Consider the following 72,089-nt stretch of genomic DNA (forward strand, 5'->3'; position numbering starts at 1 on the left):
TTAACACCAGCTGCACCCACCTTCAGTGTCCCTAATTCTGAAGATCTTCAGGATTCTGTGAAAGGAATGGGATTGTTTCTTCATTTACTTCCCCCACACTCATACCCTCTGCAGGCTTTCACTGTTCAGCTTTCTCTGGACTACTGAGTCAGTTACCAGTTGTGTATCAGCTTTCCAGCTTCCCATATTTGGCTAACATCTCTCTGCAATGTCTTTACCCTGTTTTATCCTGTAAGTGTCATTTTGGGGGACATTAGGGACATAGCATAACTAGAAGTCCCTCTGACTTTTGAATTAAGTACAGACTTCCCACTCTGGTCTCCCCAGTTCTCCAAAGTATCTCCAGCCAACTTGTCCAGGCCCATCACCACTGCTGCCCCATCATGCACCCCTAGCTTCTGTCTTGGTTCTTTATGCTCCCTAAACACACTTGCCCCACTTTTTAAGGCATATCTTCTCTGCTGCCTCCTCAGCAAACCTTCCCTGATTCCACAGACAGAAATGGGTTTTCCATTGCTACAAAACGGAGGGACACAGCTCTCGAGAACTAATGTCATGCTGGGCTCCCTGAGTAGCTTATCTCATTTGTTTAAAAAATAAAAAGGAGTAATTTCTCAAGATCAGTGATATTGTTCCTCTAAAAATAAATCTTAAGGGTTACACATTAAGATGGAAAACAAAGAGTTGAAAAATATATTCTTGAGGGCACATTTCCAATCACAAAGAGGTTACAATTCTAGTAAGTTAGCTAGAGGCTCACACAGACACACACACACACACACACACACACACGCACGCACAGGAGACAGAGGGGAAAAGAAGTTGTAGGAAAATAAATCTTTGTAGGATCAAAGTTTTAAATATGCTCCTCACTTATGCTATGAGTTTCAAAGATTTACAAAGGCCTTTTGAACAATAATTAACAGTTTAACCATTGTTTAGAGTTTTTCTACTGCTCTTTATACTTTTATATGGAAGGTCCTGCTCTAGAGGTTGGGTAAAATGGAGCTGAGTTTGGGTTTCCAACCTTGGCCTCTATATTCCATGTTTCCATGCTCACTCATCCTAGCAGATGACTCCTCGCCTCCCACACAGGAGCACTGAGATGCAGGGAGCTGATGGAGGCTGCTCTGGAGGGTCTGTACTTCAGCTGCAGTATTTTGCTATGCTAAGTCACTGCACTGAAATAGGATCTACTCTCCACTGTATCCTAGTGGAGCGCTAACCAGGCCAAAGCTATAGACAGACTTTATCTGCAAGCCTTAAATCAACTCTTGTGGCCAGTGATCAGAGCCCAAGCTGGTGACTGTGCACACCTACCTTGATGGTAGGGGGCAGGGCAGGGGGTAGAAAGCTCAGTTCCTAGGGCCATTCAGTGAAGTCATTTAGGAAACAAAGACTAATTGACCCTAATGAACCCCTGAACACTGAAACAAACTGGGTTTAGGTTTTTTTAGTGATGGCTATTTCTGTAAGCCTATTTGTTTAGACATGGCCAAACACAGGTACACTATAAAAAAATCAGAAAAGGAAAAATCAGAAAATATCTCTTAAAAGTAGACTGATGTGTCACTATAAATCATCTTGGCATATTATTGAAAAACACAGCCCATCAACGCCACAAAATATCTGCATCTAGAAAAGTAGAATTTCATTTTTCTAACTCAAGTGGGTGATGTGTGCTCTTCTCATTAATCTACACTTGGTGACCTTTCTGAATTTTCCACTTGCCTCTGGAGAATCTAGCCCTCAGTGTGTCTGCTGCTCAATACAACCAAGGATGGTTTTAACACACCAGATACTGTGAATTATAGCTCCTTCCAAGATCCTCTCCGTAGTTTGACCTTATTATTTTTCTTCAACAGAACACACAAGCAGAATTATCAGAAGAGGGAGGTAATAAGTATTAGAAAACAATCAAGAGTGAACCTGTCTTTCCTTGCTGTTGAGGCCGTGTGATGAGCAATATTTTCAAAGTGCCATCTATTGTATAACATAGATTTTAGGAAAAAATTAGATTATGCAGATAAAAAATTCTTCTGAGGTTTTCATAATGGTCTCACAAAATTTAAAGTGAGCACTGCAGGTCTTCTTATCAATCCTTAAATATTAGTAACATATAACCTGAGTTACTACATCATCATCATATATGCAGATTATTGAATCACTGACTTGGGTATAATTCTCACCAATTTCCTTAGCAGTACAGTGATGGAATCATGAATCTGAGAGGGATCCAAGATAGCCCAAATACTTTCTTTTACAATTGATGTATATGAGTAAGTTTGGTAGGTAGGTAGAACAGTAGGTAAATAGGTGATAGTTAACTCCTCTAGTTTCACAGTAGATTTGATGCTTTGAGGGAGGTCAGCTCCTTCCATACTGGCAAATATCCCCAGGTATTAATCCAGAAATTAAAATTGGAAACTATCCAAAACCAAAGTTTTTATAAATAAATAGAAAAGCCTTTTAAGTGGGGTGCACATCATTCCCTTCAGTCTCACATCCAATCACTTCTGACATTTACAATACCAACCTGACTCATGAAGTCAACTGCATTTTTCACCATCAATTTAAACTCTAAATCAGCTCTGTCTAATAGAAGTTTTTGTCATGAGGGAAATTTTCAACATCTATATTTTCAATTAGATAATCACTAGTTACATGTGGCTATTTAAATTAGTTAAAATTAAATAAAATAAAAAACTTCAGTTCCTCTCTCGCACCAGCCACATTTTCAGTGCTCAACAGCCACAGGTGGACAGGGGCTAATGTTTTGGACAGCACAGATGTAGAACACTTCCATCATTACAGAAAGTTCCATCTGACAGTGCTGTCCTAACCTATCAAAAACACTGTAAAAACATTCTGAAGCAGAGGTGCTACCATTGTTTTATTATAAATGTTTTTCCATATTAAAATTTCTTTCTTCATCAACTATATATGTATACACACGTACGCACACACACACATTCTAAACTCTAATAACATATTTGAAAATCACTTTTTATTTCACAAAGAGCTTTCCCAACCACAATATTACTTTATCTCCACAAGAACTTATGGTCAGACAAGATTAGTGTGTTCAGGGTACTACAAAATAGATAGTAGTATCTCATTTCACAATTGAGAAAACTAAGCTCCAAGGAGGTTAAATGACTTATCTATAGTTATAGAGCTAGAAGTTGGAGGGGTCAAGATTTAAGCAAAGGTTTTCTAATTCCAAATCCAAATCTCAGTTTAATAAGTCACAAATTCATGCTGTTCATTCATTTATTCAACAACATTTATTACCTACTCTGAACCAGCCACTATGCAGATTCTAGAATACCAAGGTTAGTAAGACATGTTCCTATTCCCAAGGAGCTCACGGTATAGTGGACAAGACAGACCAGTAAAACTGGCAGTTAAAATCCTCATGGACTTGAGCAACAGCAGTGGAAGAAGGAGATGCTATAGGAACACACAGAGAAGCACCTTCCCTGGTTGTAGTCAGGGGAGGGAGGAGGCATCAGAAGAAACTCTCTAGAGGAAACACCTAAGCTGAGAACAGAAGAAAGAGCAGATGTTGATTAGATGAAGAGTGAAGAGTGTTCTGGAAAAGATAGCAGTACATTCCAGAAACTAGGGGTAGGAGTGCACAGGACAAATGCACAGAATTTGCATGATAAAGTCAGATATTCTCATGTACTCTGATTTAATTTCTTCCCTTCATCTCATTCTTCTCTTCCAGTTCCTAGTGTGTTTAATCCACAGAGAAAGTTTTCTTTTTCCTGATTCTTCCCAAATACAACTCCTTTTCCCATTGTATCCAAGGTTGCCCAACTCATGATCCCTCTATTGCCCCTGCTGCCTTCACTCTTTTTAACCCTTTAGTTCTCAATGACAACGTAGACTTCTGGCACTCCCTTCCTCATAATCTTTGCCAGCTGATCTCAAAAGTCTTCCCTAACACATATACACACAAATATTTGTGCATGTGCATAACCCCACTCCCCAGAGAGAACACATAGTGTGCTGCATGTTCCTGTATGTATTATTAGATAAATCAGCAATTATTTATTGAGTGCCCACCACGTGCCAGGCACTCACTCTTCTAGGCACAAAACACAGTCCCTGCCTTCTTGGAGTACATATTCCAATAGGGGAGCACACAATAAAGGAAGGAATAAATATAGATGCCAGAAGGTGACACATTACACATATCCGTGCACGTTAGTACATAAACGAGATCATACCATACATGATTCTCTAAGTTGTTCTTTGTTCACTCTACTGTATATTAAGTGTGCCTTTACTCTTCAATACATATTGATCTTTGTGATCTTTTTTGATCACCAAGGCAACCTTGAGCAGCATGCAGAAGCAGCCTTTTCCTCCCTTTATTGTGACTCCTTCTGGCAGAAGGCTTAGGCCCCTGCTTCCAGACTACACATCATTGCCTGGCTCCACCTTGAACCCAGGTGACCTTGTGAGCCACTTCCAGAGCACATCTTGGTCTCTTCCATATCCCAGGCTTGTTTGTCCCTGGGGGATGCACTTGGCAAGGGGCAATGTACCCTCTGTCCTCTATGCCCAGCCCATAGCGATCAGGAGGACCATAACACCTTAGACTATCTTTTAGTCACATCTAAGCAAGTCCACACTCATCTTTCCAATCAGGGGTCACAGGGTGTCCAGTCTGTGCTTGTTCTTTTGACTCCCTCTCTCTGTATACATCATGAGGACATTGCAATTTCCCTTCTGAGTTAAACAGTGTTTCCTTGTTGTTTGTAAACTAATTCAAACACCCACAAATAATCTTCTTTTGTTTTCCCTAAAGGATTGATAATTAAAGTTTACAGCCCAGGGCCCTCCCCAGACTGCACTTCATGTGGCACATGCTCCCAGAGACAAACACTTATTTTGCTGTCAGACTGAGCCAAGTCACCATTAAAGGCTCTACCTTCTCCCAACTTGGTGACCTGGGGCAGGTTCCTCTATGGTTACTCTCCCATGTATGATCTACCTTCTAGCTACTCCAAACCACTGGCATCCTGAACATGCCTTGCTTCCTCTCACCCATAAGTCTGTACACGTTGTTGGTCCATCTATCTGAAATGATAACAATAATGCCCAGCACTTATTATACACCTGCTATGTGCCAGTCCCTATGTCAACCACTTCATAAACATTATCTCACTTGATCCTCAGAAAAATCCTTGAGATAGAATAATTTTCTATTTCTTGGAACCCAAGAATGAATCTATTTTCTTTCTTTCTTCCTCTTATACTTTTATTAAGGTACATTAACATACCACAAAATTCATGCACTTTTTAAAAGTGAGCCATCTAATCACTTTTAGTAAATTTACAGAGTTCAGCAATCACCACTACAATTTTAGAACATCTCCATCACCCCAATAAAAGATCCTTCAAGCCCATTGGCCATCACTCCCTATTCCCAAACTCCACCCCAGGCAACCACTAATCTATTTTCTATCTCTATAGACTTTTCTTTCTGGACATTTCAAATAAATGGAATCATCCAATATGTGGTCTTTTGTGTCTGGCTTCTTTCATGTAGCATAATGTTTTTGAGGTTCACCCCTATTGGAGAATGTATCAGAATTCTATTCCTTATTAGTACTGCATAGAATTCCATTCTATGAATATAACACATTTTGTTCATCTGTTCTCTGGTTGATAGACATTTTGGTTGTTTCCAGTCTTTGCTACTGTGAATAATGCTGCATATGTGTTTTTTGTGGACATATGATAGACTGAAATTATTGCTCCCAATACTTCATTCCCCACCAATAAGATAATACTTCCACATCCTTTGCCATGTAATCTTGTAGTGTCTCCCCCTGTAAGCAGAGTATAATTCTTCCCCATTAATGGTGGACTTGGCCATATGAGTTATTTTGACCAATGGATTGTTTGCAGAAATGATAGTATGGGGACTTCCCTGGTGGCACAGTGGTTAAGAATCCGCCTACCAATGCAGGGGACACAGGTTTGAGCCCTGGTCCGGGAAGATCCCACATGCTGCGGAGCAACCAAGCCCATGTGCCACAACTACTGAGCCTGCGCTCTAGAGCCCACGAGCCACAACTGCTGAGCATGTGTGCCACAACTACTGAAGCCCACGTGCCTAGAGCCCATGCTCTGCAACGAGAAGCCACCACAAGGAGAAGCCTGCACACCACAACAAACAGTAGCTCCCACTCGCTGCAACTAGAGAAAGCCCGTGTGCAGCAACAAAGACCCAACGCAGCAAGAAAGAAAGAAAGAAAGAAAGAAAGAAAGAAAGAAAGAAAGAAAGAAAGAAAGAAAGAAAGAAAGAATAGTATGACAGCTTCAAGATGAGGTCCTAGTGACATGACAAGTTTGCACTCATCCCTCTTGAGGTCTGTCATCTGCCATGAGGAGAATATGCCCCAGGTACCTTCTGGCTCCTAAATGAGAAGACATGTGGAACAGACCTGAACCCAATCTATAGCCTCTGACAATAAACCCAGCTAATCTCAACTGAGCCCAGCATTGGCCCCACCAATTGCAGACCTATGAATGAGAACACTGTATATTACCTGTTGTAAGCCACTGACTTTGGGGAATGGTTTGTTATGCAACATTATTTCAGCAATAGCTGTCTAATACATCTAACTCTCTTCCCAATCCCTAATCCAAATTACTTACCATCACATGTCCCTATACCACACACTATATATGTATAATATATGATAGATTTTGCAATATTCTGTTGCATTATTCTTTACTTCTATTCCTGTGGTAATTTCCATGATTAACATGAAATTCCAAGGGACTATCTTTTATAGTAGAATCATTAAAGTATAGTTCTTAGTATGTGGTAAGCACAGAGATGTTTCTTAAAATATTTTTGGTATATACAGCTTTTTCCTGGTACCAAGAAAATTATCTCCAACCAACATTGAGCATTATCTTATGAACAAAATTAATTCTCTTTTTTTCTCTTCTCTACCTTCTCTTACCTCTATTTTCCTTAATAATTTTAATCATCTCTTTTACATCCATTCTCTTTGGATCCTCATAATAACCCAGTTTTATTCCCAATTTATAGATCATGATGAGAGAGTAAGTGACCTTCTCAAGGTCACACAGCTAGGAAGGAGACCTAGGAGACCTCCTAGGTCTGACCATAGGCCCAGTACGCTGCCCACCACCAGGTGCCTCTGGTCATTTCTCTCCTGAGTCATTATTATACATGTGTTTTGCCTTTTCTTCTCTCCCAGGCAGTCCATCTGTCAGCAGGATCACAAACTTATGCTCTTCCTGTTTCCTTTCTGATAAACTCTGATTTTGTTTCTATATTACTGGGCAGCCAGCTTTCTGAATCTTCTACTATATGACAGCAAAGGCTGATGTTGGCACGTTTTCTGTTTTCCATACCCTTGCTTTAAACACATAGTTCTTTTCTTATATAGAACCTGGTGCTACTTCTGTTTTGTTTTGTTTTGTTCCCAGATGTTTTTAATGTGAAATCATCTATAAGGCTTATATACTTGACCAAGTTATTCTATTGATATTTCCTGCAGCCTCTACAAACAATTTTTAATAACTTCATCTACTCATCCATAAATTTCTCCTTTATGAGTATGGCTCACCTTTGACATTTCTTTGTGTATAATGTTCTTGGGTATTTTTTTAAGTTCTTCAGTCTTTGCCTTTGCCTTTTCCCTGACACTTCCCTTTCAAAGATTAACATTTTGTGTCCCTGTGTATGAGTTATTTCAAAACAAGAACAAAGAACGCTGTTCCATTCTGTATATGCTGTCATTTGGTTACTTGTTTGAGAATTTAAGGGGTTCACAACTGTTGAAATAAGTTTAAATTGATAAAATCTGGGTCAGTTGAGAGAGGATAATAAAGTCACTTTTCCCCTCCAATTATAGCTCTCTTCATAATGAAATAAAAATAATGTGTTGAATGTTAAGAGTAAAAGAAGCCAGGATGATGGCAAAAGATGGTAAGAAGCACTCTTTGGAACAATTCAAAAGCTGTCTTAGCAGAGGAGAAACAAACAGAGAAGGTAGATGGTTGATTTGATAATATTTAAGGCAACCATCAATATTAATTCCTACTGACCTATCTGCAGCTTTTATTCATCTATCCATTCAACATATAGTTATTGATATTCTACTATGTGTTAGCAATTATCAAGGTGCCTAGCCTGTAAATTGGCATTCAATAAATGTCCAATGAACTGGAGTGAATTGCTTAAGCAATGAGAATGGAGATAAATACTATAATGAAGATAGTATGGTCTGTTGAGCTTACACTCTGTAGGATTAAGAAGAGGCTTAATATTTATTGGAGAATGAATTATGTACTGGAAAAGTTTAACCTAATTGCCCATTTAATCCTAATAGCTCATACTTTAAGAATAAGAAAAGTAGAGACATACGTCACTTAGGAGTACACTGGGTGAAGTAGCAGTAAATCCAATTAACAATGACCTAAATAAATAGAAATTTATTTTTCTCACATAACAAGAAAGCAGATGAATTTCTGGAGATGATACAATAGGTAAAAATTTCAGGATCTACATTTCTATGGCTCTTTTGTTCTTTCCTTTCTTCTTATAGTCTCATGGTAACAAGACAGTTGCTGTATCTCCACATATCACATCCATATTCAAGACATGAATAAGTGGTAAGGAGAAGAATGGTGCTATATATTTCTGTCCCTTTTAATAGTAGAGAAAAAGCAGATTTAACATCATACTAAATGCTTCCTATGCATCATCTCATTAAACTGTCTTCTTGTTGGAATACATTTTTTTAAGGATAAGGATCTGTGGTAGTAAAATTTCCAAGTCCTTATTATCTGAAAATTTACTCATTTAACATGCATACTTGAATAAAGTTGAGCTGGGTATAAAAATAAGTTCAAAATTATTTTCCATCAGGGTTTCAAAGATATTGTCTTCTTGAATTAAATGCTTTGAATAGAAGTCTGGTGTCACTCAAGTGATTACTTCATTGTAGTTAATCTGCCTTTTGTAATTGCTATCTTTTTCATAATTTTTGATTTTTCATTGAAGTATAGTTGATTTACAATGTTTCAGATGTTCAGCAAAGTGATTCAGTTATACATATATTCTTCTTCAGATTATTTTCTGTTATAGGTTATTAGAAGATATTGAATATAGTTCCCTGTGCTATACAGTAGGTCCTTGTTGTTTATCTATTTTATACATAGTAGTTTGTATCTGCTAATCCTGAAGTCCAAATTTATCCCTCCCCTACCCACTTTCCCCTTTGGTAACCATAAGTTTGTTTTCTATGTGAGTCTGTCTCTGTATTGTAAATAAGTTCATTTGTATCATATTTTAGATTCTACATATAAGTGATATCATATGGTATTTGTCTTTCTCTGACATACTTCACTTAGTATGATAATCTCTGGGTCCATCCATGTTACTACAAATGACATTATTTCATTCTTTTTGTAGCTGAGTAATATTCCATTATATATATATATATATACATACATACATATATACATATACACACATATATATACACACATATATATGTATACATATATACCACATGGCTGAGTAATATTCCATTATATATATATATATACATATATATGTATATATATATATATATACACACACACACACATCTTCTTAATTTAATCATCTGTTGGACATTTAGGCTGCTTCCATGTCTTGGCTATTGTAAATAGTGCTGCTATGAACATTGGGGTGCATGTATCTTTTCAAATTTGAGTTTTCTCTGGATACATGCCCAGGAGTGGGATTGCTAGATGATATGGTAGTTCTATGTTTAGTTTTTAAAGGAACCTCCATATTGTTCTCCATTGTGTCTGCACCAATTTACATTCCCATAAATAGTATAAGAGGGTTCCCTTTTCTCCCATCTCCAGCATTTGTTATTTGTAGACTTTTTAATGGTGGCCATTCTGACCAGTGTGAGCAGATACCTGATTGTAGTTTTGACTTGTATTTCTCTAAGGTAATTATTATCTTTTAAATTTTCTGTTTTTTCTTAATGTTCTGAAGTTTCATAAAACATCTCTAAGTATGGGTTATTTATCCTGTTCTGCACTGGTGGTCTCTATAAATCTGAAAACTATGACCATCTCAGGTGTTGGAAATTTTTCAGTTATTATTTTTTCAGATATTGCCTTTCTTCCATTCTCTTCATTTTCTATTCCGGATACTCATCACAATGTTTGGGTTTCTTTATCTATTTCCATTTTTTCTTTACTTTTTTCCATACTTTTGTCAGAGTAAGACTAGACATTCAGTTTAGTCAAAAACAAAGCTGAAATTTACTTGACTAAGAGAAAGATCAAACATATATAGATTGATTACCAGAAAAAAAGGTGATACAGTGTTTATAAAATAAAAAGTAAACACATTTTGTGGAAAAGTGAGACTTATTTTTATGTCCTTGGTAGATGTTTGAATAAAATTGTGTGCTCTAGAGCACACTGACATTGTAGTCAGGGAGAGAGCTCAAGTTACTTATGGATTTTCCACAAAATATTGTGATCTCACCCACGGAATGCTTGTGGGATGCTCATCTGTGGGCAGCGGCTGCTGCTGTCCTTCTGAGGGCTTCTCCACCTCAGTAAAGCTGGGACTGCACAATTTCCCTCAATATTATACTTTACTTTTCATCTCTTGTTCTATTTGCATACCATTCTGGGAGAATTTCTCAGCTTAACTGTTTGGCTCACTGATTCACTCTTCAGCTGGTTCAATGTGCTACTCAAACCATAAACTGAGGATTCTTTTTTCAGTAGCTATAAGTAGATAGGTAGATTAGATAGACTCATGTGACTGGCCAGTTGGTGTTTGCTATCAGCTAGGAACTCAGCCTGTGCTGATAATCAGGGGTTTTTGTTTCGCTTCATGTAGGGTGCTGGGGTTTCCTCATGGAGTGGCTCAGTTCCAAGAGCAAATGTCCAGAGAGATCCAGGTGGAACCTGTATTACCTTTTATGATTTAACCTTGGAAGTACCATAACCACTTCTGCTGTAGCCATAAACCTCCCCAAATTTAAGGAATGAGAACATAGATTCCATCTCTCGATAAGAAGTGTGTCCAAGTCATACTATAAGAAGAGAATCTGGAATGGGAGTTGTAGGGATGGCAAATTAAGAAAGTACAATCTGTCACATTGTCTCTTTTTTGATGGTGACCTTCCTGAGTTACTGGTCAGTTTTGTTGTGGGTCACTCATATAGCCTGTCCTCTCTTGGTGGGGCAGACTCATGACAGTGGCAGCTTCAGACTCACAGAGAAGATGCTACAAAAGCCCAGAGACCACCTGAGTCCTTAGCAGCAGTATGGTGGCCTCTGCTTACTGATCTGGTTCCTGTTCTGTTTTTTCTATTAAGGACTCTCCATTTCCACTACACAGACAGTCCCCTTTGTTGTTTTATGGCTTGGCTATGTATTTCTTTTTATTATTTTGGTGATTCGGTGTATGTGTGGAGATTTTAGCATTTCCTCAACCCGTCATGCTGAACGTAATTTCCTCAGGTTGGAACTTTTATTGTCCACATTTTATAGTTAAAGAATGTGAAACTCAGAAAGGTTAAGTGACTTGCCTAAGCTTGAGAGATTGAAACGAGTTTGACTCCAAAGTTACTATGCTCTACTCTACACGACAGTTCTTGTTCATGTCTAAAGTATTACTATGGATAAATGAGACAGATTTCATAAACCATACATATAAATCCATACAACTCTCTTATAATCAAACCTCATATATGAAGTATCTTAGTATCATCAGTAGAAATGGCTTATGAAACTTTGATAGCTTGAATCCAGTGGCTTCTTATCCTATGATTTCAAAAGATGCATCTCACCATTTTAGATAACAGATTCTTTACTAGGAAAAAATATGTATGATTTTATAACTTGTAATGGGCACGTACTAGGTAGCAGAATCATAAGTAACTTTCAATATAATATTTTATCATAAACCTAAAATTTTCTGCTTAAACTAGAAGCAACTAATTTTTTAATTCTCCTTTTAATAAGATTTCTAGTGACTCATAGGCTTCCTTCCCTCAAGCCTGTGAGCATGGATTTGCTCAGGATAGTAAACCAGAACCAACCCTCAAGGAGTTGGACCATCACAGCTGCCCCAATAGGCATCATATCTGTATCATTATTATTTCAGGAAAACTAACTTACTTAAAACATGTTGTTTAAATATAAATTATACATCAATTTTCACTGAGACTTCTCGGTGGACTCTTCTTCACTTTCACACCCTCTGAGTCATTTCTATTTCACTTCTTTGCCCATTCTCACCATCTTTCAACCTAACATGAAAGTCTTGACTAAGCTCTCAATATGCTGCTGAGCAGTGGTTCCGACATGTGGAGCAGTATAACTGCCAACAAAGCACAAGAAAAATATCACACACAAAAATATCAGGTATATATATGAGAGTTGATAACTGTTTATTTTGCCGAGTATATCAAAATTGAAAAAAAGAAAAACAGCTACTACCTACCATCATTTCCTAACCAAGGACATGTATACTTTTAAAGATTAGGAAAAACATAATCTCACACTTTAAATTTTCTTTTTTTCTTTTTTTTCTTCTCCATTATTGTTTATCACAGGATATTGAATATAGTTCCCTGTGCTATAATACAGTAGGACCTTGCTCTTTATCCATTCTATATATAATAGTTTGTATCTGCTAATACCAAATTCCTAATCTATCCATCCCTCTTGGCAACCAGTCTGTTCTCTGTATCTGTGAGTCTGCTTCTGTTTCATAGGTAAGTTCATCTGTGTCATAGTTTAGATTCCACATATAAATGATATCATATGGTATTTGTCTTTCTCTTTCTGACTTACTTCCTTTAGTCATACTTTAAATTTTAAACATGAAAAATTCATTATATAACTTTTTTTCTTAGTTCCTTCATCTCCCCACAAGACAAAACTGGCTTGTGGTTTGGGAACTATTGCTCTAGGTAACATAAATAATTGTTTCTCCTCTTAATCTTGTTCCAGCGTGATGTCACCCACAGCTGTGACTGGACATCAGCTGGCATATCACTGTCCCTTTTCTTCATAGTCTGCCTCCTGGAGGTGGACTTCCTGGTGCGTGGGTCTGCTGAGTACACCCACAGTGACTGATGTCAAGACAGTTTATCCTCACTCCCCTGCAATGCACCACTTCCTCCACTCACCCATGAAATACGGGGAAGCCAGCCATGCTGGCCAAAAGTAACTGCACAAAATTCTGCCTGCTTAGAATTCAATAACTCTATGTACTTTTGTGACTTGGACAGGTATACTGTGCAACCAACAATCTCATCTATCCCAAAGGCTTGTTGGTGAGGTTTTGGGTATCCACTTGCTTCACATGTGCTTCTTAGTCACATGGGTAAAGATGTCACCACTATCCACAGAGCCCTCTCCCTCCTATTGACAAAGGTAGCCTGGCAGTGCCCTTGATAATTCCTTCTTGTTTCTTCATCCTGAATACTCTCTCAGCCCTTGGAGGAGCAGAAAGGGAGAAGAGGCTAACAAGAACCAAAAGAGGAAGGGTGCAAGAGGTTGAAAGATGCTCTAGACCAGCTGTTCCCAAGGCTTCAGAGGATACAGACCCCTTTCTAACATCCAAGTATTTCACAGACCACAGTATGATTGGGGATATGCTCTGAGTACTTGTTGCCTGAGAAAATGTAGAACAGAAAGTTACATTGAATTCAGTAATACTTTGAAACAGGATGCTTTCAGTGGCAAGACACGGAAATCCAGATTCAAACTGGCTTTTCCAGTCAGGATATATTGGTTTGGCCAAAAAGTTCATTTGGGTTTTTTTTCTGTAACATTTTAGAGAAAAACCCAAATGAATTTTTTGGTCAACCCCGTGTGTGTGTGTGTGTGTGTGTGTGTGTGTGTGTGTGTGTGTATGTATGTATACACACATATATATACATATATATATGTATATCTATATATGTATATATATATATAATCTAACACAACAGAAAGTCCAGGGGAAGGACTTCAGAGAGGGCTGATTCACCAGATTAGCATCATCATCAGACCCAGGGTCTTCCCATCACACAACTCTGAATCTTCCCTGTGGGCTTCACCTCCAGGCCGGCAGCACAAGGGCTGTCACTCCAGCTGTCACGTTCAGACTCACATCAGAAAGGCAAGGAAGCCCATATCTTCCCATATTTCGCTCACAGAAAGGAAAGTGTCCCCAGAAGCCTCCTAGAAAACTTTCCTTCAAGTTTCATTGGCTTCAATATATACACATGCCCACTTCTGGACCAGTAATGAACAGAGATTAGGATTAGACCAAAACAGGTCAGGTTCCTTCTTGGAGCTGGGAGTGGGGTCAGTGTACCCTGGGTATCTGGCTGCAAGCGAAAGGGGGGTGGATGCCTAGGGGAAAAATCAGGGTTCTGTTATGAAGAAGGGAGGAATATGTGTCAGGCAAGCAAACAATAGTGCCTCCCACATCCTTTTAAATGAATTTGTAGTTCACTAACATGCATTAGAAAAACAAGAGTAAATAAATATGTGTGAAAATATTATTTATTCATCTCCAAGCAAATGCATTTATGGATTCTGTGTTGTTAAAATATTGATACTTTCAGCTGCAAGTTCCATAATCAACTAAAAGCGATTTAAACAATTGTAGTTTACTTTTCTCACATAACAGAAATATCTGAGGTATTGATAGATCATTCCAGGCTTGGTCCAATGGTTAACCACTGTGAGCACCTCTGGATCAGCTTCTCACTGATTCTATTGACTCTCTCCTCATTGTCACAAGTTGGCTGCTGTTGCTTCACATACCTCATCCCCACAGGACACCAGGAAGGAAAGAGAAGAGAGGGGAGGGGAGGAAGAGGGAGGAGAAGAGGAAGATAGGGAGTGAGGGTATTTCTCTTCAAGGGATTCTCTTAGTCTGGGCTTTTCTGAATGCAGAGCCTGAGACAAAACTTGTGTGCAAGTAGTTGGTTAGGGAATGTGATTCTCTCACAAAGAATAGGAGTAAAGATACGGACAGTGAAATAGGAATGGAGGGAAAGCCAATGCAGGGTGCACTATTGATGTGGCCACCACTCTAGGAGATGTTTAAACTACTGGGGCTTTCTGAGGAGTCTTTACAAAATTCATCTCATAATTGTCCACACAAGAGACAAACGGAGAAAGGGTTTATCACCTCTGACCTCCCAGTGGTTGAGGTTTGCCTCACAGGCATTAAGTTCCCCAACACCCCCAGGTTCTGCTTGCAGAGAACAGGGTTCCTGTGGACTTTCAAGGCTGCAGCAACAGAGAAGCCCCAAAACAGGAAATGAGAAGCACAGTGCCTGGGACCAGTTGAGGCCCCATCAGACAGCACCTGCGCAGTCAGGTACTGGCTGGCACAGAGCTGATCGCCTCAGCAGAGAGGCTGAGGGGATTTTGAAGTGATGCACCAGAGGTGTCCAATGTAGTCTGTCTTTTCAATAGGGCGGAAAATCACTCATGAAGTTCTTAAGTGATGTCTCATGGCCTCATTGCCAACGACTGGGTGTCATGCCCACCCATAAATGCAGAGGCTATGAATGTATCTATTTGCCATTTTTAGCCTCTAGAAGAAAAAGTGGGCTTTGCCAGCAAGAAACAAGAGAGTGGGCTTTGTATTTCTTTCATTTTTTTTAACGTCTTTATTGGAGTATACTCGCTTTACATTGTTGTGTTACTTGATGCTATAAAACAAAGTGAATCAGCTATACCTATACATATATCCCCATATGCCCTCCCTCTTACCTCTCCCTCCCACCCTCCCTATCCCACCCCTCTAAGTGGTCACAAAGCACCAAGCTGATCTCACTGTGCTAAGCGGCTGCTTCCCACTAGTTATCTATTTTACATTTGGTAGTGTATATATGTAAATGCCACTCCCTCACTGTGGTTCAGCTTACCCTTCCCCCTCTCCGTGGCCTCAAGTCCATTCTCTACGTCTGCATCTTTAATCCTGTTTTGCCCATAGGCTCTTCAGACCTTTATTTTTTATTTTTGGTTCCATATATATGTGTTAGCATATTGTATTTGTTTTTCTCTTTCTGGCTTACTTCACTTTGTATGACACATTCTAGTTCATCCACTTCATTACAAATAACTCAATTTCGTTTCTTTTTATGGCTGAGTAAAATTCCATTATATATATGTGCCACATGTTCTTTATCCATTCATCTGTCAATGAACACTTAGGTTGCTTTCATGTCCTGGCTATTGTAAACAGTGCTGCAATGAATATTGTGCTACATGAATCTTTCTGAATTATGGTTTTCTCAGGGTAAATGCCCAGTAGTAGGATTGCTGGGTCATCTGGTGGCTCTATTTTCAGTTTTTGAAGGAACCTCCATACTGTTCTCCATAGTGGCTGTAGCAATTTACATTCCCACCAACAGTGCAAGAGGATTCCCTTTTCTCCACACCCTCTCCAGCATTTATTGTTTGTAGATTTTTTGATGATGGCCATTCTGAGAGGTGTGAGGTGATACCTCATTGTAGTTTTGATTTGCATTTCTCTAATGATTAGTGATGTTGAGCGTCCTTTCATGTGTTTGTTGGCAATCTGTATATCTTCTTTAGATAAATGTCTACTTAGGCCTTCTGCCCATTTTTGGATTGGGTTGTTTGTTTTATTTGATATTGAGCTGCATGAGCTGCTTGTAAATTCTGGAGATTAATCCTTTGTCAATTGATTCATTTGCAAATATTTTCTCCCATACTAATGGCTGTCTTTTTGTCTTATGGTTTCCTTTGCTGTGCAAAAGCTTTTACGTTTCATTAGAACCCATTTGTTTATTTTTGTTTTTATTTCCATTTCTCTAGGAGGTGGGTCAAAAAGGGTCTTGCTGTGATTTATGTCATAGAATGTTCTGCCTATGTTTTCCTCTAAGAGTTTTATAGTGTCTGGCCTTATATTTAGGTCTTTAATCCATTTTGAGTTTAATTTTGTGTATAGTGTTAGGGAGTGTTCTAATTTCATTCTTTTACATGTAGCTGTCCAGTTTTCCCAGCACCACTTATTGAAGAGCTGTCTTTTCTCCATTGTATATTCTTGCCTCCTTTATCAAAGATAAGATGACCATATGTGTGTGGGTTTATCTCTGGGCTTTCTACCTTTTCCATTGATCTATCTTTCTGTTTTTGTGCCAGTACCATACTGTCTTGATTATTGTAGCTTTGTAGTATATCAGAAGTCAGGGAGCCTGATTCCTCCAGCTCCTTTTTTCTTTCTCAAGATTGCTTTGGCTTTTCGGGGTCTTTTGTGTTTCCATAAAAATTGTAAAAATTTTTTATTCTAATTCTGTGAAAAATGCCATTACTAGTTTGAAAGGGATTGCACTGCATCTGTAGATTGCTTTGAGTAGTATAGTAATTTTCACAATGTTGATTCTTCCTATCCAAGAACATGGTATATCTCTCCATCTGTTTGTATCATCTTTAATTTCTTTCATCAGTGTCTTATAGTTTTCTGCATACAGGCGTTTTGTCTCCTTAGGTAGTTTTATTCCTAGGTATTTTATTCTTTTTTTTGCAATGGTAAATGAGAGTGTTTCCTTAATTTCTCTTTCAGATTTTTCATCATTAGTGTATAAGAATGCAAGAGATTTCTGTGCATTAATTTTATCTCCTGCTACTCTACCAAATTCATTGATTAGCTCTAGTAGTTTTCTGGTAGCATCTTTAGGATTCTCTATGTATAGTATCATGTCATCTGCAAACAGTGACAGATTTACTTCTTCTTTTCCGATTTGGATTCCTTTTATTTCTTTTTCTTCTCTGATTGCTGTGGTTAAAACTTCCAAAACTATGTTGAATAATAGTGCTGAGAGTGGGCATCCTTGTCTTGTTCCTGACTTTAGACGAAATGGTTTCAGTTTTTCACCACTGAGAAGGATGTTGGCTGTGGGTTTGTCATGTATGACCTTTATTATGTTGAGGTAAGTTCCCTCTATGCCTACTTTCTGGACAGTTTTTATCATAAATGGATGTTAAATACCGTCAAAGGCTTTTTCTGCATCTATGGAGATTATTATATGGATTTTACCCTTCAGTTTGTTAATATGGTGTATCACATTGATTTGCATATATTGAAGAATCCTTGCATTTCTGGGATAAACCCCACTTGACCATGGTGTATGATCCTTTTAATGTGCTGTTGGATTCTGTTTGCTTGTATTTGTTGAGGATTTCTGCATCTATGTTCATCAGTGATATTGGTCTGTAGTTTTCTTTGTCTGTGACATCTCTGTCTGGTTTTGGTATCAGGGTGATGGTGGCCTCGTTGAATGAGTTTGGCAGTGTTCCTCCCTCTGCTATATTTTGGAAGAATTTGAGATGGATAGGTGTTAGCTCCTCTCTAAATGTTTGATAGAATTTGCCTGTGAATCCATCTGGTCCTTGGCTTTTGTTTGTTGGAAGATTTTTAATCACAGTTTCAATTTCAGTGCTTGTGATTGGTCTGTTTATATTTTCTATTTCTTCCTGGTTCAGTCTCGGAAGGTTGTGCTTTTCTAAGAATTTGTCCACTTCTTCCAGGTTGTCCATTTTATTGGCATATAGTTGCTTGTAGTAATCTCTCATGATCCTTTGTATTTCTGCAGCGTCAGTTGTTACCTCTCCTGTTCATTTCTAAATCTGTTGATTTGAGTCTTCTCTCTTTTTCTCTTTTTTTTTTTTTTTTTGTGGTATGTGGGCCTCTCACTGTTGTGGCCTCTCCCATTGCCGAGCACAGGCTCCAGATGTGCAGGCTCAGTGGCCATGGCTCACGGGCCCAGCCGCCCCAAGACATGTGGGATCTTCCTAGACCGGGGCACGAACCCGCGTCGCCTGCATCGGCAGGCGGACTCTCAACCATTGTGCCACCAGGGAAGCCCTCTCCCTTTTTTTCTTGATGAGTCTGGCTAATGGTTTATCAATTTGGTTTATCTTCTCAAAGAACCAGCTTTTAGTTTTATTGATTTTTGTTACTGTTTCCTTCATTTCTTTTTCATTTAATTCTGACCTGATCTTTATGATTTCTTTCCTTCTGCTAACTTTGGGGCTTTTTTGTTCTTCTTTCTCTAATTGCTTTAGTTGTAAGGTTAGGTTGTTTGAGGTGTTTCTTGTTTCTTAAGGTAGGATTGTATTGCTATAAACTTCCCTCTTAGATCTGCTTTTGCTGCATCCCATAGGTTTTGGGTCGTCATGTTTACATTGTCATTTGTTTCTAGGTATTTTTTGATTTCCTCTGTGATTTCTTCAGTGATCTCTTGGTTATTAAGTAGTGTATTGTTTAGCCTCCATGCGTTTGTATTTTTTACAGATTTTTTCCTGTAATTGATATCTAGTCTCATAGCATTGTGGTTGGAAAGGATACTTGATACGATTTCAATTTTATTAAACTTACCAAGGCTTGATTTGTGACCCAAGATATGATCTATCCCGGATAATGTTCCATGAGCACTTGAGAAGAAAGTGTATTCTGTTGTTTTGGGATGGAATGTCCTATAAATATCAGTTAAGTGCATCTTGTTCATTGTATCATTTAAAGCTTGTGTTTCCTTATTTATTTACATTTTGGTTGATCTGTCCATTCGTGAAAGTGAGGTGTTAGAGTCCCCTACTATGACTGTGTTACTGTCGATTTCCCCTTTTATGGCTGTTAGCATTTGCCTTATGTATTGTAGTGTTCCTAGGTTGGGTGCATAAATATTTACAATTGTTTTATCTTCTTCTTGGATTGATCCCTTGATCGTTATGTAGTGTCCGTCTTTGTCTCCTGTAATAGACTTTATTTTAAAGTCTATTTTGTCTGATATGAGAATTACTACTCCAGCTTTCTTTTGATTTCCATTTGCATGGAATATATTTTTCCATCCCCTCACTTACAGCCTGTATGTGTCCCTAGGTCTGAAGTGGATCTCTTGTAGACAGCACATATATGGGTCTTGTTTTTGTATCCATTCAGCCAGTCTATGTCTTTTGGTTGGATCATTTAATCCATTTACATTTAAGGTAATTATATATATGTATGTTCCTATTACCATTTTCTTAATTGTTTTGGGTTTGTTATTGTAGGTCTTTTCCTTCTCTTGTGTTTCCTGCCTAGAGAAGCTCCTTTAGCATTTGTTGTAAAGCTGGTTTTGTGGTGCTGAATTATTTTAGCTTTTGCTTGTCTGTAACTGTTTTAATTTCTCTGTCAAATCTGAATGAGATCCTTGCTGGGTAGAGTAATCTTGGGGGTAGGTGCTTCCCTTTCATCACTTTAAATATGTCCTTCCACTCTCTTCCAGCTTACAGAGTTTCTGCTGAAAGATCAGCTGTTAACCTTATGGGGATTCCCTTGTATATTATTTGTTGCTTTCCCTTGCTGCTTTTAATATTTTTTCTTTGTATTTAATTTTTGATAATTTGATTAATATGTGTCTTGGCCTGTTTCTCCTTGGATTTACCCTGTATGGGATTCTCTGCGCTTCCTGGACTAGATTATTTCCTTTCCCATATTAGGGAAGTTTTCAACTATAATCTCTTCAAATATTTTCTCAGTCCCTTTCTTTTTCTCTTCTTCTTCTGGGACCCCTATAATTTGACTGTTGGTGTGTTTAATGTTGTCCCAGAGGTCTCTGAGACTGTCCTCAATTCTTTTCATTATTTTTTCTTTATTCTGCTCCGTGGTAGTTATTTCCACTATTTTCTCTTCCAGATCACTTATCCGTTCTTCTACCTCAGTTATTCTTCTATTGATTTCTTCTAGAGAATTTTCAGTTTCATTTATTGTGTTGTTCATCATTCTTTGTTTGCTCTTTAGTTCTTCTAGGTCCTTGTTAGACGTTTCTTGTATTTTCTCCATTCTCTTTCCAAGATTTTGGATCATCTTTACTATCATTACTCTGAATTCTTTTTCAGGTACACTGCCTATTTCCCCTTCATTTGCTTGGTCTGGTGGGTTTTTACCTTGCTCCTTCATCTGCTGCTTATTTCTCTGTCTTCTCATTTTGTTTATCTTCCTGTGTTTGGGGTCTCCTTTTTGCAGGCTGCATGTTCATAGTTCCTGTTGTTTTTGGTGTCTTCCCCCCGTGGTTGGTTGGTTCAGTGGATTGTGTAGGCTTCCTGGTGGAGGGGACTGGTGCCTGTGTTCTGGTGGATGAGGTTGGATCTTCTCTTTCTGGTGGGTAGGACCATGTCCAGTGGTGTGTTTTGGGGTGTCTGTGAACTTATGATTTTAGGCAGCCTCTCTGCTAATGGGTAGGTTTGTGTTCCTGTCTTGCTAATTGTTTGGAATGGGGTGTCCAACACTGGAGCTTGCTGGTCATTGAGTGGAGCTGGGTCTTAGCGTTGAGACGGAGATCTCTGGGAGAGCTTTGGCTGATTGATATTACATGGGGCCAGTAGGTCTCTGGTGGTCCAATGTCCTGAACTCAGCTCTCCCGCCTCAGAGGCTCAGGTCTGACACCTGGCTGGAGCACAAAGACCCTGTCAGCCAGAAGGCTGCAGCATCACTATGCCATTATTGTTGCTTTCTTTCTCTCTAAACAACTGAGCATGATAACATACACCCTCTTTCTCCAAGGATGATTGGTAGGATGTCAACAGTGTAGAAGACCAGCATGATGGCCTGTGGGTTAGTGAAATGATCAAGGTTCCTGCAGACACAATAGGACACAGTCGGAGAATTGACACTGATGTGAGGTAAATTAAGGAAGGCAGACTGCTGTTCCTAGATGGTCCACTGAAATGTGGTAAAGCCCAGTCGCAGCCTGGAGTTCATTTAGGTTCTGCCTGGAGAGAACTGAACTGGGAGAAGCTGAAGGAGCGTTGGTGGGAGCAGGAGGAGCCACAGTCACAGCTGAGGCTTGACTCCAATGAAGTCAAAACAGCGCAAACTACCTTCCTCCTGCACCCTGAACCAACTTTCCCAGCACGTGAGCTGCCGTGTCACTGGCTATGTATTTCTTGATCCGTATAACGTATTCTTATGAACTCTTTGTTAAAATTCTGTGCCCAAGGAAAATAGACAAGAGGAAGAAAAATTTTAAAGTCACCAAGATGATATAGCAGAGACCACTGGTTGCCTCACTAGCTCCTCTCTTCTTCCATAGTAACAGAATATTTGGGGCAGCATGTCTGTCCAAATCAAAGACTGCAATTCCCAGCCCCCTTGACAGCCAGTTTGGGCATGTGACTCAGGTCTGGACAATGAAACAGAACAGATTTAATGTGCATAACCTCAGCGTGAGAGTCAAGAGGTTATCTGGAGCCACAGTGAGGAAGAAAAATAATGGAGAAATAACACTTGGTTCTGCTTCTATTTTGTTTGTTGCTTATATAGTATTTTATTTTTGATCCCCATGTCACCCAGTGGGAAAGGCATTAGTATCTTTTATAGTTCAGGAAACTGAAGCTCAATTAGACATTTGAAATTTACTTTAAAGACAGAGAGTCATATAAGAGTGGCAAGGTTACTTCCCTCAGTAACTGTCCCTGTGTTTCAGCAGGTTTCCCTCTCTCCTCCTCTCTCACAGGCATCCTGAGGGTCTTTTCCCCTCTGCCATCCACTGCCATAGTGTGAGAGTCACCCACTTGGGGAACAACTACAAAGACAAAGTGCCTCCAAACAAAAGACAGAAGATTGGGTGCTCATTTGTCCAGGGAGGTTTTTCTACAATCTGAAACAAAGTTAGACCCAGTGGGAGGAAGGGAAGGAGGAGGAAGAGTGGGACAACTGAGGCACATGGGCAGGAAAGAGAAATTCAGTTCTACCTGAGGGAGGATTGGTGGAGTCTTTGCATCTCGAGAACCAGGGAGCTGGGAGTGAGCAGAATCCTGCTCAGTGTCACCAACCTGAGGACATTGCCAGGTCCTCCACAGCCCAACTGACCCACCGTCTACCTAAAACCCACCATCTAATAGTCCCAGCACCTTGGGATGGCAGATGGCCAGAAGGGAAAGGCTCTCCCCTAACCAAAGGGGACTGGGAAAAACCAGTTGGATATTTCCTTATGAGCCAGGAGAGCAGTGGACACCTCATCCATGTTATGAAAGGCATCTCAGCACACAGGTGTGACATGTGGAGTGTTAAGTTTGGTTTTAAAATAGAAATCTGGTAATTGTGTGGATTCGTTGGAAGCAAAGAGAAGCTCCTATCAGTTCAGGCATGGAGTGACAAAAGCTAAAGATGGGAAAGAGAAAGGAGGGCTCAATGGGCAGGCAGTAAGAAGAAAGAGTAGACAAGGCTCGGTGGGTGGCAGCATATGAAAGAAAGGAGAAAAGGAAGAGTTGGTGAGAACCCTAATATCCCCAGTGAATCATGCGATGACAGGCTGAAATAAAGAAGGAAGAAGCTGAGCAGTCAGCATGGAAGGAAAGATAACTTTCTGTTTTGGACAGAAGGAAAAAGAAGCAATATCCAGACACCCACGTGGAAATGGTCATTAAGCACAGAAACAAGGTTAGAAGCTGGGAAAGAGGTCTGAGCAGAAGACAGGTCTGAATCACCAGGCATCTGTTGTGCTATTTCGTATGAGCCCCTGAATTGTCCTGGGTACAAGGTTAATCAGACTCTTCTTGGCAGGAAGCTCATCTGATCTCAGCTGACAGGTTTTCAATACACAACTGGGCTGTCCCAGAGAGAAAGTGAAAAGGGAGGAATCAAAGGGCTGAGGTCAGGGAAAGTTTAAAGTTAAACTTTTCAGCAGAAAAGTTTAGAGGATGGAGAACAGCAGCAACAGCTGCAATGGTCTAGGAAAAGCAGGGCTGAGCAAAGGTCATGCATTTGCCAGGACAAGGGCCTGGCTGCCTTCGCTAGTTCCCTTGTGGTAAGTTACAGGAGCAGGGAACAGAAGGCAGGGTGTTAAGGACCAGAGGTGCAGGGAAGACGTGGAGCCAAAGGCATGGATTTTCCACTCTAGATGTCTAGTACACTGAAAGAACAGCACAGTCAGCTTGTCTTCTGCCTGAGAATGAGAGAAACCAGAGCCCATCCCTAGGTAGAAAGAATGGCATCCTTGCAGAAGACATGTTCATATAAAAGGCTCCAGCTTCACAGCAGGAGGAAGATACAAGAATGAGCCTCTGGTACAGGGAACTTTGGAGAAAAGAAGGCATCTCTCCCTCTGAGACTGGGAGAAAAAGAAAAGATGGGAAAGAAACAGCCTAGTTTGGACATAGAGAGATGCTAAGAGACACCTCACAGATGAAATGGCTAGAGTCTGATGGATCTTTAGTTGCAGCCTCATTGAGGGAGTGTAATCAGAATGACAGATGAATAGAGGGACTGCTGGGAAGCCACGGGCAGCTGCATCAGGACTGGAAAAATCAGCACAATCATAGGACTCGGGATAGGTGCTGAGGAGCTACAATGTGTGTTTGGGGGAGGGCGTTCTCTAGACCCCCAATCGTATCAGGGCCAACATGGCTCCCAGCAGCCATAAAGGACAGCAGTATCTACTGCTCCAAGATCTTTACAGGGAGAAACTCAGCCCAGCTCATTCCTATTCCTCCCCAATTGCAAAACTGAGGGGTTATTTATACAGCAAGCAGATGCCAACCCATATAAACTGGTCAGTAAAAATAATCACAATTTTACTACATTAAAGTATGTGAAAATAGAGAGTAGCTGAACAGAAAATCCATAAAAAGAAGACTCAGATGTGCATACCAAAAGAGCTTCAGCTCCCACACATAAGAGCTTAGTGGTGGCTGTATAAATTCAGCTAAGTCCAATTTTAAACAAAACCTGAGATGGTAAAGGTGGGGGCTTTGTTACCACATAGGCAGCTTTTGACTGCACCAACAGAAAACCTAACAAGAAAGGACTTAAACAATAAAAAAAAAAACGAATTCTCTCACTCATCAAAAGTTTCAAAGTTGGGTTCAGTTAATGCAGTAGCTCTATGAAATCATGAAGGAACTAAATTCTTGCCCTTTCACGACTCCTCATCCTCATCTTATTGATGTGCTTTCTTCCTCTCATTCCCCCTCATGGTCTCAGGGAAGCGGTCCTAGTTCCAACAGTGAAATAGTAACATGAATACAAGATCTCAAAACAGAAAAACTGGGATCACTTCCTCCTGTGCAACTCTTGTATAGAGCAAGGAAAACTTTCCCCAGAATCCCACATCAGAGCAGACTCCTGCTCATTGGCCAGACTGGGGCACATGCCCACCCTTCAACCAATCACTGACAAGCAGATGGTGAGTCTATTATTGGTTTAATCAAGTTACCCCTGAGCAGTGGATACTGAAAAGAATCAAGGTCCGATTATCAAGGAAGAATAGGGGAAATGACTATTGACTGGGCTGTCAGCATTATCTGTCGTAGACGTTGTGTTAGCAAGTCAGAGAATCACAATAGGATGTTCACAAAGGAGGAGGGGGTCCTGTGCCAGCGAACAGGACCACAAAAGTACTCCAAGGTATCTGCCCTACTTACTCAGCTAAAGTCCAAATTCACATATCCAATAAATATGCCCTATGTTTAGACATCTTTAAGCAAGTATTTCAACGAGGCAGTCTGGTAGAGTAGGATTAGACAGACCTACGTACCAATCCTGGCCCCATGACTTGAATGTACATAAGGGACTTTGCCACACACTCCAGGGTGGTTTCTTTTTCTCTTAATCTTGTGTCCATTGTGGAGATTAATAAACAGAGAATCTCAGTGTGTAGTACATACTATGAAATACAAGGATTGAGATTATCCTCTAAATTATAATCCAAGGATTATAAATGGACTGTCCTGATTTATAGTGAAGACTAATCATTGCTAAAATTATCCTACCGAATTTAGCTCTTGAACATAGGTTGATAAGGGAATCAATCCATGCTCGCGTAGTAAGTACAAACCTAAAAATATTTTTAGCAAAGAACTGCTGCAAGATATATTTGGTTAAAACCATAATAACAGACCAAAATAAGTCCTCATCAGCAGACTAGACATTCTGCTTTCTGATAAAAGTAAGAATTTAGGGGAATTTATTGAAATAAATGTTGCATTAGCAGAGACATTGCAAATGCTTATCCAGAATAAATAAGGATAGTAAATAAGTACAGGATAACTTCCAATTTCTTCCCATCTCCAACCATTTCTATAACACTCTCACACTGAACTTCAAAAAGTCTCACTTTTTAAAAAATTTATATTATTGAAGTATAGTTGATCTAAATGTTGTATTAATATCTACTGTACAGCAAAGTGATTCAGTTATACATAGTATATACATTATTTACCATATTCTTTTCCTTTATGGTTTATCACAGGATGTTGACTATAGTTCCCTGTGCTCTACAGTAGGACCTTGTTTGTTGTTTATCCTTTCTATACATAATAGTTTGCATCTGCTAATCCCAAACTCCCAATCCATCCTTCCCTCAACCCTCCTCCCCCTCGGCAACCACAAGTCTGTTCTCCATGTCTGCGAGTCTATTTCTGTTTCACAGACAAGTTCATTTGTGTCATATTTTAGATTCCACAGAGAATTGATAGCACATGGCATTTGTCTTACTATAAAGTCTCACTTTTAAGCCCTTACCCCTCATCTCTAACATGTACCGTCTTGGTTGCCCATCCAATAGACTGCCAGCCCCCGTTCTGGTATCCAATGCCGTCAAGATCTGGTCTACTTTCACCTTTTCCCAATTTGTACTGAGTCCTTCCTCTCATCTCTATACCTGCTGCAATGCACACATCTCTCCACCTGAACTGCCGCCTTCCCTCCCCTCAGCCTATAGGACCTTCCCATCCTTTCATTAAAGAAGAGGGTCAAGGTCTCTGCTCAAGGAGCCTTCTGTGAATTTCTAGCCCTCAAGGATCCACATGGCCCTCCTCTGCCTTGTACCATGCTTAGGTTCCATTCAAGTTCACAGCAGGTCATCCTGAGGGGAGCTGGGACAGCAGGATGAGGGGTCTTGAGTCAGACAACATCTGAGTTCAAACCCTGGATCCACTGCTTACTAGCTCTGTGACTTTGGGCAAGTCCTGTCTAACTTTATTAGGGCCTCAGTTTCCTTGCCTTCAAAATGGGGATAATGACAGATTTCTCCACCTAAGCTTATTGACTATTAAATAATGTATGTAAAGAGTTTTTGCATAAGTACCTGGAATACGATATGAGTAAAGAAGAATTCAATAATAGCTGGCTGCTTCCTGCTCCAATTGTCTGCTCTCAAAACACTTTCTGAGTCTATGTCTTGCCTCACTGGTTCAACAGAAATCCCTGGTATAATGACCAGGAAGGACAGATCCCCCCCACTTCCCATCTCCTCCATCAAGTCCTATTGGTCCCTCACCACCTAGGACGAGGTTTGCCACGTTTGTGTCAACTGAACTTTCCCTCCAGCATTAACCCACGCTAGAGATGCCAACTCTTCCAAAGCCCGGTCTGTCCTGGATAGAGCTGTTCCCTTGAATGTTTTCAGGGAAAGCTCTAATAAGAGTAGAGAAGCATGTTCGCAGAGGGCAGGACTGCCACAGGGCAGCATGACGGCACTGGCCTCTGGAAGGCAGGGGAGAAAGAATATCATGAGGTAAGACAGAGGGGAGCTCAAAAAGTTAGAGGTAGGGGCCAGAGTCAAGGGAGAGGAGCAAAAGTGAGGACAGGATGCTCCTGTACCCAAACCATGAAGGATGAAACCTGAGAGCTGAAGACAGGACACAAAACCTGGAGCCCCCAGAGGAGAGAGAAGTGAAGGCAATGTTCTGGGTGAAGATGAAAGGAGACCACAGGCACCAGGCTGAGAAGCAACCATTCCAGCCTGGAGCCCTGGGACTTAAGGAGACTCATGTTGAGGACAACCATTGTCCTGCCATCTCTTCAACCTGATGAAAATACTGGGAGGTGCACTCCCACAAAACATGGGAGAAAACAAGAAAGGGGAAGGTGTGAGAAATAGAAACTAAGTCCCAACCCAGAAGGAAAGGACCTCCAGAAAGGATGTCTCTGAGAAAGAGTCTTGAATGGGGAACTCCCTGACATGGCTGGCCTCATGGGAAGTTGTGTAAGGGGCTGTGGGAAGGCTGGGGAGAATCAGTAACAACTAGAAAGTAAACCAAGTAAGTGGGAAATAGGGCAATTAGTAGAAAGTAAGAAATGAACATCATCCTAACACACTACAATGCTCAATTGAATATCTGCATAGGTATAATCATGTGAACACTGCTAATTTAATCAAAAAATAAAAAATTTTAAAACTACACAGAATAGAACTACATTAGGAGAGGAGAGGAGAGGAAGCAGGGTGGGTGGGGAACCAGAGAACTAACTCCTCACTTATCAGCCAGGAGATAACAGTCTGCACATTTTGTTTAGAAATATGGAGAGGTGAAATGATTCTGGAGGAATGGAAAATGGCTATCTCTGGAGAAAGGCTCTTTGGGGGAACTGTGAAAAGCAGGAGTTTCCTGGGGCAGGAGACTTACCAAGCTTTAGTACTTTCTAACTTTTGAAACCATGTGAATGTACTATTTCAGTAAAGTAAAATTTAAATAACAAAAAAAGAAAAAAGGCCAAATTGATCAACATATTCTAAGTCAATGCACTGGTTCCTCATGAACTGATTGCTAATGGGCTTTTCACTTAGAGATATTTTCACTTTTTTTAACCTGTGGATATCAGGATCAGCACTAGCTAAAGAGCAGACGGAGTTAAGCGAGATCATTTCAGAGGTGCTGCAAAGGGCTCCGTCAACATCATCAACACTGCCTCTATTTTCCCCATAACAGTCACCCTGACCTGGGTCCTCTTCTAAAACCCAGCTCCAGATAAGCTGAGTGGTGTGTGTGGCCACCACTCAGTGTCTGTGGCTCCAGAGACAAAGTCCATGAACCTGTGAGGTCCCAGAACTCCCCTTGCTGTTCCCTACTGAGTCAACCCTTCCTTCAAATCCTGAGCACCCCCATAGTTTCATAATAAATTTCAATTGGGGCTTAAAAATAATCCAGCTCCTCAAGTCCTTTATTGGCACCTTAATAATTAGTGAGCGTCTCAGCTCACAGAAGCTGACAGAAGTTAATAGGACACAGTTTGGGAAGGAGAATGGTGAGGGGCAGGATGGTGTTAACAAAACTGCAAAAAGGGCATGAGCCAGCTCCAGCGGGGCCAATGTCCACCGACAGAGGCAAGTGGTAGAATTTAAAACAAAATGAGGTTCTCTGCACAGTTCTGACCAGAGCTAGCTATGATTCTGTCCAGAAGAAACAGAATCAGTGAAGGTAACTTAGAGTTATTGTATTTTGCTGCCTACAAAGCTCTTTCCACTCTTGTCCAGTTGGAGCGCGAGGTAGGAAGCCCCCAGGACAGTCCCCTGGGGTCCCTCCTCTTGACATCCACACCCTGGTGTAGTCCTCTCCCACAGTGGACCAAGCCTCTGTCTCAGTCCCTCTTAGATCATTTGCACAAGGGAATCAAGCTGCCATGATGTGAGCAGTCTTTAGGAAGAGGCTTGTGTGATGAGAGACTGAGACCTCCCGCCAACAGCCACATGAGTGAGCCTGGAAGCAAATCCAGCTCCATGGAGCCTTCAGATGACTGCAGCCCTAGTGACATCTTGATCACACTCTCATAAGCAACTCTGAGTCAGGACTACCCGGCTAGTTCTGGATTCTTGACCCTCAGAAACCAGATGAGATCATAACATTTGTTGTTTCAAGCCACTAAGTTTTGGAGTAATTTGTTACACTGAGGCCAAGAGAAGTCAAGTGATTTGCCCAAGGTCTCATAGTAATTAGAAGCCCTAGGTCTTAAACTCCATTTTTATAGCTCTTTCTACTTAACCATCAATTCACTCCATAAATATTTCAATGACTTTCTTGTTAAATAAAATGTTAAGGGTTGTTCGTGTTCAGAACATGTAAAAATGATGCTTTAAAGAAACAAAAGGTACACAGAAATAAGCATGCTGAATGTGGCCCCTTTTGCAACTGCTGAGTGCCCTAATATTTCCTGCTGTTTATGTTGGGAGCAGCAAAGGCAGGTACCACAAAAAGAGGAAGTGTTATTCTGATCCTCGATTGGGGCTTGTTGCCAGAGTTTGGTCTTATCCTCTGCAGTGTATAATTTGTGATAAAATTGGCAAGAGAAGGTATGCTCTAATAACTTGGCCGATTGCATTAGGCAAACACAGAGTCTTAAAGAGTATTATTTATGATGAAAGCTGACCAAGGATTCTTACATTAGAAGAATGGGGTTGTGGGAGCCCTAATGCATGCGAAACACCTGAACACAATAAAACCCAATGGATAGGCATACAATGTTGACATTCCTTTGGCTTTTATTCTTAGAAACAAAATGTGTCTTTCCTGTTCTTATAACCATGGGATATATTTTAATCCTAAGAAACCTTACTTGCTCACATACAACTCCTACATTTCTCAGGCTGAGACATTCGCCTAAATGTGGACTCTGTCTCCAGAAAGGGTCAAGTCAGAGGCCTCATTCTCTCCACAGGGAAGTAGGAGAACTTTACTTGGTGGGAAGTGGGAAGAGGAAGTCAGGGACCCATCAGGCCGCTAATATTTACAGAATATCAATGGACGTGTTTTCAGAATCGTGAACAGCTGTGACCATCCCTTGGTTTATTCCTTGGCTTCCAGTGGGGAAAGGAGAGAGAAGAGGATTCCAAAGCATTCAGCAGGGTGGCATTCTTCTTTAAGGGATGGTCAAGCAGCTGACTCCAGGGCCAAGAAAAATCTGTCCGTTTACGAAGTTTCTGGCCCATAACTGGAGGTGAGATTCCTCCATAAGTAGAGTGCCTGATAATGAATAATTTGCATATGTGGTTGCTGGGATTGTGGTTAAATCATTCTGATGGCTCTCATTCCAATGACTTCCCAGTACACTTAGAATAAAACCCGAACTCCTTATGGAGTCTACAAGGCCCTAGATAGTCTGGGCTCTGCCGACCTCACCCAGCATTTTCCTTATACTCTCCCCAAGGTCATGGCCAGGTTTCAGCCATAATGGCTCCTTAAATCTTTCAGGTACCTTCAGTTAGTCTCTCCCCCAGGTGGTGGTATTTTCTACTTCTGCTTTACGCCCCACCTTCCCTCAGAAGTCTGGCCCCTTCCAGTGTTCAGGCCCCTGGGCACCCAACGTAAATGAGACCACCCTTCCCTCAGCCCCTGTCTCATCACCCTGATTCACTGTTGGCCACTTATCACTATCAGAAATCAACTCCATATTTATTTAATGATAAAATAATATAATATAATATAATATAATTTATTGGGCAGGTTCACAGGCCAAGCACTGTTCTAAGGGTTTTCCTTATAGTAACTCAATTAATCCTTAAAACAATCCATGATACCCATTGCAGGTGAGGAAACCAGGACACAGACAGGTTAAGTACTTTGCCTGAAGTGATGGAACTACTTAGTGGTGGAGCCAGGAATCACCCCAGGATTTGTTTCTCAGTTCATGTCTGTCCTCCCGTTGGGCTGTAAGCACCAGGGGAGAAGGGCATTTGCAAGTTTTGTTCACTGCTGTGTCCCAGAATCCAGCACGGTGCCTGACACATAGTAGGTGCTCAAGAAATAGCCATTAGTGAATGAATAAGATTTCAAAGCCCTACTCCTGCTCCCAACACTTGCCCTTTCTGGGAGGCGTATGCAATCCTCTATTACCTTGCACCAAGTCGGTGAATCAAGTGAGGTCTGCTTCCAACAGACCCCAGCTACTCAAATTAAGGTGGTTTGAAGTATCAAAAAATCTCCTTACCTGGGCACACTCGGAGTTTGAGATAGAAGTGTCCTTCAGCCCAACCAAGCTCGCCCTGCCAGTTGGCGGCAAACACGCTGTTGCAGGCGCTCCAGGATTGAGACCCAGTTTTGTTCGGTTTCTCGTCGTTTCTTGGTGGAAGCCACGCCCTCCTGGGCCATCTTGGCTGCGAGGGACACTTGGAGTTTTACAAAATTTCAAGAAGCACCGGGGCTGGGCTGGGTTCTGGAAGGAAGACCCTAGAGCAATTACCAGGAAATGTTTTAATAGGAACACAGCCCTGGGTCTCTGAATTTGAACATAGAAAACAGGAAAAAGGGGAAAAGCAGGGGAGCCAAATATTAAAATATTTTTTGTAATAAGAAAAGGTAAAAGTTTATGATTTAACCAAAAGTGCACTATTTCCTAAGATTCTATTTACCATCTGCAACGTTGGCCCCTGGGCTGTCGCCTCTCGGGAGTGGGCCAGATCGGTGCTCCGGCAGCTGCACACCTTGAGTGTGTATCATGCTCACAAGTCCCGCAGCGAGCGGGAGCCGGGGCTGCGCGCAAACTCCCCGAAGCCGGCACCTGGAACTTCCCTCAGTTCCTCTTGGGAATCCCAGAGGGGCCGCAGTGAGCCGGCAGGGCTGGCGTCCCGCGCGTGCCCAGCACCTCGGCCCGTCCAGACGCCGCGACTCTCCTGGCCTCTTCGAAAACCCGACGGGCGCGAGCCGCGTGACAAGCTCTCCTCTCCTCCTCCACCCTTCGAACCACGTTCTCCAAGCCAGGGTCTGCGCATCTTCCTTTCCGCGCCGGGCTGTCGCTCAGTCCAGGAGGCCTAGGAGAGGAGACCTTCCTCCCACTAGAGACGTGGGGTGGAGGCTGGAAGGCCGGCAGGGCATTCAGGCCAAGCAGGTGGGTGCAGGCCTGGGGGCCCGTGACTTCCGCGTTTGGCTCTACCAGGCTGCATCTGGGGTCCTGTCCGCTCAGCTGCAAGTCACGGAAAGGCCTGTTGGAAAAGCTTAAGCCTGAGCAGAAGGAAACTATCCGGTGTCTTCTTTGCGTTCCGCGGTGTGTGGACCCTGGACACTCAAAGATGAATAACACGCAGCCACCACCTTCGAGGAGCTCGATGGCTGGTGGACTGCATGGGCTGCGACAGGGCGCCACACGAGGCTGGGGAAGAGGGCGTGAGATGGAGAGGGCATAAGAGGGAGAGCATGGAAGGGGGTCTTAGCCCAGTTCGGGAATCAACGAAGGCCCTTCAGAGGAGGTGAAGGCTTGAAAGAGACCTGAGGTACGCAAAGGAGTTGGGCGACAGGAGGGGGGAAGTGCTCCCTACAAAGGCCCAGAGCCAGAAGAGAGGAAGGCGCATCTTGGACCTTGCTGGGGCGCCAGGGGAGAGGGGGCGGGGCGAGAAGTGGGTTGGGTCTTGACCTCCGAGGCCTCTCTCCTTCGTTCGACCGGAACAGCGTCGGTTCGCTGACCGGGTCCATGTTGCTCAGTGATTCAGATATCAGGCTCAGGACCGCACGCGGCGGGCCTTGAGTAACTGCGCTGCGTAAAGACGCGCGCGCAGATTCTGTAGGCAAACGCGGAAGCGGAAAAGCCACATCCCAGGGAGGTCTTCGGCCCTGGAGAGTGGCCTTCGGCCCGAGCTTCAGGCTGCGGATAAAGCAGGAGGCGCGTTTGGGCGACCTCTGTCTTAAGACCTGTTCCGGTGATGACCAAAACTGCTGGTTCTCCCAGGAGCCACCTCTCCAGGACGTGTGCCCGGGGATCTAAGCCTGGCAGGGAGGCAGAGCCCAGAGGGACAAAGCAGCCCAGGAGAAGGTAGAGGCATGGGCTGGAGACGGCACCAAGCCAGGCCCAGCGTTAAGGAGTGTTGAATGAACCGGTGGCCAGCCAGCTCTGTGTAAGGGGCGTACGAGGCTGCGCCGTCCGCCTAGGAGACGCCGCGATGCCAGGCGGGGAGAGCGCGCCCCTCAACCCTGAGTTCCTTCCCAGCGCGGAGTTCAAGTCTCAAGGCCAAGGTGAGCCGCAAGATGCTGGCTCCCGCCAGAGTCAGTGCAGCGTGACCCAAACAGCCTGGGGCTTCGGAACCCTGGGTGGTCAGGGGCGCCCTGCCCACAAACTGCCACGCCACCATTGTGCGCCCTTTGTAATAATTCTCTCCGGACTCCTGGATTGCCAGCTGAGCTCTGAGCGCAAGATGTTTAAAGAGGAACGCGGACAAGAAGAGGAAGTGGAAATATGAGGACTGAAGGAGAGCCCGCGCCTGCCCCGGGTTGCCTCGGGACAAAAGGACTGAGTTGGCCTGGAGGCTGGAAAGAGAGAAGGGGTCTACGACCCCATGCCAGATCCCCTCCTTAAGCAGTTTTCAAGAGGTTGATTTGCATTAACACAAAACTCTCTGTGGGTTTAGTGTCCCCTGACGGTTCCTGAGTGAGATTTGGAGGGTCCCGTCGGACCCTATACCTCTCTGCAGATGTGAACATTTCTGACATTCCTTCCGCAAACGATCGAGATCGCCCCGTGGAACTCGAATGGCCTGGTCCCTGGACCTCGGATCCCTGGCGGGCTCTGAGCACAACGCTAAGTCAGCAGGCTGGTCCAATCTGAGTTGGAGTTGCCAGCCACTCTTGGAAACCCTCCCCGGACTGGGCTGGAAAGGGCTTCTACTTCCTGGTACCCCAAGCTAAATGAAACCTCTTGACGAGAAAACAGGGGTAAAGGGCAGGGGGAGGCCGGGGCTGGGGCTGAGAGGAATGTGAAGACAGCACCTGCTCGGGAGCCCACGCGGAGGTGGCTCTCCGGGCGCGAGGTCTACCCTCAGGGAGGCCAGGTCTCGGACAAGAGCCTGAGTAAATCAAGAGCAGGCTTGAGGATCAGTCCTCCAGTGCAGTTTATCCGTACGGCAGGTTTCGATGGCTACAGTAGTCTCGTCGAGGGGCCCGCATTTGGCTTCAGCACTATCTAATCCTCAGACGTGGCGCCGCGTGGGGTGGGGAAAAAAAAACAAAACGGGTAAGTGTTTCAAGTTCTGTACACCCGGCGTCACCACTTTCCATTGGAGTCACTTTTGGCAAATCGCGTAGCCTTTCCCAACCTCAGTTTCCTAATCTGTAAAATGGGCATAGTGCCCACCTCTCTAAAGAGCGCGCTGAGGATGAGAAATGCCACACGTCTTTCTAATTGTAGGAAGGAGAAGCAAAGCCTTCGCCTCAAACTTGACACACTCCATGCTAAAGAAAGACCCTCTCTCCCTGCGTCCTCGTTCTCTGCTTACCCCCACCCCCACCCCCAACCGGTCCAAGCCCGAGGAGCAGCGCGCGTTTCTGGTCGGTGCTCCCGAGAGAGGCTGGTGCAAAAGCCAATAAGCCTGGAACACACGCAGGTCCTGCTGGGCCTGGGACAATGGTTTCCATTTAATAAATATTTCCCCCAAGGGCATTTCACATCGGGCAGGCAATTATTCAAAGGAAACAGGCGCGCAGGTTGGCTCCGCGGGTTATTTCGTCGTCTTTACCCGAAGAATGCTCATCTGACGCAAGAAACGAGTCTCGCTTTCTCGCTGGGTGGGAAGAGACGCCCGGGGACAAACCGACCCTGGGTGCGGATACAGCCTGAGACTCCGCTCTAGGGCCGCTGCTGAAGGGGCAGCGGGGAAAGCCACACGCCCCGCCGGGCGCTAGCCGGCCTTCAGATTGCCCTCCCGGTTTGGACAGATGTGGACAGTTGGAGGTTTAAAAACACTAAATAATAGTAACATAAATAGGAATCGTGATGGAAATCCCATCCCCCGCCCCCTCTACGAAAGTGAAGAGCGGGTCGCGGTGCTCTTCAAGGCTCACCAACCAGGGTTTGAAAACTCTGCACCTCCGGACGCAAGGCCCTCGGGCATCGGCTTGGAACGCGCGGCTGAGCTAGCCCGGGGCCCTGCGCTTCGCCCAAGGCGCAGCATCCCGGGGCAGGGTGGAGGCGGAGCCGCACCGGCGTCCCGTGAGAACGCAGCCAACGGACCGCCGAGGGCACGGCGCGAAAAGTTTATTTCGCTTTTTAACCTGAGTTTGATACATTCTTTTTCTCTTCCGAGGATCTTTGACAAGGGTGGGGGGGAAGTGCTGTCCTTGCATTTCGTGGCGAGGCTGTCCTATTTATCAACACGCTCTCTTGGCTTGCTCCCTCTGCTGCCCCCTCCCCGGGTCTTTGTATTCGAAGCCCCGCTTCTCCTTTGCACAACCGGGAAAGGAAACGGGCAAGAAGAGTTTTATTTGTTGACAGTGCCAGAAACAAGGTGGAACCCAAGTCCCCGGCCCGGAGCCGGCCGCTCCGTTCTCTCGGTCTCTCCCTTACCCCTCTCCCCGCCCCCAGCAGTCGCGCTCCCTCTTTCCAACGCGGGCGCGTTGGCAGGTGCGCCCCCTCGCCTTCTCTGCTGCTGATTGGCGCCCAGGTTGGGGAGTCGCCGCCCCGCGCTTATGTCAGAGTGCGTGCCGTCCTGGCCCACCTCGCCTTTGAACTTCGCCGCTTTTGGCTCTCGTTCACCAGCTTCCCCGCATTCTCAGCCTGGTGCTGCGCTAGGCGAGGCAGCTCCGGGAAAGCCACAGGCGCGGGGGGAGGGAGCCACGGCCGTAGACACTGGAGAGAAGAGAACCAGAGAAGGCGAAGGTGGAGAGGGGAAGAAGGAGGAGCTTCCTGCCCTCGCCAGCAAATTACCTGGCCACTCAATCCCAGAGACTCCGGTACTTGGGCCCCAGCCTCTGGTGCCGGCAGCCCCCCGGCCGGCCTCCCTCTCCTCCCCCCGCCCTTCCCGCCCCCGCTCGCCCCCCGGGGCCTGCCTAGGTGCCGAGACTGGCATGATCAGCTGAACTTTGCGGGGTGAGCGCTTCTCTCTGGCTTCCCCTCTGCGGTGCGGAGGCGAGGGGAGCGCAGAGCCCCGGCTCAGGACGGACAGACAGGCAGACCGACAACCGCGTCCAGGCTCGCCTGCAGAGCCCCCGCACTGCCCACCCCCACCGCCTAGCCTCCCGGACCATGTCCAAACCTTCAGACCACATCAAGCGACCCATGAACGCCTTCATGGTATGGTCCCGAGGCCAGCGGCGCAAGATGGCCCAGGAAAACCCCAAGATGCACAACTCAGAGATCAGCAAACGCCTAGGCGCCGAATGGAAGCTTCTGTCCGAGGCAGAGAAGCGGCCGTACATTGACGAGGCCAAGAGGCTACGCGCCCAGCACATGAAGGAGCACCCTGACTACAAGTACCGGCCGCGGCGCAAGCCCAAGAACCTGCTCAAGAAGGACAGGTATGTCTTCCCCCTGCCCTACCTGGGCGACACGGACCCGCTCAAGGCGGCCGGCCTGCCCGTGGGGGCCTCCGACGGCCTCCTGAGCGCGCCCGAGAAAGCCCGGGCCTTCTTGCCGCCCGCCTCGGCGCCCTACTCCCTGCTGGACCCCGCGCAGTTTAGCTCGAGCGCCATCCAGAAGATGGGTGAAGTGCCCCACACCTTGGCCACCGGCGCGCTGCCCTACGCGTCCACCCTGGGCTACCAGAACGGCGCTTTCGGCAGCCTCAGCTGTCCCAGCCAGCACACGCACACGCACCCGTCCCCCACCAACCCGGGCTACGTGGTGCCCTGTAACTGTACCGCCTGGTCTGCCTCCACCCTGCAGCCCCCCGTCGCCTACATCCTCTTCCCGGGCATGACCAAGACTGGCATAGACCCTTATTCGTCAGCCCACGCCACGGCCATGTAACCCCCAACCCGGCCTACCAGACCTGGAGGGCGGCCTGGAATCGGGGTCTGCACCCCGTCCGCTGCGCCTGTCCGGGGCCTGCAGATGCCTAGGGGTCAGTCCTGCTGCCAGCCCCTACCCTACCCCAGACTCTGCCTCTCTCTCTTCCACGGGGACGGTAGGGGCATCCTCCCGGACCCAAGGCGCAGACAGGTGCCAGAAACTTGCGAACGGTTATGACAGCTATACAGCTGCCCCTACCCCGACTGTCCCAAAACAAACCTCCGACTGTACCCCCTTTGGACAAAAAAGTAGGCAGTTTTGCTTTATTTATGTCCCCTTCTCTTTCCTCTGATGGGCTTTGGACTCCAGAAATCCCAGATCCTGGTATTATATCTAGAATATGCATTTTTTTTCTTTTGCACCCTGAAGAAAGAGTTAGCTGTGTCTCTGTGTTTTGCCATCAGACACAACTAGGTGCCATTTGCTCTTCATGTGTGGGGGAAAAGGCTTAAAAGTTTAAAACCACAGAAAGGGAAACATTTCTATTTAAAATCATGCTATGATAGTGTTTGCTTCTTTAAAGGTAAAACAAAAGGACCCACATGGTTATTTACTTTGTATAAAGCAGTGCTCCTAGAGACCTAAGTTTACTTTTAGACAGAATGTCAGGTTATGAAGTCAGGAAGTAGAAAGTGAACAAAAATTAAAAGAATAAAAACATCCTAAATGGTCATAAATGTTTTGACAATGTCTTGGAAATGTACCTAGAAGGATTTCACCTCCTTACTCTGTTCATTTGTTGAACAAAGACGTTTTGAATAAAGACAATCTGTCATTGCAAAAAGTAACCTTTGATGTGCATAAAATCTGAAGTCGAGAGGCCAGGTCCACGGGGGCCGGGGTCTCTGGGAGGCTGAGTGTACATAGAGTGACTCCAGCAGTGGCGGCTGGCGGCTGGCCTGCATGGGCCGAGCCTGGTGTCCTGTGGGCCAGGTGCAGAGGGCCCCAGAGTCTAGGGTTTGTCCCGATTGCCCCCTCGGGTTCCACTTTTTGCCTTTAGAGGCCAGACAAAGGTATCCATTCCTGGGACATCACTGCTTCCTTGAGTTTTTCACAAAGTGGTCAGACCACTTCGAGAAGCGATTGAACTAAGACAAAGGCCGACCCAGACTTCTGAGACCTGAGTGCATTTTCTTTTTTTTAACCAAACTCCAAAGGAACGGAAAGAAGCGCCGAGTCTACAGGGAAGCAGTTGCCCGCAGAGCACCTCGTCCTGCGGTGGGTGTTTAAGTTCAATGCTGGGGGAAGAGCAGTGGAATGGATATATTTTTTTAACAAGGTGTTTGAAAACGCTGTTGCTGGGTCTGCTGGGGATTGGGGGCTTGATACTGGTTTCTAAGTTAAAAAATAAAAGTCTAAGAAATGCTGTAGGTCCCCGCTCCGGATGGTGGGAGACTTTTTACTAAAAGACCCTGCAGGTGCAAAGGGAAAATGAAGGCGATGGTGACACGGCTCCTACAAGGAGTTTCTTAAAACATTATAAAAATTAAATAACTCGGAGCCCTTTGTGTTTATCCAACAAGGAAAAGAGCCTTTTTCTTATCCCTGGTGGTTGAATGTTGGCTTGGAGATTGCTCTGGCTTTCATGGGGAGAAAGGACCTTTTGATTGCTTTCGGAACAACTCTTTGGAACTTGTTCTCAAAATCGAAGGGTGCCCCCCATTGCTTGTCTCCCCCCGCCCCGCGCCACTCTCACCGCCACAGCCGTGCTCACGCGTGTTTTTCCGTAGGTCGGGTGCCTTTCTCACTGGCTTTGATACGGTGCTGGGCGGGGGTGGCGGCAGCCGAGCGGCTCGTCTGCTTTCTGCTGCTGTTGAGGGATTTGTGCGCTCGCCTCTGCCATTTCCAAAGGAGTCGGTGGCCGCAAGTGCGCAGAAACGTGGTCAACAGACACCAAAGCCGAAAACCACGGATTAGCATATTGTCCTCAAAAACAATTAGAAGTGTTTGAGGTGTTATTTGGAGCCTATTCATCTGAGCCCCTTTGTCAAAGGGGGATTTTCATTATTAAAAAAAATAAAAGTTAGCAGTTGTCCATCTGGCTGAGCTGAATAGCAAAGTGATCCGTGTTGTATATGCTTTTCTCATTAAGAGCTCTTTGGAGACCGATGTTAGAATTAAATGGTATAACACAATTAACATACACGGGCGCTGAATAGGAGAGGACGCCTATAAATAATAGATAGATAAATAAATGAGCGATCAGGCGAAGGTAAACAAAGGCAGGCTGGGGGACTCGTGGGGGGAGGCCGGGAGGGCTGCGCAACGCTTACTTAGCATCACAAAACCCTCTTACAAATCGAAACAATTAGGAAGTGACTTGCCTCTGGTGGTCTTCCTGTCTGGGGGCTCCGAGCGCTTAGGGAAAGCCCCTCCTCCCGCCCCCTAGGAAGCCCAGGAGGCCCAGGGTGGAGGCTTCGCGGTTTCGCTGTCTGATATAACCCCAGCTGACAGTCCTGTCAACCGCTCTGATCTCCCTCATAGCTCAGTGTCCCTTAACATTTCCTAAGACGAAGCTTACAGGGGTCTGGGTGTCTCCCCGCAGAGCCCGATGCACCAGCGCCCTGGGTACACAGAGGGCCCCAGACCGAGGAGGAACCCCGCGCACGGCCCCACCCGGGCGCCCAGCCGACTTCCAGGCGGGGTTAGGCTGGGAAGGGGCACCGAGTGGGTCCGAGTATGGAAGCGTTCGGGCGGAGGCAGTTGGAAAACTGAAACCAGGGTTCCAGATTGAGCCCGGCCCTGGGGACTCGGAACGGAGCTCCAGGAAACTGGGGTGCGCCGTGGCTGGGAGGCGCCGGGGCGCCGCGGCGGGGTCACTGAGACTTCTTTCCAGCCAGCAAGGAAAAGAGGGCCCAGCGCAGGTCCCGGACTTAAAGCCGCAGACCTAGCTCGGGCAGCTTCTGCCAATCACACCTCTTCTCCGTCCCTGGCAGTCGGGCTTGTGCAGCTGTCTGCGCTCCTTAGGCCTGGCCCCAGCTTCGGCCCCCGCAGGGACCTGCCTGAGCCCTGCCTCCCGCGCCCCGCGGGCCGCAGAGCCTCCGCCGAGGTGCGCAGCCGGGACTCGCCCCAACAAACAGCCCAAATCCTCCCCGTCACGCCGCTGACAGGGGCCGATTACGACTTTGAAGTCAGGCGCAGACAAAAAGAAATCCCCTGGGGTTGGGGGGGGCGGTGGGGAGCAGTCCCTGTCAAACCTGTTTGCTCACAACTGTCTCTTTCTTTCAAGAAAATCATTAAAGCAAACCTGTAGGGAGAACAGCGCCCCGCCCGCCCGGAGTCGAGGAGAGATGCTTCTCCCCGACGCGCGACGCGCAGCAAAGAGCAACCAAGAGTTCCTTTGGCCAGACTGCGTGGTCGGGAGAAAGCGAGCTCCCTCGGCGTGCGGGGCGCCCGAGACCCTGCAGGAGGCGACTCCGTGGATCTCTCTGCGCTTGGCGCGCGTCCCTCGGCCCGGGAGTCCGGGACATCTCCTGCCCTCAACCTGGGCCTCCCTCGAGCAGGGGCTCCAGGGCAGGCCCCGACCTCTCGCCGGCGGGTGCGATTGCTTCCAGGGAACAACAACCAAAAAAAAAAAAAAAAAAAAATTGACCCAAATGCAAGCCGCGCTCGCCCCCGCCTTTCCTCTACTGGGTGTTTCCTAGGACCAAGGAGACTTGGCCAACAGGCTGCTCGGGGTGGCAGCGAGTGGCGCTGGCACGGCAGGGGCAGTTTGGATTTTAGGTTTTCTTTCTTAAACCTTGGCAGCCGTTTGGCTGAAGGGCACACTGGCCACATTCTTCTGGGAGATGCGGGATCGTTGGCCCCTTCCGCTCCTGGCCTCTCCTGCAGAGCCTCTGCAGCCTTCCTTGCGCTTCCCCAGTTTTGGATCCGACTCCAAACACCTTTGATTCCCTTCCAGTTTCCTAGTTTTCTCATTTAAATATCAATTTCCTTAGAACTGCTAACTTCATTGTTGGGAAAGACCAGCTACTTAGAGTAAATCAGACTGAAGTGTGAGTGGCTGACTTCTGAGCACCCCCTGCCTTAACATTTGCATTTTAAAACAGGATCTAGATAACCTCCAGGAATCTCTCCAGTCATCTAAAACGGGGTGATATTTCAGACAGGGTGGGGCCTAGAGGACTTTCATTGCATCACACCATCTAGGGAAACCTCTCCAGCGCGGGCAGCTTCTCTGGAGAGATCTGAGACTGCCAGGGCCGGGAACACTTGGCTAGCCGTGGCGCCAAGGACTGCCCTTGAGGACTCGACTCATTTTTTTCGGCTCTTCCCCAGCTCAGGCCTTGTCACCATTGTTCAAGCGGACAATGAATTTCAAGTCATTTGAATTTGAATATCATGTAACTCACGAGATTCGTGTTGAGAACGCATCTTTATTCACTGAGCGCATTGTACCTGTGTATGAGTGTTAGAGAGGAACACAGACAGAGGCAGAAGGGGCCCATTAGATTGGGGTTCAGGAGATGCCGGGGCGGGTGCTCCCCGCCTCGGCCGAGGGGCGCGCGCTCCTAGCCTCTGGCCCGGCCCTGGCCTCGGAGACCTCGCAGACCCAGGTGCCGGAGTGCTACTTGGGCTGGTTTCTTTCTTGGAGCTACTGGGATGAGCCTTGTGCTGGAACCAGAAGCGCTGGCGCAGGGCCGCTACAGAGTAATTAAGAAATAATAAAGTTGGGGGCGGGTGTGGGCCGCTAGAAATCCTAGGCCCTCCACACCGAACCAGAGACTAGTGGTCGCCGCCGTCCTAACCCAAGCTCTGTGCGCGCTTGGAGCCCGAAGCTTGATAGCGTCCGCCCTGGCACTGGGAGGGGACTGAAGTAGAAAAGAGGGTGCTTTCGGCAGCCCCTCCTCGTCCAGCCCCCGGCCCTGCGTCCAGGGGATTCATCTCCCGTGGACTCCTGGTCTGTCCCCGGGGCCCGGGTGTGGGACCTGTGCTCTCGGGAAGCGGGAAGGGCCCCGGGCCCCGGACGTTCTGGGGCAACCTCCCTAGGTTCTCCCTCCTCTTCGCTCGAATCTCTGCTCTGGGTATCCTCTCCGACCCCCCAAATGCCCGAAGAGTTTGCTCCGAGTTGGGGAAGGGAGCGGGTGCCTTGGCCGGATAGAGACCGAAAGGAGTCCACGGGTTTCCTCTTTGCTGCAAAGTGAAGGAGCTGCGCTACTCTGGCAGTCAGTGGCCGTTTCCAAACTTTTTCACTCTTGGGTTGGGAAAAGAAGCAACTCATTCGGGATCCCTGCCTTCGGGGCAGGCGCGGAAGGGACTTTAGAAAACTCTTGAGTGTCGGCCGGGCCCCACTCGGCCTTGGAGCTGGGAGCAGACGCAACACTAGACCCGACGGATGCGTGCGGGACGATACACCGCACTAGGGCGCAGGTCCTCCTTCGGCCTCCAGGCACCGCCTGTCGCTCCCTGCCTCTCCGGGGTGCTTCAGGGCCCGGCCGCACCTCGGAGTCCCGAGGTTCTGCGGGCGCTAGAGAGGCGGTGAGAAGGAAGGGAGGTGGGTATGAGGCGCGCGCTGGGTGCCGCGGGAGAGGTGGCACGGCGCATCCCCCTAGCTGGCAGAGGGCGGAGAGCCTTGAGTCCCGAGAGCCGTTTAGCGGCTCCCTACTTCCTGCCGCCGGGCCAAACCCCCGCGGGCTCTCCCGGCGCCCGGCCCGGGGACCGAGGGAGGAGAGAGGAGAGGGAGGGAGCCGGTGGCCGAGGCACACGCCTCTAGTCCCCGTTCGCCCGGCACCCCCCGTGACGCGGCGAGTCAATGGGATTTGCACACTCGAGGTGTAACAGCATTACTGCATTAATTACCATTTCCATTTCACGTCCAGATTGTTTACTTATCTGCGGGAAACATATGTCGGGAGAAGTTCACATTCCGGATTCTGCTCCGCTGCCCAAGGTGCAATTCCGGGGAGGCGGCGAGGGGGAGGGGAGGGCTTCAGATTTTTTATTACACCCTCTAGCCTTATCTGCCGCTGTAAATTATGAGGATCCTCCATTGAGCGGCATATGGAGATTATATACTTTTTTGAATATCGTTTCCCAAAGCCTGCAGATTTTCACTTTGAAATGAAACAATCCTCCGCCGGCTCCCCCGGGGCACGGAGCCTGCTGCGCTCCTCTGCGCGACCAGGGGGACCCTTTTTGCAGGGCCGGGCGTGCACCCATATCCCCAATGCCGCGGCCAGCGCCCAGCGCAGCCCTATTTCCAGGATCTGAAATAATCTCTCGAGGAAAACTCATCCATGCGAGGTGTTTGAGAACCCAAGCGACACCCCTGCTCTGTTTTCTGCACCTCAACCCCGGACTTCTGCACAGTTTGCAGCTTTTTCATTTTGGATACCCGCGTAGACGCGAGCTCACTTCTGCCCTCTTCCTACGCTGGGCGTCTCCAACCCCGCGGCGTGGGTGGAGGTATCCACGCCCGCCCACAGCCGCCTGCCTTGCGCTCACGCACCGCAAAAGTTCCCCACCGCATTGTTCTTGGGACAGCCAATTTTGGCTTCTGTGTTTGTTTGGGGGTGGGGAGACGGTGGAGGTGGCGGAGAATGTGCCCCGGCTTGTGACCGCTTCTTGTGAACCCGGAACGGAAATCCTACGTGGAAGGCAATTGCCTCCCTGCCCCGGGAGAAGCAGGACGGACCAGAGCAGCGCTACCGAATCCCATCTTTCTTATCTCTCCGAGACTCCTTTCAGGCTGAGATCAGAGAGGGAGGGAAAAGGAAGAGAGAATCATTGTTCTTCTTTTTTTAATTTAATATACCAAGCCACCCGTTCAGGTCATTTATATGCTTAATTTAGTGATAAAAGTCAATAAGCACAATCACAGGATTCTCCCCTCTTTCTATTTCTTTGACCACATTTTTTTCACAGTAATTGAGGAAACAGTAAAACATATATGCCCCTGACTTTTTCCCCCGTTCAGTGCTTTGTCCGCAATGCAATTATAAGAAGTGTGCTTTTATAATGTAATTTGTTTGCTTTTTTTTAAGAACATAAGGAAAAAGTATACCTTTAATACGATTATTTTTCATCTTTTTGTGTCCAGTTTGCAGGATTACACACACCCCATATGTAGACACCCACTCTCAAAAACCAAATTCAGAAATTTCCTTGAAATGCCCGTTTTTATGATTCTAAATATCCCAGGGGAAACCTATTGTGATGTTACACCAGAAACAATTAAATGGACCAAAGCAATGCAATTAAGGCAGAGAAAAAGTTAAGCCGGTAGAATGGGGGAAGTAAACAGATTCTTTTCCATTAAGTATTGTTTTGGGATTTCTAATTTTTTCAAGACTTCTAAGAAAATTGTGAGGTGTCACTTCTCTCTTCTGAGTCTATCTGTAATTGAATCTAGGTCACTATTCTAAAGCAAGAAAAGTCTGCTTCCCACCTTCCTACATCAGGCTGAAATTTGGGGGAGGGACAAGGGTCTCACAATTTCATTTAAAATGTAATGGTGGATGAACTGATAAGCAAATAGGGAAAAAAGAGTCTGCTTAAAAGAAAAAAAAAAGGCATGGTTTTAATATGCTCCAGATGGGGGGAAAATGATTTACATGAGAGTTTATTTCCTCTTTGCTGATATGAAAGAATTACAGATACAAAACCCACTGATCTATAGAATAAAAAAAGAAAAGAAATGTTATTTTCCTGTAAAGGTGTCAGTTCATTTATATTCATTTAACCATCCATCCATCAATTCACTTTCTCACTCCTTGCACATTTTCTCTGGCTCTGTTAAATCTTCCCCCACCAATATACTTTGCTAGAATATGCAATGAAGTTTCCTTTCTTTAAAATAATGTGAGAGCGAGATGAAGCAGGTAAAGATAGGTAAAGAGAGAAGGTTTTGTTTTTGTTGTTTTTAAATATCGCCGACAATTTAACGTTATGATTTCAGGGCAAAATTTTAACCATAGTCACCTTTCATGCTTGCTGCAGTTTGAGCCTGAAAGACTGTATGCAGAGGGTATGCAATTATTTTTCCATAACATATACATGCAATAGAAAGACATTTACCAGTTGAAAACCTTTACATGACATAGAAATGTACCAAAGGATGAATCCTTACATAGAGTCAGATGTTGGGTCAGTAATGCATTGTTTTATTGAAAGAGCTACTATGGGTATGAACAAGTTCACATTTCCCTGAGGATTTCCTGCTTCATCAAGGTATGAGCAGCATCAACTCTTGTGTTAAAAGTTGCCATGTCTAAATAATTGTGTAGCAAAATTTGCATATATCAAGAAAGAAATGAAAGGTGCTGTTATTTGGGGGCTTCCAAGTGGAGGAGAAGATTATTTAAGAACAGGTTTTACTTTTCTTGAAATAAAAGATGATGACAGACACTTTTCACCCAAATAAAGGGGTAATATAGTATCACCCCCTGTTTTTAAAATGTATTTATTTATTTATTATTTTTTGGCTGTGCTGTGTCTTTGTTGCTGTGCACGGGCTTCTCACTGCGGTGGCTTCTCTTGGTGCAGACCATGGGCTCTAGGCACACAGGCTTCAGTAGTTGTGGCTCATGGTCTCTAGAGCACAGGCTCAGTAGTTGTGGCTCACGGGCTTAGTTGCTCCGCGGCATGTGGGATCTTCCTGGACCAGGGCTCGAACCCGTTTCCCCTGCATTGGCAGGTGGATTCTTAACCACTGCGCCACCAGGGAAGTCCCACACCCCCTGTTTTAATGTCTCCCAAATGGATGACTGGAGATCTACAGACCTAAGCAAGGACAAGACCAACCATCAACATCTGATGATGGTTTTCACAACTAAGAAAAACAGTAAATTCATTCCCACAGGAGGAAGTTCCTCTACACGGAAGACTAATTCTCCCATTCTTTTTTTTTTTTCCTTTCTCATTCCTTCTCCTCCCCTTCCTCCTCCTGCTCATGTTTAGTTTTCCTTTTTAAAATGTGAACACTGCTGTCAGATCAGTAATTTCCTTCCTAGGTCTTCATAAATTATCAGCATCATTTTTCATAATGTTGGTTTCTTCCAGTGCCACATCCTTATGCTGTGGTAATGCATTTACTTTCCCATCTAATTTTTAATCAAATAAACTGAATATGTGACAAAAGGAGTAACAGCCTGGCCAGAAGATGAAAGGTTTTGTCTATATTTCTCACCTCAAACTCCATAGACTCATTTGAAGTGAGTGCTTATAAGTCAGCTGGATGAGATGACACCTTTAAGACATTTAAAATGTTCTCCTTACCATTGTCTTTTACATCCTGGGTTCTCTGGACTGTTTGTGATACTTATACCTAATAAGAAGGTTCCATTTGCTTTGAATTCTCTTTGAGAAGGAAATTGGCAAGAAAAAGTTGAAGTCATCTATAGAACAGGTAAGCTGAACTCTTCTCTGTCCAAATATATTCTTGGTTTACAATCAGCCATTTACATATGTGTATAAATAAGTTACACATTGAGTTAAAATGGGCACAAACAAGGTGTAAATACAAATGACTCCCTATCTGATGCTGTGGCAACTTCAGCTGTCACCTGGTGTTCAGACCTGCCTTGTTACCACTGGCCTGGTGAAATTCAAAGTGTATCACACAACTCACTGTAGCAGCCTTCACAGCCAACTTGTTAGGTAGAGAGGGTTGGCATCAGATAGGAGGTTAATCTGCTGTCAAATTAACAACCTTTGCTCCCTTTGCAGGTGGTTGAAGTTGTTCTGACATTTCTTGAAAACACATTTTATAATAAACAGGCAAAATGAGGGATCATGGAAGTGGTTTTGGAGTTCTTATTTTAGGAAGAGAAATTACATCAGCAAATATGAAGCCACGCCTGCAATTCAATCTCTCTCTGTCTTAGCCCCATCCTTCTGCAGGTGGCCTCTTCTGGAGCTCCCATGGCACACCAAGACTGCCTGCCTCTTTGGGGGCAGCCTCCTTCTCTCCCGTGCCAACTCTCAGAGGACATTCTAGAGCGACATTTTATTTTTGCCTTCCTTTTTTTCTTTTAATGGGAACAGAAATTAGATTATCTCCACTGTCCACCATTGTGCAATGTGATGTGCATCTGAGTCATCAAACCCACTGAGAGAAGGAGCCCTCACCCCCTTACGAGACAATCTGGAGGAAAACAGGTAAATTTGATTCATGACAAACTATTCCCAAAAAGGAAATTACCATTTTGATTTCACTCTTCTTATTTGGGGAGGGCTCAAAAGTAGGGCAAATTCAGAAAGAAAAAAACAAAATTCTTTACATTGAGACCAAAAGGGATTTGTATTAATTTCTATCTTCTGGCCATCCTCTGAGTTTCAGTTAGATGCCAAAACAGCATTCCTTAGTTAATAAGGGGGGAAAGACCTTGATTCATGAATGTATTTGTCAACCCCTATGGTTCAAATTCCTTAGTTTCCTGAACGGACCCAGAGCCCTTATGTGAAGGCTCCACACCACTGTCAATAAAACGGGGTGGGAAAGGAATGATGGAGGGAGTGCCAGGCCACTGCCAATGAATCATGAAAGTCCTAATAATGGGGCTTTGGTCCCCTAGTGATGGTATCAATTCACTTGTATACTCTTTCCCTCAGTGATGGAGGAGAGCATCAAAAGTTCTGATTGTCTTACTAGGAGAAATCCATGGTACTGAAAGACACAAACTGTGGAGTACGATCAGACAAGCCTGGAAGACTCCCAGAGTCCAGTGGAGCTGTTGCCTGACATGGATGCCAAAGTCTGAGCACCAAGCCTCAGACCATTCATTTACTGAATTCCCTGGCTTAGATGTAGAAAAAGAAGTCACAAAAGTTGTGTTTTACTCCAAGGGGCATTGACTGTGCCTGGATTGGTGGGTAAGACAGTCCATTGGATTCAAATGGGTGAGATTTTTATCTCTTGAAATCAGTGATTGAGAGAAAAGCCAACATTGTCGACTGTTTAGGTACCATCTCAGCTAGTGAATGAAAAGAGATTATTTTTTCTCTTTCAGTAAAATGTGTTTTAGGGATATGTTTTAATTGATTGTATTTCTTTCCAGGACTCTGAAGCTCTGTCTTCATCTTCCCTGGGGAGATGTACTCTGTACTCAATAAGAGAGAACCACAGTCATTTATTAGATGGATGTTAATTAAGCGCTCTGTGCAAAGATGCACATGAGGTGTCTTAGACACTCCATGTTGTTAAATTCTCCCTAAAGCACCAGGAGGTAGGTACTGCTATTACCCCTGCTTCTCACAGGAGGAAACTGAGGCTCAGAGACATTCAGTAACTCACCCAAGGGCTTATGACTCTCACAATGAAACTGCTATACCAATGCTCACTGTCTGCCCACTACTGTCTATAATCAAGGGCTCACTGGAGGTGGTTAAAGAGGGCTGCTGAGAACCCATGGAATTCATAGCTGAGGATGAGACCAAGGAAGAGGAGAAAATGTAGAGTTTTGGGGTAGGGTGAAGGAGCTGCAAAGCTTTCCCTTTCTCAGGTGGATGAGAAGAATATGCAGAATTGAAATGAATCAGTATCTCCTGTCAGCATGCATGGAGCCCTCTTACTGGCTGAGCTCACACTGCTTCAGCTTTGTTGGCCCAAGTCTCACTAGCTGCTTCTAAGTTTTGCCGACACACACACAGCCAGGGACCAGCACGTCACCAAACTAATCCCGAATCATCACAGATTTGGAGGGGCATAGGCTCAGGCAGATTTCCTGCAGAGCCCACCAGTCGAGTCCCCAGTCCCTTCTAGACTCATTTCATGATGTTCACATCAGAGGGCCCTCCTGTGCCAGGGAACTTAGCAAGTGAAGGTATAGTGTGTTGGTTACCCTTCTCGGGCCCCTGAATTCCTCAGCCAGATTCTTTCCATCTGCCCAGCCTCTGTGTCTTTGCCTTAAGGTGGGAACACTGTTTTTTGTTTGTTCATCCTGTACTGAGCTCTTGCATATCAATTGTGGTACACCAAATGGTTTTGCCTTTCCTTGCTAAGAATAGTTTGTATTTGTCACATCTTCGTAGGAAGATCAAAGCATGCCATAAACAAAAAGTCACTTATCATAATATTTCTGTTTAAGGCAATATGGAGCCATTCCAAAGCCTCTTAGTTGCCCAGTCCCTCCTTTGGACACAACGTTACAGAACTGCTCAGAAACATGTTTATTTACCCCTTCCTTCTCTAGTTTTATTTTTTTAAATGATTATCACAATAAGTCTGTTAAACAGCCAACATCTCATAATGATACAACATTAAAGAAATAGAAAAGAAAGGTTTATTTCCTTGTGATAAGAACTCAGGATTTACTTTCTTAACTTTCATACATAATGTACAGCCGTGATAATTATATGTATTATGTTGTACATTATATCCCTAGTACTTATTTATCTTTTTTTATAAAGTCTTTATTGAATTTGTTACAACATTGCTTCTGTTTTATGTCTTGGTTTTTTGGCCACAAGGCATTTGGGATCTGAGCTCCCCGACCAGGAATCGAACCCGCACCCCTTGCACTGGAAGGCAAAGTCTTACCACCTGGACTGCCAGGGAAGTCCCTTATTTATTTTTTTAAATTAATTTTTATTGGGAATATAGTTGCTTTACAATGTTGTGTTAGTTTCTGCTGTACAGCAAAGTGAATCAGTTATACGTATACATATATCCCCTCGTTTTTAGATTTCCTTCCCATTTAGGTCACCACAGAGAATTGAGTAGAGTTCCCTGTGTTATACAGTAGGTTCTCATTAGTTATCTATTTTATACATAATAGTGTATATATGTCTGTTCATCCCCCCCACCCCACGCCCCCCGGCTTTTCTAGTATTAGAGTCGCCTCCCTGGTTGACATACAGATGATTCCTAACAAGTCATATTAAGCAAATGAATGTATGAAGCCAAAGGAGGGAGTCCTTGGAGAACTGAACGGCGGAAACCTGTGGGCAAGATGTGATAATTTTATAAAAAATTAAAAGGAGATTTGAAATGCTATTCGCCTTACTAAGACTTTTTTTTTTTTTTCCTTCTTTCTGCGGTACACGGGCCTCTCACCATTGTGGCCTCTCCCGTTGCGGGGCACAGGCTCTGGACGCGCAGGCTCAGTGGCCATGGCTCACGGGCCCAGCCGCTCCACGGCATGTGGGATCTTCCCGGACCAGAACATGAACCCGTGTCCCCTGCATCGGCAGGCGGACCCTCAACCACTGCGCCACCAGGGAAGCCCCTTACTAAAACTTTTATTTGTGAAGTGCTCTGGTTGACATGGTCACTTATGCAAATTACAGTTTGGGACCTAAGGACTGCAGACCAGTGACTGGGTGTGTGAGGAAGGTTTCTCAATAACGTTGACAGAAATCCCTGATAGAAGCTGGGAGGGCAGAGCCATGAAAGAGGAGGAGGCTGCCTGCCAGTCTTGGTCTCTGCCCTTGGTAAAGGGCAGAAGGTCAAGGCTGGTTCCTTTCTACTCTCACCTTCACAATGTTGGTCACATCCATCTATAATTTTAGTAACTTTAGATTTTTCTTTCATTTGATTCACTTTGGTCTCATCCTACACAATAATCACATGAATCTTGAGGGTTTTTTGTGGTAGTTTTTTTAGTAAGATTAAATGAAATTAAAAATTTCCCCTGTTACAATCATACTGTCTCAAGTCACACACTTGGAGAAACACTGATCTAAAGTGCTCACTTCACCACGGAGGAAAATGAAGAAAGATCAGAGGGGTAAAGTGATTTCTCCAAAGTCACACAGCCTGACAACAGGAAAGGGCAGTCTACAGCCCAAGTCTTTTGGGTCTTGGCCCAGCACGCTTTCCTTCTATTTCTTTTATTTTTCTCAGAGGCTGAAAGAAAGCATTAGGCAGTTAGCACTTTCTCTTGGGGGTGGAGGGTATGAAGATTCACCTGGTTCTCTCATAAATTTTAAAAGCTTTCTTGGTGGTGTTAAGCCTTATTTCCTTATTCAGAATGTCTTCAGCCTACTAATTATATTGTATAAAACCTAACGTGGTTCCACAGGAATTGAGCTAAAGAGGAGGGGCTCTGTGGGAAGGAGGGATCTGGATGGGCTTTAAAACCAGGAGCTGCCTATCCCCTAAGAAGGTCGGCTGGACAGGAGATGGCAGGAGGGAAAAGGGAAAGGCCACTAACCACAAGCAGTCCCCTGATGGCAGCCACCAGTGTCTTTGTGCCACAGACACATCCAGCAAGTTGGGAAATGCAATCTCCTCTGTCAGCTGGGTTCCCAGGGCTGTGCGCCGCCCCACCTGTCTTCCCCCAGATATTTGTTTTAACTTGGATCACCTGGTGGCCCAAGAGAGCTGAATTCTTCATCTGTGGCCTCGCAAAGCCTGTGGTTGTTTCCAAAATGAGGCGGCCTTGTATTTGTCACTCCCAGCACAGATTTCTAAGTGGCCTTCAGTAAAAGTTAAAAAAAAAAAGAGCCAGGGATGCAGTTGGCCCCATAAAAGAAAAAAAGCTCCTGACAAATCAAATATTTTGCTGCAGACCGATACTGGTTTCTTTATTCGTTTATTTGAAGGTCTGAGGTCTCACAAACTACTTTTTTTTCCTTCGGCCACACTTCTCACTTGGAACTACTTTGTAGCTCTACGTCCCCTGAGGGGGCTAGGCTGCAATAAGGCATGTGTGTAGCACGTCCCCGCTTCCCTGCCTTCCCGTGCGGTCAACTCTGAACACCCCGTCTGTAGGTATTATCTCTATTTTACAGAAGAAACCCAAGTTTTGAGAAGTTAAGTGACTTTCCTGCAGTCACAAAGCCACTAGGAAGAGGCCCTGAAAACACAGATCTTTTCTCCCTCACGTTGGGTCCTAGCTCTCCATCAAGACCCTATAAGCCATCTCGACCTGCATCTGCTGCATCTCTATCCTTCCTTAAGTAAACACACGCTCTCTCCACAGTCCTTGGGGGCTTCCTCGGTCATTTCTGCAGTGATAACTAACTCCTTAAGACTCTTCTGTCTTGGGTTTGTTTTGTCTTTTGCATCTTTTTCAGGCATCAGATTATCATTTTGGTTGATCACTTGAGTCTGGAGTCAGACCCTCAAGACTGGAATCCCAGCTCTGCTGCTTGCTAGCTGTGAGACCTCTCTGGGTCTCACTTTCCTCATCTGCAAAATGGACATAGAAATAGCACTAATCTCATGGGACTGTTTTGAGGATTGAAAGACATTATGGTTGTAAGGTGCTTAGTACCAGGCCACACACTTAATAAGTATTAGCTGTAATTTTGGATTTACTATTTATTTTCTTTCACTTAAAAAAAATCCCTTTCCCCGTGTATTTTGTATGGTGAATGAGAATATCAGCTTAGGGTCTGGTCTGTCCAGCTCTTCAAAGTGGAGTCATACGTTTTCTTTTTAAAATGACACAAAGAGAATCCCCAGCCTTTTCCCCTTCCCAGATGGCTACAGTTTGCCCATCGTTATTCAGGTTACTCCTTTTCCTCGTAGCACAACTGGGGATAGAAACATAGTTTAGGAATATTTTCATGGACAAATCTTATTTGTTCCCTCCTAATTATACTGCAAAGAAAAAACTCTCTCTGGTTACAGACACATGACCTCTTTGGTAGTCAGTAGCTGGAAATAGCAAGGGGGATTTCGGTGGGTTTCTCAGCCCCCAGGTCAGAGAACACATTCATCTCCTGTTCTCACATCCGGCATCTCCCCGCCTCCCAACCTCATCGCGGTCCTCTTAGGGAACTGCGTCCCTGAAAGCCCCACCACTCCTTCTGTGCTCTCTGAGGCGTGTTTCCCAGAGCCGGCCTCTGTTAGCCGCGCCCATGGGAGCCTGATCCTTCTTTCCCCACTGCGGTCTGCCCTCCCTTGGCTCTACCTCCTACCCAGGCTTGCTCCTCTGTCTTTCCCTCCGCACCGTTATCCATTCAGCCAAAGTCATGGCGTGCTAGCCACATCCAAGCACTGTTTGGCACTAAAGGATCAGAGGGGGACAAGGCCAACCCTTGGAGGCTACTATCTTCCCTTTAGCGATGGGAGTGAATGTAATTCCCATTCAGAAACTACTTGTACTTTATTTAGCTGTGTCTAGTTTTCTGCTACTTACTACGTCTATAACTATGGGCTACTTACTATACCTCTCAGGGTGTGTTTATTCATCAGTTGAAAGGGGGATTAAAATAGTAAACCCAACGCCTTGCCACAGATGTGTTATCAGAATTAAATGAGATAACATGCAGCCTGGTGCCCGGCACTTACTAAGTGCCCAGGAAATGTCATGACTGTCATATATTATTATTAAACTGTATCTACATGGCAGAAATCAATGAGGTGTACTACTTTGTTAATCCAGACTTTTCTTCTCTCTTTTTCCTTTCCCACGATATTTAAGTAGAAAAGCTCTGTGTATTTTTAAGTCAATTATCTACTCATTGTTTCTGTACAGCCTAGATTCACTTAATAATCTCTCCATGTTTCCGTAGAGACTCAGTGAAATGGCAGAATAAGAAACAGAAGGTGAGGGGTTGGTCCACATCTTCAGGGTCAGCAAATGTTTTCAACCTGGATAGAATGGGGAAAGAGTATATAAGAATTTACTAAATTCTAAAGCTGTGGTCTATGTGTACTTGAGGTTTTAGAAGTTCACAACTGAGAGAAGCGTCTGAGAACTTTGAGGTTAGCCTCATATTTTCATAGAAAAAAAAAAAAAAACGAGGACGAGGGAAGGAGGCCAAGGTGCCAAGGTCAAGGTCTCACAGGAAAGCCATGACAGAGCAAAACCTTTTGATGCTTCCCCCTTATGTGAGCCCCACTTCATTATGTGGCCGGGTTAATAGATGAAATTAAAATGTAGTCCATTGCTTTGAGCCTTTTTGACACTGAATAATTTTTTGTGCCTGTACATATATGGAGGAATGGTCTATGGGCTTCTGAGATGGACAAGCAGATGTAAACTCTTATGATCATGAGCACTCTTACTACCGAGAGCTCAAAATACTAACTGCCTGCCTCTTGGACTGCTCTGTGCCAGGAGCTTTGTGTTAATCCCGTATTTCATCTTCACTCCATCCTTCAGGGTGGATGTTATTCTGCCCTGAGGAAACTGATGCTCCAGGAGGCTAAACCTGCCCACAGTCCTAGTGGACCCAGGTTGGTACTGAGATCTGCATGTCTTCAAAGCTCATGTGCTTTTCCCTGTGTCCTGCTGCTTTATTCGTGCTCAGAACGGACTCCTTGAGAAAGTTACAAAAAGAGAGGCACAGCATGTGGGGGAAAAGGTCCAGAAGGAGAGGATAAGGAAGATCTGGAGAAGCCTTCCTGGAAGAAGTAAGTCTGTAAAGAATGGAGGGGGGGCTTCCCTGGTGGCGCAGTGGTTGAGAGTCCACCTGCCGATGCAGGGGACACGGGTTTGTGCCCCGGTCCGGGAGGATCCCACATGCCGCGGAGCGGCTGGGCCCGTGAGCCATGGCCGCTGAGCCTGCGCATCCGGAGCCTGTGCTCCGCAACGGGAGAGGCCACAGCGGTGAGAGGCCCACGTACTGCAAAAAAAAAAAAAAAAAAAAACAGAATTGAGGGGAAGTGTGCTGGAGGGAAAGGGGGTGACAGGAACGAGGCAAGTCTAGTTTACCAACAGGTTTTCTCGTATTCAGTTTTCGTGCCAAATAATAATAATAATAATAAAGTTTGCTGTCTTTATATTTTAGAATGTAAAATAAGGCAAGACTGGCTTTTTCAGCATAAGAATAATTTCTTTTATTTATATGACATTCTTGAAATGACAAAAGTATAGTTGCTAAGGGTCGGTGGGGGAGGGATGGTGTAGCTGACAAAGTGGCAGCACAGGACACTTCCGCGTGGTGGGACTGTTGTGTGTTGTGATGTAGGAGTGATCACACCCATTTATACACTGTTAACACGCATAGAGCTGTGCCTCCAAAGAGGCAATTGTACAGCACGCTGCTACTGAAAGTAAAACAAAATGTTATCAAACAAGGCACAGAAACCATCAAAGAACACTTGGGTTGTGTTCACCAGGAAACAAAGGGATCTAGTTAAACTGGTCCACTCTTTGGTCTGTCATCCGAGGCCTCTCACTGTCTAGCCTGGTGTCCAGCTGACAGCTGACCTCACTATGGTACCAGCTGAGGGCTAGGGGCCTGTTCCACACAAGTCCAGCCTACAGCTAGCTCTTCCATGGGCCTCGTTTTTCCATCTGAGCCTGGAGGAACTGGAGTGGGAGGGGTGAGAGGGGAAATCACATTCAGGCAGGAATGTGCCTCTTGCTCACAATGTATAGTTTTTACAAGAAGCCTCTGTCACCACAGAGTATGCATGACGTTTCCCCTAAACCTATTATCTTCTAAATTTAAATACAGGTAAAGAGATTCTCTAAAACAGGATGTTACTCTAAAGTAGCATTAAACCCTCTTACAACTATCATAGCAACTGATACCATTTACTGAGTGCCTCCTCAAGGGATCAGGAATTTTCTATCTCTGCATTGTCCCATTTATCCCTCACAATCAGCCTTCAAGGAAGGAGAACCATTGCTCACATGAGGAAATTCAAGCTCAGAGTGGTGGAACCCCCTGCCCGAGGTCACAAGGCCGATTCCTGGCAGAGCTGGGCTTTTCATCTCGGTCTCAGACCCCAGGAGCTGGTGTCCTTCCTCTGGGTTCCAGTGGTCACTTCAGCTGGGGTCCCCCAGTCCTACCAAGGAGCCAGCCCTGCCCCACCGTTCACCCCCTCCCCAGTCCCCACCATTTCCCACTCTGCCTACCTGGTCTCCTCTTATGCTCAATCTGTACCCACTCTTGCCCATCCCCTTAAGGGATTTGTCCCTGCTTTGAATCTATCCATTCCCAGCCCTCCATCCTTCCCTGTTGTGCTCTGAGAACCAGTAGCTTGGAACAGGGAAGAAACACACAAAGTCAGAAGAAGATGAGCTCCTGGTACCTACTCCACGTGGTCCTCCATGCTTGTCCTGATAGACCTTGTTATAAATGGTGGGAAGGTTTTATAGGCTGTTGGCTTGGAATCAGATCTCTCTCTCTCTTTCTCTCTCTCTCTCTTTATTCATAGAAAGGAATGTTGGAGGGAACCTCAGCCCTTATCGCACCCGAGCTCTAGGGATTGCAGAGAATCTTGAGGGCTGACCTAGGAATCTACTTGTGTAGGTCTATGGTACTCAAAGTGTGTGCAACTGCATCAACTGGGATCTTGTTAGAAATGCACATTCTCAGGCCCCTGCACAGACTTACTGACTCAGAAACTCTGGAGGTGGAGCCCAGCAATGTGGATTTCAAAAAGGCCTTGAGCTGATTCTGAAGCATGTGAAAGTTTGAGATCTACTGATGGAGACCAGTGCTCCTAACATTTTAATGTGCATAAAAATCACCTGAAGATAGGGTTGCCAGATTTGGCAAATATTTTTTTATCTTACAGGTACACTTATGGGATATACTTAGACTACAAAACTTTTCGCTGTTTATCTGAAATTGAAATATAACTGGGCGTCCTGTATTTTACCTGGCTATTCTACCTGAGGATCTGTTCCAAGTGCAGCTTCTGATTTAGTGGTTCTGAGGAGAAGCCTGAGATTCTGCCTTTCTAACAAGCTCGCGGGTGATGCCAGAGATGCCAAAACATGCTGAGAGCAAGGATGTAGAGATACTTGTTAAGTACAGATTCGTGGACCCTCCCCCAACCTACTGATTCAGAAACGTCCAAGGGAGACATTGATTTGGAATATTGTGACTGAAGGGCCATGTGCTCTGAGTCACAGACCTCCCGCCTACAAACTTTGGGGGAGATGGTCTGTAAGTTCAGATCTTACCCTTGCATGTAACTCCACACACACAATGGTTAGTGGAGGTGAGCCAAGAATGGGGGGCTCTGCCAAGCGGCCAGAGGGGAAGGGAAGCTTGCTGAGGTGGATGGAGGATTCACCGAGGGAGTGGAGGACCCAGGAAATTGGAGACTTGGTGTGTCTGTGGGGAAGGAGCAAAACCCAGGCCCACCAAAGACAATCACATCTTTCTCTTCAAGGTGGACCACACTCGTGGGTACATTTATTGAACCCCTCTTGCATTAAGAACTCTATGGATCGTATCTAATTTCAGTTTATTCTCAAACACTGCTTTAAATTTGAAATTCTTTCTCCCATTTAGTAGATGAAGAACACAAAGCTCAGAAAGGGCAGGGGAACTTGCCTGAGGTCCTACAGCTGGCAAGTCCTGGAGTCCGGATTTGAACACGGGTCTGTGCCCAAAGTGCTCTCCACTGCACGTGTCACTCTCCAGACGCTCGTATTTATGGAAGGTGCTGAAGCACAGTGGTGGCTCCGGGAGAGACTGGTCGCTGCCCTCCACGACTGCAGCCACAGATGCTTTCCTCATGGCATATGCCTTCAGCATCCTCCCAGCTGGGCCTCTCCACCCCGTCAGATGATGCTCCAGAGCATCACATGCACAGACCCAGCCTGCGCCGTGACTCACCTGCTGGCTTGTTTCTTCCCAGGAGTGTGGCCCATACAGCGGAAGCCCCTCGAGAGGCCTGACATCCCACCTCATTAGGCCCATTAGTCTCCTCCTCTTGCTGTTGTGGGATTAGTCATGTATTTATTCTTGAAGCACTTTTTTTTTCCTTTGATCTTCCAGAATAGCCACTTGAATTTAGGTGTCTACGTGGACATGATGAAATTCCAAGCATGTTCTCAACTCCATCCCAGGTTTCAAGGTGTATTAGTTTAAAGAATTTCTCTCCATCTGAGGGAATGATATTGGTCTGAGCCATGCTGGAGAGTTGGAGGTCCTAGACTCACCGTGGGTGAGGCATCAGAATTTCAAACTCTTAATCCTATTGATTCCTCCTCCTTTTGATCTTTTCAGCACTTGTCAGGAAAGTTGAGTTTGTGTAATTTGGAGGGGTGACTGATTGACTCTGGTTTGATTATGACCTATTTGTGTCATTTCATTAATAAGAGTGGCAGCCAGCTGACGAACCACTTAAGGACATCCTTGCAACTTCTGCTTTTCCGAAGCCCAGGCAATTATTTGGGTTTTAGAAAAGTGACTGAATCAGACCATCAGCCTGGGATGGATTTTGTTTTGCCTTTAAGCAAGCTCTAGCCATCCTCTGTAGAGTCTACCAGTGAATAGAATAACCAAGAAACACGCGGCTCTTTTCAAGGATAGGAAAGGGGAAGAAAAGTCATATTTCCTGAGTGTTTAGGTTGTGCCAGGCACTTAACTCACTTAATCCTCTCAATAGCTTTAGGTCGTAGATCTTATTATCCCCATTTTACAGATTAGAGAGTCTAACCTCAGAGGTTAAGAAACACACCCCAAGTTCAAACAGCCAGAAAATGACAGAACTCAAATCTGTCTGATTTCAGAGTCATTGTGTTTTCACACTATGTAGGTTGGAGAACTTCTTAATGCAGCCCAAAAAGTAAGAAAACTTGTTTGTTTGTTTTTTAATTGTTTCTGTGTTTTTAATGAATAGAATATGTGTTATTTAAAAGTACTGGGCTCTCACTCAACCAGATATCAAAACTAACTAGTTTTGCTAGTTAAAACTAACTAGATCTGCTAGTAAGTGAGAAATATAAATAGATCAGTGGAATAATATTGGGATCTGAGAAACAGCCCAACAGAAATCAGTGGGGGAGGTGATATACTATCTAATAAGTGGTACTGGGGCAACTGACTTTCCAAATTAAATATAAAGTTAAATTCTTACCTCATCCTGTACATAAAAACAAACTCCAGGTGGCATATATATTTAAAAGTTTAAACAAGAAAACAAATATAGGAGAGTATCTTTATGAACTTAAGTCAAGGAAAGCATAAGAAATAGAAATAATAATGGGAAATATTGGTAAATGGGGCTACCATAAATTTTAAAATGTTTGTAGAACAAAAGGCCCCTCTTACAAAGTTAAAAGATGAGAAGCAGGCTGAGAGAAGAGATTGACAATATACATAACAGTCAAGATTAGTATTGAGAATGTTTTTAAAAACTACAAATCAATACCCCAAGACAGACAACCCAGTAAATAAATGGGCAAATATTATAGAACAAGAAGTTCACAGAAGAGAAGCCCATACTCCCCCGCCCCCAGAATAAACAAGCAAATGAAAAGATGTTCGACCCCACAGGGAAATAACAACAAAAATAATACGCTAGGCAAAAATTAAGTAATATTTCATTATTAAGTATGTGTGAGAATATGAGCCAATGGGAACTTTCATATACTGCTGATATTTGTGTACATTTGTATGGCCATTAGGGAAAACATTTTGGTAATTTCAGATTAAAATGGACAATGTGCATGACCACTCAGAAACCCATTTGCAGACAATATCCTGGAGCACCTTTCAGGCAGATAGATGCAGGACCAGCTCCACGGGCATTCGTAGTCTCACAGTGTTTGTCCTCATGAGGGTCCCGTGCTTGGTCTAATGTTCTGCTTTCACCATCTTGAAATTCTTAATAGCTTTAAACTTGTGCTTTTGAGTGAAGTTCCCTGAGACAATGGAGCGTGTCCTGGGCAGAGGAGGTGGGTGTAATATGCACGCCTCCCTTTTCCTTGCCCCCCATTCACATCTCGCGTTCAGGATGTCCCCTGAGCACAGAATTCCAGTGGACCCATCATGTGGGGGAGTTTAGTGGGGCTCAGAGGGAGAACAAGGTAAGCGTGTGACATCTACGACAGAGTAATCGAGTAATCGTGAAGCTGACATCCCCAAGAGGCCACACTTCTCCTGAACCAGAACTTGCCTCAAATGCAGAAAAAAGGCATGGGCAACCAAGGATCCCTGTCTTACCCTTCCTTACTCACGTTACTTCTCTTTATTAACCAACCACTTACCCTGAAAATGATGACACAGAAGGAAAGGGAAGGACAGAGCAACTCAGTTCTTTTTCTCTCAGTATTTCCTTGTTCATCAGTAAGTCAAAGGCAGAGAGTGTGAGTAGAAGGTACCTGAGTCAAGAAGTAACATAAAAACGCTTCAATTCATTTTGTTCAGTGTTCCTACTGTTTCTGGTACGAATGAAATACATATGCATGTAGGAGCTGCAAGATGAGAGTTGTGTGATTTCAGTGATTCCCTGTAAGTGATAAATATGCTTATATTTGCATTTAAAACTGGCATTGCATAGTATACCATAGACAGCTGAAAGGTAAAATTCCTGATAATAATTTACATTTCTCATCTTTCTTAGAACCATATTAGGATGGCAAATAACAAAAGAGTGTGACAAGTTTAGAGAGAGAGAGACCATGGAAGAAAAGAAAAAGTTTTATATTTTAGTTCCTTTAACAACACTTTTCCCCTATGTTTTGAATAAGCAGGCAGGGGCCAGCCCTACAGTTTCATTTTGCACTGGGCCAGCAAATTATGTAGCCAGCCCTGTGTAGTTGCCCGTGGAAACATCAAAAAGAATGTTCATTTAAACAGAGTTGTAACGGTGAAAAAAAATGGAAACAATTCAATGTCCAGGATAATGGAATAAATAATGGAATAAATTATGGCATAGTCAATAGGATGGAATAAATGTATTGACCAAATCCATGGGTACATAGTGGAGATCAAAAACAAGGCTGAGAAAAAAGAAAAAAAAAGAACGAAAAAATGCTGCTCATATATAAGTATACTGTAAATTTTATTGTAACTAAAAAAATTATTTAAAATATTTTTAAAGGCTGAGAAAAAATTAAAACTGGAAGGCATTACACAAAGTATGAGAACATGCATCTATTTAACTTTATAAAGCACCCACAAAATTCATTACCTATGGATACACTTTTATATACAGTGAAGTATAGGAACATTGACCAGACACACACCAAGTTCATGACAGTGATTTTATTTAAGGAGGGAGAGAGAGAGAGTGGGGCCAGGAAAGGGAAAATGAAGGACTTTTTATTTTTAATATTTTATTTCTTAAAAAACCAAAATTTTATTTATTAAATTGAATGCTGTATACATGGGTTTGACATTTTGTTCTCAGCGATTTCCATATTTGTTTATTTTTTTTAAATCCTCCTAATTTAAATAAGATATACCAGCCATGGCTCCCACTATCCCTCCATTCCAAAGGCAATTTCCAAAGAAGAAAAAGAAAATGCAGTGAAGATGCAGAGTTGAGCCCCCATGTGTATGTTTCTTTGGACAAGATGCTAAAACATGATTCTATCTATTTGCCAACATTGGGAAACATGGCATCAAGGCCTGGAGTAAATCTCTTGGGTGTTTGTGAGTGGAGGTTATGCATAGACCATTAGCTAAATCATCTGGTTGGTAAAGGAAGACACTTTATGCATCTAATTTCCAGAGTGATGCTGTTTTTTTCTGTCTTAAGCCAAACTTTTTTCTTTAATGTGCATGACTTTTGTGTCCTGAATTTGTTAATAAGAAGTCAGGCCCATTTGAATCTTCCTTTACCTTCTGGAGGATGGTCACATTCTTGGCCTTGGACCAGACCAGAACACAGTGGTCATGGAATAATGCACGCAACCTCTCAGCCCTTGCTCCTACATGGAGCTGGAATAGCTCTTTAAACTCTGAAGGCTTGAGTTCCAATTCATTCACCATAGGCATAATATAAGATGGAAATTACTTTGGCTGCAGAAGCATGATGTAGCCCATTCATGTAGAAAACCACTGCAATAAAAGGAAAAGAAAGTTAATCTAGGAAAGCAATGCCTGGTTTGGGTTTTTTTTTTATATTCCTTTCCTTTCTAGATGCTGGCCTCATCACTGGGAACTTGGCTGTTTCTTGAGGCCTGGTTCTCGGGGAACAACATGGTACTGATAACAGTTCCTGGAAGGTTAACCTCTCAGGTTCATCCCGATATCCTTCTGTCTTCTGGCCTCTAATGCCCACCTCCATCCCACCCCCCCATGCACTCCCCTATGAGCAAACCATGCACAGGTAAGTAGCAGGGGGGCTACAGGCCACTTTTAATTGAAATAGCACTTAATTCACAGCCTGCACCTCTATTATTTTTCTCAAACCTCAAAACTTGACAAGGATGAAGCATGGCCAACATCTAAAGGACAATTCAAGACATTAGTATCTCTTACATAGAAAGTGGAAAGAAAAATAAAAGCCTCTATTGAAAAGTTAGGTGATTTTAAAAATTATTTTAAATAACTCACCAGTAAGCCCCTTTGCATCCAAACTGGTTACAAAGATGGACCTAAACTTTTCCAGGTAACTTACAATATTTATCCTAACTTACACTGGAAATAATTCACAAAACAAGGAAGCCTTCTCTCCCTAACATCTGTAGTCAACCTCAATGGACTTGAATTTCTTCACACTAACTGTTCCACTAAGGGGGGGGTGGGTGTGGCAACAGCAGGGTCATCAGGAAGTAAAGATGTTTGAGCCATTTTGTGTCTCAGGGTGAAAAACTGATATTGAAAGGAACTTGCTGAGTCAGGGGACGCTCTCCTTTTCCTAGTGCTTTGACGCTGATGGCCACGTAGTGAGGATCCTGGAACTTTATCAGCTTATATTATACTGTATCTGCACAAAAATCAATATACAATGAACTATCAATTATTTGGACTCCTAAAGAGAAGAATGGACAACAAAAAATCTCTCCCAGAGGACTTATAACCCTATCTATAAATCATTAATATTTGTCTTTGGAATACGTACTATGGTTTATATTTCAACCAATTGTATCCATTCTCCCCCAAACTCCTGTCCCATCCAGGCTGCCACATAACATTGAGCAGAGTTCCCTGTGCTATATAGTAGGTCCTTGTTGGTTATCTGTTTTAAATATATCAGTGTGTATATGTCAATCCCAAACTCCCTAACGACCCCTTCCCTCCACCCTTCCCCCCAATAACCATAAGTTTGTGAGTCTGTTTCTGTTTTGTAAATAAGTTCATTTGGTACATATATACAATGGAATATTATTCAGCCATTAAAAAGAATGAAATAACACCTTTTGGAGCAACATGGATGGACCTAGAGATTATCATATTGAGTGAAGTAAGTCAGACAGAGAAAGAGAAATACCATATGATATCGCCTATATGTGCAATCTAAAAAGAAATGATTTTATATTTATTTTTAATGCTGCCTAAAACTTCATCCAGTAGTTAGGTGTACCTTAATCTATCTAATGACTATCTTATATAGTGTTTGACATTTAATTTTTCCAATTTTTCAGAATTACAGATAATGCTACAAAGAATATTTTTGATTATGGCTTTTTTTTTTCTGTTGAATGATTCTTTTAGAGTAATTCTCATATGTGTTCTTACCAGGTTAAAGTCTAGAAACATTTTAAGGTCCTTTGCTTTTTGTTTTCTGAAAAGGATATTCCAATGTACACTGCCAGTAATGAGTACTGTTGTTATTAATTATGTTTCATCTAACTTTATATAATACATTTATTTAAAAGTGCTTTCCTTACTTTTAATTTTGATCTTCTCAAAGTTCCAGCCCTAGACTTCAAAGCTACACTGTAACATTACTTGAATTTACCCTCCGCTGTTCCTATGTGGATTCAAACACTTACCAAAGGAAGATAGTGCTGGTTTTCCCCACCAACCCATCCCACTTAAGCAAACAGGCCTCAAATTCTCCCTTCCTAAGATAAAAGCAGGCTCTTCCTTTGGAAAATAGAATCAGTATGGTCTGATTTAGGATTGCTGAAAACAATCATCCTGTTGACAAATCCTTATGTTCTGGAGGTACCCAGGAGGAGTAAGAAGGCTGGAGCAGGGGAAAGGGGGATTCAAAGGCAGAAAGGACAATCCTGACCTTTTAAAATAAATTTCCCAGTGTAACACAGAAGCACATGCACATACTTGCATACGTACCCCCGAGACTCCCAAATGTTGAAGCATTGCATCCAGATCCCTAAAACCAGCCAGGGATCTATTTAGACTAAAAAATGAAAAGAAACTATGTTTCTTTCACCATGTTCAGCAATACTGTAATCATCCAAAGTAGTAATAGTATAGATAACTGATGTTTAAAAACTATCTTCCAATGATTAAGTCTTTTGGGTCAGAGAAGATACACTGGGCTATATATGGGTTTGGCCTGAAACTTTCTTCCTTAGAGAAATTCTTGATTCCAGTTTGCTTTCTTGGCAGGTGATAAAAGGATAAACCACAAGAAAACTTAATCTGAAATCAAAGGGGCCTGTAAGTTTCACTTACCTCTTTCTCAAAAAGCAACCAGCACATATGTGTATAAAATTATAGTATTGCTATAAACACAATTCATGAATTGGAAGCTGACCCAGATTTCCACTCCCTAAGCTTTCTGTACTCCCTGTGCAACCCTCTCCTCTCCTGTGCTCGGTGTTGCTTGAATTTTCACCAGCATCCAAAATGTTCCCTTACTTTGGGCTCTGCAGCAGCTGCCCTATACTCACCAACATGGCTGCATTAACGTCCCAGGACAACAGTGCCATCTTGTGGACACTCGGAATGCTGCAACTTCCTCCCAAAGTAAAGTTGCATTTTCCCAACTACAGGCACAAATGAGACTTTGTCTTTTTACTGCTCTTTAACTTCTAGGCTGAGGGGGCTCCTACATGACTGAAGATGTCAAGAGCGTACGGGGTAGACAATTTGTACTGCCTGTTGGTCATGTCTCTTGAGATCTTGAATAAATCTTAGGAAATTGTGTGAGAGTTTTTGCAAAACTATGTTTACAAGATGCATCATTAGTATATTAGATCTAATAGGATTTTCTTCTGGTAGCACAATAATGTGGCAACACTGTACTAAGGGTGAGTCGGCATGCTGTGTGACTTGACTTGACTTACTCTTGTAAAAAAATTACTTTACTGGACATGTGGTCTCCAGACAGAACCGGCTCTGTGATTTAATTTTTTAAATATGAGAAATATGTCCATGACAGAAACTCATCAACTTTGTGAACCTTGTGGGATTAGATGCTCCAGTTGAAATATGTATTAGAGTTTGGGTTAAAAGACACAGGATTTTAATGATAATTTTTTAAATTTTATTTATTTATTTTGGCTGCGCTGCACGGCATGCAGGATCCTAGTTCCCCTACCAGAGATTGAACCCATGCCCGCTGCAGTGGAAGCATGGAGTCTTAACCACTGGACCGCCAGGGAAGTCCAGTAATAATTTTTTAAAACTCAAGAATATTTGGGGAAATGTTTGAATCAGCACAGAACTTATACATTTTAGCAAATACGTAAATAATAAAATTTTTTCTTGTGATAAAATTATTTTCTTAACAAAAGCTTTAAAAACTTTCTCTTTGCTGAACCTCCTTCTTGTACAGTTTAGCTAAAGACCAGAATGACTGTTAGTATCCCTTGGGAAAAAGAAACAAGTGTGCATCTAAGTTACTCCAAAAAAGCTGTTTGTTCAACTAAAATGTGCTGTCCTCGGGGCCTCCCTGGTGGCGCAGTGGTTGAGAGTCCGCCTGCCGATGCAGGGGATACGGGTTCGTGCCCCGGTCTGGGAGGATCCCATATGCCGCGGAGCGGCTGGGCCCGTGAGCCATGGCCGCTGGGCCTGCGCATCCGGAGCCTGTGCTCCGCAACGGGAGAGGCCACAACAGTGAGAGGCCCGCATACCGCAAAAAGAAAAAAAAATAAAATAAAATAAAATAAAATGTGCTGTCCTCCCAGTACTGTCACTATCAGAAAATAATCTCTGATTCTGTCTTCTTGGTGAGGATTCTCCATCAGTAAAATTCTATTTTGAAATGCAAATAAACTCTTCTTTCTACAAGCTTGTAAAAATGGCAAAACATCTCACAAGAAAAAATATAATTGTCACATAATTAGGTACCTAAACAGGAATGCCGTGCTGATATTTTAATTTTGCTTCATTGCAATGATGTATATTGAATTACAAAGCAGGATAGGACAAGGTGATAAATTAGGGAAGAAAATAGCTAATAGCACCACATGAAGCTGCCGCTGGAACCCAGAGCCTGGCAGAAAACAGGATCGACTTCCAGGGAATTACCACGGGGTCTAAGAGAAATAAACACAACTGTACTTAGAGAGCCCTCTTTACTTGCTGGTTAAATTAGATTAACCAGAACCCAACAAAGTGCTGATCCAAGCCAGAATTGCTTTTGGAAGAAAAATGTTAAAATGAGAATTTATGAAGAAGTTACATCCTGGGGTCAATACAAATTCAGTCCAATTCCTTCAGCCTTTTCCATTTTCCCTACAGAACTGTACTTCTTGTTTGTAATGTAATGTAATGTTTGTAATAACTACCCTGCCGCACTGTCGATTCCTGAATCAACAAAGAAAGATCAAATTACAGATCTTCCTGATCATCAAAGAAAGGTCAAATTACAGATCTTCCTTGACCTACAATGGGATTATGTCCTGATAAACCCATTGTGAGTTGAAGATACTTTAAGTGGAAAATATATGTAATACACCTAACCTACCAGACATCATAGCCTAGCCTACCTTAAAGTGCCCAGAACACTTATATTAGCCTGCAGTTGGGCAAAATCCTCTAACACAAAGCCTACTTTATAATAAAGTGTTGAATATCTCATGTAATTTATTGAATACTATACTGAAAATGAAAGACAGAATGATCATAAGAGTACAGGATCGTGGTACCAGTTGGTTACCCTCATAATCTCACGGCTGACTGAGACCCACTGCCCAGCATCACATGAGAGTATCATACTGCATATCACTAGCCTGGGAAAAGAGTCAAATTCAGAATTCGAAGTACAATCTTTAGTGAATGCATATTTCTTTCACACCATCGTAAAGTCGATAAATGATAAGTTGAAAACAATTCTAAGTCGGGGGCCCTCTGTATGTTTCACGATGACACTTGTTAGACAGCAGAGTGGGCTCATATGTTGCAGAAGGATGTTTGACAAAGGTGGAAAAGACAAGGGTTACCTGATCCACCTCAATTAATCAGAAACTAATTAAATAGGACCCCAGGTCTGATAATAATCCATTACAATAATGGTGAAAAAGAAAAGGAAGTGGGGAGGAGGAGCAAAAGAAGAAGGAAAAGAAGAAGAATATTCTGGTCCTCTCCAACTGTTCCCGCTTTATACTGAGAGATCACCCTGTGTTCAGTGCGCCTGTATCTTGGCAGCGTAACTGAGCACCAAAGTTACTAGGCGATGCTGCCTAGCTGAACTTGGATTTCCTTCTCCCATCTTCCAGTATGGAATATATTGTGTTTACATGAAAGTTGTCCCTTACAAGATCCCTTCAAATAATTTTTCAGATACATGTTTGATAACAAATATATTATTTTCAAGAAAATGCCTTATAAAATAGGGGGCTAGAATATAAATATGATCTACTAAGGATGAAGTGACTACCACTTACTGATCATATGCCAAGTGGCAGGTGTTTTATATGCATTACCTCTAAGGTTTTGGGGTTTTTTTTGGGGGTTTTTTTGCGGTACACAGGCCTCTCACATTTGTGGCCTCTCCCATTGTGGAGCACAGGCTCCGGACGCGCAGGCTCAGTGGCCATGGCTCACGGGCCCAGCCGCTCCGCAGCACGTGGGATCCTCCCGGACCGTGGCACGAACCCATGCCCCCTGCATCGGCAGGTGGACCCCCAACCACTGCGCCACCAGGGAAGCCCTACCTCTAAGTTTTGAGGCATCCCTGCCAGGTGCTCAGTATTATCTCCCCTGTCCAGGAGAAGAAGCATTTTGAGAAGACTAAGTAACCGGATTAGGGTCATATGGCCAACAGGGCACAGGCAGGACTCAAGGCGCAGTGGACTGCCTTGCCGGGTTTTGATACATGCACTGTGAGGGTGTTTGGGTAGGAAAGTCTGTTCTCTCTCTTTTTAGCTCAGTGATAAACAGTGGGAAGGGTAGGTGGGTCTGGGTAGCATGGTGTCAGGCTCTGAGCACAGGAAGGTGAGCAAGGCAATCTGCTGCCTGCTCAGAGCCAGCAGTGTACTGGGAAGAGAGAGAGACAGGTGTGGTACAAACCATTATCAGAGCCAATCAACAGCTGCTGAGAACACGCCCTCTGCCAGCCTGTGAGATTTCCAGTAAAGGGGCACACCAGCTCACCCTTCTACCTCCAACCCTAGATTCCCCTTCCTGGAAACTGTGTGCTGCCTTCCAAAGCCAAGCTCTCCACAACAAGCAAACAAAAAAACAAAAAAACACAAAGCAAAAACAACCCCAGCACCTGCCAGGAGTGCTGTTTCACTGGTGAGGTTTCAAGTAAGCACTCCAGGAAACAGGTAGACACTAGACATTAGCCTGGGTTTCACTGAGGCAGGAGAGAACCATATCTCTCTGCCCTGGGCTGGTCCCCTGGAACCAGGGTCAAAGCTCCTCCCTCCCCCTGCCCATGCCTGGACCATGTGCTTGATTGACAGTCGACCCAGAACAAATGCTCTCCTCTACTTTCCTCTAACTGTGCTGGTGCCAGTCAGCTCTGCAGCTAGAGTATAAGCTTCTCACCAGCTAATAAAGAACATACCTTTTGGGACTTCCCTGGCAGTCCAGTGGTTAAAACTCTGTGCTCCCAATGCAGAGGGCACAGGTTCCACTGGCGAACTAAGATCCCGCATGTGGCATGGCATGGCCAAAAAAAGAACATACCTTTTTTTTTGGTTCTTTCACGGTATCAGCTTTGAGCTAACTATGTAAAAGGTGTGCATCAGATACACCTGTTTGAGTACATTTCTCCTCTCAGTACCTGCGGGGGAGGTGGAAATGAATGGAATTTACTCCCTAAAAACTAAGTCTCTTGAGCCAGAAATCAAACAAGATTTCAAAGAAAAATGAGGTTATGTCAAAACAATACAAGCATCAGCTTGAAGTGTTTCTTACTGGTCAAAGTTGGAGCAATTTAAGCATCAAATGCATGATAACTGTAACTTGGATATATAAAATTCCATCAGTCTATAATGAGACTTAAAAGAGAAAAGGCAAAAACTAAGTGATTTGTCACCATCAGAGAAGACTATTACATCAATTCCTTACTGGTAAAATTTGTAATTAATGGGAAAGAATTAGGTATTATCCTGCCTTTCAAGTGGGATCTGTATTCCAGGGTAACCAATTAGCCCCAGTTGATGAAAGAACATTTTCCTTCACAGTAAAACCTTAGCTAAAAATAGATGCACTTACAGAATTAGAAAATCACTACTTTGCAACCCCTAATAAGAGAAATGATTCAGGCATGGATCATCGAAGGAATCTAAAACTATAAGGGAATAGATGTTGGTGCTAAAATGTCACCTCATAGGGACAAAGCATATCTTTACAAAGGAGCGGTCAGTGCTCTATCTTGGCATCAGCAGTGGGACAACCAGACAGCATGCACCTTCTATGACAAAGCAATATAATGTCCATCAGCTGTGACATACTCTTGCCCAAACTATTTAGATTGAATCTAATCAAGCCTTTAGTTCTAACTTTGATTTTACAAGAAATACAGGGCCGACGGGAGCAAGTAAAACAATATCACATGGGATCAAAAGTTCATAAGGTGGTACATTCTAAAGAATGGCTGGCCTGGTCTCAACAAATTACTGTTAAGGAAAGCAAAAGAGAAGGAGGTTGCTCTACATTAAAGGAGACTTGAATGGCATCACAATGAAATGCAATGTGTGGTCTTTGATTGGAATCTGATTTGAAGAAACCATTTTGGGGACAGTTGGGGAATTTTTCACATGGACTAGGTATTACACGATCTTAAAGTATTACTGTTAATTTTGTTAGCTATGATAGTGGAACTGTGGTGATGTAGGAAAATATACCCCAATTCCACCACTGGAAATAACCACTGTTAACACAGATAAACTTCATTTCAGACATTTCTTTTATGAGTAAGAGAGAAAAGCATGAGAAATGTTTCTATAAAGATAAAAAAATTCTACTATATACACACTACTATATATAAAATAGATAGCCAGCAAGAACCTACTGTATAGTGCAGGGAACTATACTCAGTACTTTGTAATAAGGGAAAAGAATCTGAAAAAGAAGATATATATATAACTGACTCACTTGAAACTAACACAATATTGTAAATCAATTATACTTGAATCTAAAAATGCAAAAAAATTTTTCCATATACTAATTTTAAGAAAAAATATTACATTGAAATTTAATTGAATTTCAAGAAGAAAGAGAAACCAAAATGAAACTGAAGAAATGCCTAAACTTTAGCTAAATGCTTCTTCACTATAAGAGATTTCCTAAAATATAGCCCTAGGATTGAGAACAAAGATTAAGAAGCACTTTTAGAGCCTGGGGTCATAACCTTTTAAAGTAAACTAGATGCTTACATTTTAGGCAGTGTTGATTGATTCATTGGTCTAAAAGTTGAGGAAATTGGCTTTCTTATTTTTCCTCTTATCATCTTCTCCTTCCAAATCTATTCTCACTTCTTTTTACTTTATTAAGGAGTATAACATGTTCTCATGGTGTTCTAATCTCAGTTTTACTTAATGGATTCATTGCTCAATACCAGTTTGTTTATCACAACTTCTTTTTGTTTCTTTGTTTTTTAATTATGGTGAATCCACACACATAATGATTTATTATGCAACTGTTGAAATAATACTGTTAAACATTATTTAAAGACAAAGGGAATACTTGCCATATAATAATTGAAAAGGCAAAGTACAATATAATGTGAACTATGCAACACACGTATATGAATGACAGTAAAGAAATCAACATAAATTAATTTTATACAGTTTCCAAAATCTCTACTTAGAAAACATGTTGAATTTTAAATTAGAAGTATTTTCAAAAGTCTGCATTCCAATAGCAGTTCTGAATTGCTAGACTGCTTTTGCATTTTCCTATGATCTTCTGTATTATTTTATTTTTCTTAATTTATCTTTATTTTTTATTGAAGTATAGTTGCTGTACAATATTATATGTTACAGGCATGCAATATAGTGATTCACAATTTTTAAAGGTTATAGGGTTTCTCTGGTGGCGCAGTGGTTAAGAATCCTCCTGCCAATGCAGGGGACACAGGTTTGAGCCCTGGTCCAGGAAGATCCCACATGCCACAGAGCAACTAAGCCCATGCATCAAAACTACTGAGCCTGCGCTCTAGAGCCCACAAGCCACAACTACTGAGCCCGCGTGCCTAGAGTCTGTGCTCTGCAACAAGAGAAGCCACCGCAATGAGAAGCCCGAGCACCACAACAAAGAGTAACCCCCGCTCGCCGCAACTAGAGAAAGCCCACGCACAGCAATGAAAACCCAACACAGCCATAAATAAATAAATAAACAAGGTTATACTCCATTTACAGTTATTATAAAATATTGGCTATATTCCTTGTGTTTTACAATATATCCTTGTAGCTTATTTTATACCTAATATTTTGTACCTCTTACTCCCCTACCCCTATGTTGCCCCTCCCCCTTCCCTCTCCCCACTGGTAACCACTAGTTTGTTCTCTACATCTGTGATTCAGTTCTTTATTTTTAAGAATATAAATTTTTAGTTCTTTATTTAGTTCATCTCTTGATTGGCTGGATTTTATCAAGACATTTTTACAAAGCTCATGAATGCCTCAAAACACTTATAGTTAAAACAAGAGAGAATGGGAAATTACATATTTCCAACTAGAAAAAAATCCCCACAGGATTTCATGCTAGA

General features: G+C 43.8%; 1 protein-coding gene across 1 annotated transcript; it reads left to right on the plus strand.

Annotated features, from left to right (window-relative positions):
- Nucleotides 1–36,766: 36,766 nt before the first annotated feature.
- Nucleotides 36,767–37,489, plus strand: SOX14 (SRY-box transcription factor 14; the record flags this gene model as incomplete). Its single annotated transcript, XM_082625107.1, has 1 exon — nt 36,767–37,489. The coding sequence occupies one exon, from the start codon at nt 36,767–36,769 to the stop codon at nt 37,487–37,489; it is 723 nt and encodes a 240-aa protein (XP_082481233.1).
- Between the last annotated feature and the right edge of the window lie 34,600 nt (nt 37,490–72,089).

The sequence above is a fragment of the Mesoplodon mirus genome, assembly GCF_964341445.2.
Source record: "Mesoplodon mirus genome assembly, chromosome: 6".
Taxonomy (NCBI): Eukaryota; Metazoa; Chordata; class Mammalia; order Artiodactyla; family Ziphiidae; genus Mesoplodon; species Mesoplodon mirus.